The 72,089-nt window shown below is 43.2% G+C and overlaps 1 protein-coding gene and 4 pseudogenes across 1 annotated transcript; all 5 read right to left on the bottom strand.

Moving 5' to 3' along the window:
- Window positions 1–12,776: 12,776 nt before the first annotated feature.
- Window positions 12,777–12,891, bottom strand: LOC132458340 (5S ribosomal RNA; annotated as a pseudogene).
- A 13,820-nt stretch (window positions 12,892–26,711) lies between these two features.
- On the bottom strand, window positions 26,712–26,826 carry LOC132458338 (5S ribosomal RNA; annotated as a pseudogene).
- Window positions 26,827–33,760: 6,934 nt separating this feature from the next.
- LOC132458259 (fucolectin-1-like) lies at window positions 33,761–34,452 on the bottom strand. The gene is made up of 2 exons (XM_060052835.1): window positions 34,220–34,452; window positions 33,761–33,979 (listed from the first exon to the last, which is right to left on the bottom strand). The coding sequence occupies exons 1-2, from the start codon at window positions 34,450–34,452 to the stop codon at window positions 33,775–33,777; spliced, it is 438 nt and encodes a 145-aa protein (XP_059908818.1). The 3' UTR covers window positions 33,761–33,774.
- An 850-nt stretch (window positions 34,453–35,302) lies between these two features.
- On the bottom strand, window positions 35,303–35,417 carry LOC132458337 (5S ribosomal RNA; annotated as a pseudogene).
- A 12,878-nt stretch (window positions 35,418–48,295) lies between these two features.
- On the bottom strand, window positions 48,296–48,414 carry LOC132458370 (5S ribosomal RNA; annotated as a pseudogene).
- Window positions 48,415–72,089: the final 23,675 nt, after the last annotated feature.

The following is a 72,089-nucleotide window of genomic DNA, read 5'->3' as shown; positions in this document are numbered from 1 at the left end:
AAATGGTTATATCAGTAATCAGTAATCAGACATGATTCTCAATAAAACTTGTGTAAATGAATGAATGAGCGAACCTTTGTTCAAAAATAAAACAAAACAATCATCAATGTTCTAAAACTGAGCAGTTGTGTCAAGAGGAAACCAACATTGAATTCTCGCTTGGATAGGCGGTGACAAAGCCCTAGCATCTTTCAAAAACGAACCTCCCGTGAAAATAAAGGAATGAAAATAACAAACCCTCCCTACTCTTCAACTCGTATCAGTTAGTTTGCGTGCCAAATCTAGCGAGTGTCATTCCAAGTCGATGCATCGACTTATTGGAAGTGGCTTGCATGTATCCACTTTGACTTCTTAGCTACATGAACAGCGGATCGAGTAACTAATCGAATTGGGTATGGCCCCTCATATTTGGCCTCTAATGCTATTCGTTGTGGTTTGGGGATCATAACCCGTTGCCCTGGCACTAACGAGTAACCTCCCTCTGGGGGCTCGGCCCAAGCTTCCAAGACCTGGTTTGATGTCACCTGGAGAGTCTCGGAGAGTTGGATGCAGTAGTTCATCAGAGCGTCCGATGTCAGATGGACGTCTGCGTTGCGCAAGTCAGTCTAGCCTGGGTAACTGATGCATCGGCCAAACACGACCTCGTAGGGGGGACAGTCCAACGTCTTTGTTGTATGTGGCGCTCAAACTGCACAAGGCGATGGACATCGTGTCCATGGAGGGCATCCATCCCTAGAAGGGCTTCCTGGATATCGTCTTCTGTCCTGTATTGTTATCTCCGCTGGTCCAACAGCAAAGTTGATGGGATTTGTTTGTGAAAGCTGGAGGCAGTGCCCTCCAGCGCTGCGGGCCATCTTCTTTGTTTTTGACCTGGGCAGTTTGAGAGATTTCAAAAGTCGTAGTGGGATTGTTGTAAATTCGGCACCAGTGTCCATCAGCAAATCAATTTCAAATTGGTGTTCAATTAAGGCAGTTACGTAGAAGCTGTTTTTGTCAAGTCGAATGGCAGCGGCGATGGCACGAAGAGAGGGGGCTTCTAGTCAGGTTCTATTGTTGTTCTCCGGCACCGTATCGCACGGGCGGCTGAGTTCTTCCACACTCTTCGCCCGTAACTTCCTCAGTAGTTCCCTCTTTTTGTCTGAGAGGTTTTCTTCCCGTACGTTTTCGTTGGCTTTGCATTCTCTTTGCCAGTGTCCAATTTGTCCGCAATTGTGGCATGGTCGAGGTTCTCTCGGCCTGTCGGACTGGGGGAATCGTTCTCTGTCCCAGTTGGACTTGGGGAATCGTTCTCTGTCCCAGTTGGACTTGGGGAATCGTTCTCTGTCCCAGTTGGACTTGGGGAATCGTTCTCTGTCACGGCGCATCTTTCTGGGGGCTTTACATTCTCTTATCCAGTGTCCAATTTCTCCGCAATTGTGGCATGGTCGAGGTTCTCTCGGCCTGTCGGACTGGGGGACCCTTTCTCTGTCCCAGTTGGACTTGGGGAATCGTTCTCTGTCCCTGGCTATTTCCTTCTTCTCATGAGACAGGCATCGGATCCTGACTTCTTCATCTCGCTCCACCGTTTCACAGACTTCCTTGATGGTTGCCATTGTGCAGCCCCCGCTGTCCCAGTTTGAAAGCCTCGCATTCACTCCCTTTCGGATCTCCGGCAGTACCTGCTGGAGGTACATGGTCTTCAAAGGCAAGTCCTGAGACTGGTCGATGGTGTCCACATCATATTCGGTTTGGCCTGAGTGCAGCAAATAACATTTGAAGAAGCGCTCGTTGAACTTGTCCAGGTCTTCGTCAGGTTTCTGCAAACAACAAGTGATTCTCGTCCAGTTGACTTGTGCCCTGGAGTGTTTTTTGATCCACGCCTTTATGGCCTCCCATCCCTTTTCTGGTCTCATGCCGTCTTCTCCCATGGCCTCTTCCACATCATATCGAATCTGGGTTCGCTCAGTGCTTTTCAGGTGTTTGAACAATATAGCGAGGCCATCGTAGGGGTGGAGTTCGTGCAGAAGCATCAGCTGTTTCAATGTCACCCATGGCTGTAGGCCTGCTCTCCTTGGGTGGTCGATTTTCTTGCTCCATCTTTCGATGTCCTTCGGGCTGGAGGGTTCATAGAGGACTGGGCATCCGTCCACGCTACCTATCTTCTTAAAGGGCCTGAGGTTAAATATTTCGTCTGCCTCATCGACCTTCTGCATACAGGCAAAGCTCACAGCCCTCTTGTGGGCGGACCTGCGGAGAAGCTCTCTCTCTCTGTCTTCTCCATAAATCTCCTCTCCCTCATCGGCGATCTTGACGTGCGGTGTGGCTGCGCCTCCCATCGCGCTGCAGTGTGGTTGGTTGGATGGTTGGTGGTTGTTGACATCAAATCCTCCATTGAGTGACTCATTCTTAGTCACTGCTCCAGACCTCTCCGCGGGGGGTTGTTGTACCGGGGGGTGCGGATGGGTAAATTGTTGTGGGCACTGGGTCGCATCATAATTAGCATAGTCAGGTGGGGCAGATGGATTTCCCTTCCGTGGCACGTGGGGAGTACTGCAGATGACCGCGTACTCGCCTTTAAAGCTGTTGATGTCTGATAGAATTCTGTGTCTTGCCCCCTGTAAACCACCAGATGGCGTAGATTGTTGCATCGGGAAGATGTATTCCCCATCTTGGCCACACGATGGCAGTGTGGGGTACATGCGACCATAGGCTCCCAAGGTTCCTCCCCCTGTGCCTTGGTCCCTCCCCTCTGAGGGCCCTGAGTCGAGGGGGTGGGCCACTTTCACTCCTTGTCTGACCAGCGCCGTGTGTAGGTCTGTGAACTCTGACAACTCACTCTGCTCCTTGTTCAGTGCCGCTTCATCCTTTAACAAACGAATTTCGTCGGCAAGCAGTTTGATTTGCTCTCCTTTTCTTTTCAGAGCATCCTCATAGTGAGCAGTTGTCTTCTCCAATTCATCTCTCTTTTTGTTGCTGACATGCTTAATAAAGTAGTGCTTACACTGAGACAATAGTAACAACCCGATTGGTTCATTTCGTCTAGTCTTCTTGATCCAGTCTTTGAAAACCATCCAGATCGATTCCTTTGGCCAGCGTTTAGTTTGGGGGTCGATCGTTATCGCATGTGTTACGCAAAGTTTTTCTTCGGTTCCTTGCAAATCGTGTATGTCGTTGAAGAATCAAGACAGAGTCTCGCTTACTGAATAAATGTCCAAATCTCTTACTTCCAATTCAAAAGAATCTTGTTCAATTGGTTCAGATGCGTTGGGACTGTGATTGCCCTCGTTTGTCTCCTTATCTGCCTTCTTTTTGCCTTTACCTTTCGGCATTGTTTCTAACTTTTTTTATCTAGGCAAAGCTAAACCTAGCCACCAATCGCTGTTTAGAAATAAAAATAAAACGCCCCCCACGAAGCTCGGTATGCCAACACCAGGAGATGTGCTAATCTTTTTTTCCTCTTAGATTCAACACAACCCGTATCTGTGTTTCCACGGCGGGGAATCAAAACAACGTAAGAATAAAAAAAAATTAGCGATTCATGTAACTGTAGCAGTGAGTTCAATACAAATACGGTTTCACAGCCAATCGTAAAACAAAATCCCTGAGCAAACCAAACCTTTAAGTTATATTCAGGACACGTATCAACATTGACAAACTAGCAAAGATGAACTAATCACTTGAATGACCCTGCATGCAATTTCTATTCTAGGACTCTAACCATGCTCTTAGTGACACAACTTCATTACTCAGCAAATGTAGTGCAGCCTAATAGTAAAATAATAATAACGGTTATGTGTGTGAATATTATCTTAAGATTACTTTCTGGTTCTTTTCTCTTGGTCGAGGGTATTGAATGAGATTCAGTCACCGTTGATTCCCACGAGGTGCATGGAGATGCGCCGGTTTGCCCACGTTGAAGAAGACGCGGGTCCCTCAGCAGGGCAGGTGTCGATCAGACGTCTTCCCAGGCCGGGTGCGCGGCCTTCTCGACCACAAGGCAATCTTTAGTTGGCAGGCCTCCAGGCCTCTTCTCACTCCTCTCTCTTCTATCCGGTTCACGGCACCAAATGTTAGATTTCAGCTTATTTCTAAACTGTTCGTATAGACTCTGCGTTGTGTATTTTTCGTCGTAGTAGTAGTTCTTGAAGTCGAAACCAAAGCAACTTGACAGGTTGGATAAGAGGGTTGAATAGATGGTTTATTCCAGGGTGTAATACAGCGAGATACAGACTTAGGTTGAATAATCTATAGTGGACGCGGTTGAGGAGCAGTTTCGAGACGTGTTCCTTGGCTGTCGATCCCTCTTCTCACTGAACCAAAGGGTTGGGGCGAGTACTTAATAATAACGAAACGTGAATAACAAGAGAACAGAAGCACTCTCAGCCTTGATAAGGTATATGGCCCTGGCTATGTCCCAAAGGACCAGGTCGGTTCATCCTTGTTGAGACATAACAAATGGAGGAATGTTGGAAATAACAACTTGTATCAGTGTGAGAGGTACTGGTATGTTTCTAGACTAGAAATGTGAACACAGAGAGACACTAAAATAAACCAACATTCTACAAAAGATGAGAGAGACAAAGCTGAAGATTGATGCACTTCTTATGACAAATGTACTTATTGTAAGTCGCTTTGGATAAAAGAGTCTGCTAAATGCCCTAAATGTAAATGTAAATGAAGAGAGAGATACAGACAGAGATAGAAACAGAGATTAAGATAGAAAAAAAGATGAAGGGTAAAGAAATGGAAATACAATTTCACGATTGCGTGACCTAAATACAGCGGCAAGTGGACACTGGGCGCAGGAGTGGTAGCAAAATCACCCTACACCCCCCAGTCGGCCCTGAGAGCGTGTGTGCGCCAGTGTGTACGTGCGTGTCAGTGTGGGTGCGACCATATTCCCTTCTCTAATCTGCTAGAGACAGCGATAGACAACGTGTTTTTCTGAGAGTGGACGGTTGCTCCATGCCATAGAACACCGCACGCTCAGGAACACAGACAGGGCCTCCGTAGAGCCATCAGGCTCCGAGCTTTTGTAGCCCCCGTCCGCCATATTTGGAGTTCTCTTACTCCACCTCATGTTGTAGTTCCTCGTCCGCCATGTTTGGAGTTCTTTGTAGTCTCTGTAGTTAGGGTTCACTTTAACAAACCCCCACCCAGCCCCCAGAGCACGCGCGCTTCAAGGCGTAAAGGCTGCACCCAACGTGCAGCCCCAGCTAGCGGAGGCGAAACCCAATCAGACACCCCGGCCCAGCTGAGAGCCACGGTAGCTAGGCACTTAGCCGCCAACGCCCACGGCGCTGTCCACTAGCGAACAGAGACAGTAGAGAAAAGAGAGAGATAGAGGCAACGTTCCACCCTTATCTGTTGTTTTACACCAAACAGCACCCAGTACTGAGGAGGGAGATAGAGAGCGCGTTCTCCTGAGTGAGGGAGAGAGTCACAGGGAGACACGCAGAGAGAGGAGGAGGTAATAGATCAGGGGAGAGCCCCCTCGTATTAGAGCAACAATTAGCATTTAAAGTTGTCCACAGCACATTCCCTGAGGGATTACAGTAATAACAGACATTAAATTAAAAGTGATTATATAATCTAGAGATAATAATCGACAATACCTAAAATTTGACCAAATAATTAGGATAAAATCAAATGTTATCTAAATTTCTAATTCATGTTATCCACAGTGAAGAAGTGGGGTGAAAAAATATATATAACAAGAAAGTACCATGTGTGTGTGTGTTTATTGTGTGTCACTGTACCGTTATTACCATATGACTTATGAATTGCTACAAGTTCGGATGACTCTTTATTCTACGCTAGTGAGGAATTAAATCAAAGTGCGGATGCTGAAATCAAAAATTTGACTCAATTGAATTGTGTAGATGCACTACCAGTAGCACTAATGTGAGTTATCACATGCAAGCTAACAGAATGACACATCTAACCCCGCATGATTACATGGAGATCAAGTATGAATCGGTGAACACAGGCGGGGATCTGCCGGAGGGGCCCGGCCTGATCCGGCTCGACGTTTTGGAAAATGTTCCTGTCTTCTGGTACGGGCGAGTTGATAATTGGATGCCAGGAGGACGCTCACATGTGATCGTGCTACCAACCTTGCTGTGTTCTTTTGGAAAAAGGTCGCAGAGTCAGGATCGCTTGTAACTCACTTTATTTATTTAACATGAAGATAGTGATCCATATTGCCATGCAGGACATCTGCCTACAGAGTGTGTGTGGTGATGGCTGGCTTAACCTGTGCACATTGATTAATCAACGTGCAACAGGTGTGCAGCTTCACCCAGCCCCACAACCACTAATCCACACTCCATAAAACAAAATACACAAAATGGGCTCTGACCAGTCTTACCATACCCAACAAAAACAACAGACTCTTAACCAACTTAAAATAAAAAAAAACATTGTCCCCACTCCCCACACCTGCCCAACTGTGACCTCTAAGCGACCTCCCCCCTCCATCCTGGAGACCAGAGGCCTGAGCTGCTGCCTTGACGGGCCACGTGTTGCAGGGCTGGGCTGGGCTGGGCTGGATGGGTTATTTATGGATCTCAAACTCTAATGATTGGGTATTTGGGTCAATGATAGCAGGATGACACTAGAAACAAACATTAGCTATGTTGCAATTACATGCAAAAGAAAGAAAAAACAGCACATTCACAACTGGATAAAGTTTTAACATTATTAAAACGCCCACACTGGTTCATAAAGTTTGACTGGAAATCACATTTACCCATCCTCAAATTGTGTATCTCTGTTTGAACCGCTTTCAACATCCGAATCAATAAATAAATATTACCCCCCCTTTAAATTCCCTGAAAACAACTAAATCGATCAAAGTTTAAGAAACATTTCTACTGTGTGGATATTATTTCTGAATCAGCTTAGCCAGACAGAGATAGAAGCCAACGGATACTACATCTAGTCTTTCGATACAATCCTAAACTCACAAGCTCAACATTTCGAAACAAAAGACTGATGCATGACACACCTACATCTGCTCGTGAAGGAATGAATTGATTAACTTCTAAAGTGAATGTATTCTACATGCTATGTCACATTGTCCATAACGTTATATCATGCAGAACAAGCCATCTACCACAGACACTCTGAGCTACAGCATTCGGAAGCTTCACTACGTAGGACCTTGTCGGAATCAGCAGCTCTGTTCCCCAGTGAGGCCAAGTTAGGTGCAGCGAATTTGATTCTCTCTTGTGGAACTATAGAAGTGCAACTTCTTCACTCCCTCGGTCTGACCTGCGGAAACATAAAAATATACAAGAAGGATAATGAAAGTGGCGTAGAATACCTACAGCTGATTACACTCATTCACACTCCTAGGTTGAGCACAATACTTATGAGGACTTTAATTTACCCAAACTGGAATCTCGACCCTCTTACTGTGTAAAGCAGTTCGTAATTGTTTAAATGTCCAATTAAAAAGGATTGAATGTATACATATATATATATATATATATATATATATATATATATATTCAAGTGATAATGCCCGACGAGGTGTCCATTATCAGGAATTAATGGACGACGTGGAGGTCTTAGAACCGTCCGACGCGCGAAGGACGACACCTTGAAGGGCATTATCCCGCTTATACCATGGTCACTTGCCAAAGAAAATAAATTAAGACCATTCATTTAGATTTCCAGACAATCCAGACGTAAGTTTTTCACAAGCCATAATTTAGTTTCCCTGGTATGCCTGAGGGTTTGACTAATACCTGGAACAATCATTACCCTCCTGTAAGGTACTTATGCAACGGAAACATTGTTCACATCATGGTCACAACCTGTACAACCTCTTTCCCTCTGGTACGCGATACAGGGCGCTGTTTGCCAAAACCAGCAGACACAAAGTCAGCTTCTTTCCCCAGGCAGTCACTCTGTTGAACGCTCAGAAATAGCCCCCACCCTAACCGAAGTCAAATTCCTTGTTTGTTACGCAAACCTGGCAAATAAAGCTGAATCTGAATCTGAGAGCTAACGTTATACATTGTACATATTATAATTCGGAATTCGTCCCAGCCTTTATACCACAGATACTCTAGGGCAGTGAACCCCAATTAGCGGCCCGCGGGCCAGATCCGGCCCGCGAGAGCCAAATGTCCGGCCCGCGCTGACCCAGCGCATTCACATGTTATCTCCAAAAAAAAAAATATATATTATTTTTTTTTATTTGCGCGGTCTGCTATATTTTCCCCTCAGCCCACACCATCCACTTGACCGTTGACGTTACCGCGTGCATACGTAATGACGTGCTTCGTGCGTTTTCAACTTCACTAGCGTCACACGCCAGAGAGTAGCCGCCGCATGCTGTCACTTTCCTGCTATCCGTCTGTCATCCCAGGGAATTACAACTTTGTCAAAAACCAACGGATTGAAAATTGATGAAAGAAACATGTCATTTGCCAAGAAAAGGAAGGTCAACCAGGAGAACCGCCAGTTTAAAACTGAATGGACCGATAAGTATTGCTTTTCTTTACTGGACCATGCCAATGCAAAGCCGACATGCTTAATATGCAAGCAGACCGTGGCTGTCATTAAATCTGACAACCTGACACTTTTACTGTTTGCATGCTGCCAGCTTTAATGGAAGTTTCCCAGAAACATCTGAGCAACGCAAACAAAAGATTGCAAGCATGTTGACATCATACAAGCGGTCAGTTTTAACCATATGCAAAACGGCATCGGCACAAGAGAGCGCAACAGCTGCTTCATTGCATGTTTCCTGGACGCTTGCTAAAGCTAACAAGCCCTTTGCTGATGCAGATTTCATTAAACAATGTGCAATTCACATGGCTGGTGAAATCTTAAATCAAGAGGAAAAAATCAAAACAAAAGTTGTGGAGCTATGAAAGCAGGTGCCGAGGAAATGTCAGCTGAACACAAAGATCTGTTGCTGCACAACGATGTTCGCTGGCTGAGTAAAGGCTGTGTGTTGGAGAGGGTGTGCGACCTGCGTGATGAACTTGTCATTTTTATCCAGCCTGCAGAGCCCAAAAGCCCGCGAATTTCTGGCGGGCTGACGCCAAGGTGTTGGCAGATGTGAATTTTTTGTGTGACATGTCTCATCTGAATCACCTTAACCTGCAGCTACAAGGCAAGAACCACACTGTTGCTGACATGTACGAAGCGATTGAAGCCCTCCAGTCGAAGCTGGATGCTATTTAAACCTAATTGATCTAGCCCTCCTGCATTATCGCTAAAACAGTAATTATAATTAAAGCTAAATTTGCACATAAAAATGGCGAATTACAAAAATGAAACGACATTTCGGCCCTTGGCATGGCATGTTTGACAAAATTTGGCCCTCTGGAAAAACTAATTGGGGAACCCTGCTCTAGGGTATATAACATATAACCGCGTTGTCTGATTACAGTTTTATTAATTTTTCACAATTCACCAGCTCTCGTTTTGAAGAGAAATAACCGCACCATTCGTTTCAATGGGAATCGTGACGGTTTATACTTTCTACATGAAGTGTACAAATGTACAGTTTGTACACAATTTACCAGCTCTCGTTTTGAAGGCTGAACAGACAATTTGACTGGAACTACTTAGGAGGTGTCCATATGTCAGGGATTAGCCAATCAGAATCGAGTATTCCCCCAGACCATGGTATAAATGTACAGATATATATAGCTTGATAAGGACCTGCTAATAGTCTGGACCAACCTGTGAAACAGATGAAGTTAAGATGTTCTTCACAGGAGCGTTGCCTCCATGTGGAAGGTTCCACACTGGACACGCCCCCACAGGGGCTGGAGTGGTGAGAGCCTTCGTCCCATTGGCTGAAGTCCATCGGGTCACCGGACATCCAAAACCAGGAGCTTCCTAAAATGGACCTAACGACATCGACAGAGATAAAGGGTGAGCTGGTTTGAAGGAAGAATAATGTGGCCAAATATTTAGCTTTTGTGATATTCATAGTATTTCATTCGACAAAGTGATGGACAACAAGATGATCCTAAGGACTTGATTGCCTGATAGACACTAAGGTCTGGGCAGTACCTGCGCAGTCCCACCCAGAGGTGGCTGGTTAGTGGGAAGGGGGCGCGAGCCACCAGCTCATCAATCCTCTCCTGCTCTTCTGGGTCCCTGAGGCTCAGCAGGTCCGAGTGAAAGTCTCTGCAGTAGAGCAGGGCGTCTGACCAGCACAGCCGCCTCCCCACCAGAGTGATGTTCCTCCCCGTCTCCTGAATGCTGACGGAGGGTGGAGCACGCCCTAACTCTGGGGAACCAAAAGACAGTGTTGCTGTGAGGGATTACTACTCTCAGCCGTGTGTAAGTATCCCTTTATGTCTCTTTGAGCAGACACCTTATCCCTACCCACTTTTAAGACAATTAGCAGACACTTTTCATCTACCAAAGAGTCATTTCTTACACTAAATCGTCAAACAGTGTGGGATGTTTTTTTAAAATGCATATACAACACCTTCAGACACTTGGCTTTACTTTTCCCTCAGAAATCTCAGCACACGTGAACTCAATTGATGTCGAAGTCTATTGGATGTCTTGGCCCATACAGAAAACCACATACTTCATATTTCACTCTGAAATATCCCAATACAGAACAGTCATGTAGATCAGTGGGGCCTAACCTTTTGTTTTTACCACTAAATTGTCGTCAAGACCATTCACTGACCACCTTATATATGCAAACAGCAGAAAAAAGGTAAATACAAATGCAGTGCTTGAGCAAAGAGTGCCATCAAACCCTTTATACACAAGTATTACTGCAGGAAGGCCATGGCCAGTGGGAAACAGCGGAAAGAAGAAGTCAGCAACGCTGCTTATGCTACCTTTGTGTATATTCAGCAAACACCAATCAACACAAATCATCAATTGAGAACATTAGACAAACAAACCATCATACTTTGTTTTCTGAATATTTATAATTAAATCTTTGATCTGTATTTTCTTTTCCTTTATCTTGCATTTGCCTCTTTCAAAAATAAAATTCCACGTACCAGCTGCAGTACCCTCGTGTTCCACCAGTAGTAAGCGTACCACCTGCAGTACCCTCGTGTTCCACCAGTAGTAAGCGTACCACCTGCAGTACCACCAGTAGTAAGCGTATTTTTACCAAAGTGTCTTACAATACTGCCTCTGCCTACATTGTTATAACAGGTAGCCCAGAGAAAAACAAACCCCTAACGTGGCAGTGTTACTGCCATGCTCAACCAGTTGAGCTACACAGGACCAGCAGTGTTTGACCATTGACCAAATATGTTTTACCAGCAATGGTACTGGTACACCAATCCCCCTTTGATGATCATGTAATGATGGACGGGGTTCCTACCTCCGTACACCTTGACCTCACAGAGCTGCAGATATCCTGTTGCATCAGAGGGCTGGTAGAAGTTGATAAACCTCCCTTCCATTCCCCAACACTTGACAGTCAGAGTCAAGCAGCCTGGGTCCTCGTTGATGATTGCACACCTGAGCGAAAGACAGAGAGACGATACAGTAGTCTGGTGAAGGTAGGTATCAGAGGCTAAATTCCAGTAACTGGTGTGTGTCCAAGTGTACTAGAGCAGAGCACTGGTTGTGTTTCCTATTCTATACTTTTATCCAAAGACATTTAAAAGCAGGTCGAGGTCATGAGAGATAAAACCCAGAAAGATTTGCTGGGAGTCTAACAATATGGAGTAAATGTAGGGACGGTGACCAGTGATTCACCTTGGATTGTCATTGCCGTTGTTTGACAGTGAATCCCCGATGAGAATTTCCACGTTGTTGAGCCACCCCCCAAAGGCATTCCTATTGGTGACCTCAATCTCTGACACCCGGTACACACCAGGCAGCTCCAGCCTCCACCATGGTTTAGCCTGTCGGGCGGTAAGGCTGCAACTGTTGTGCTCCCACTGAGGGTCGTTGTTCCCATCGATGGAGCGTTCGGCCAGCGCTCCCATGTAGGTTGAAGACTGAATAGCCGTGCCACTCAACGCTACGTTAATGCGGGATGCAGCTAATGGAGAATGAAACCACAGATCAGTTTGTCAAGTTGAAAAAACATGTTGAAATACTTGCCTGATTGGATAACTTGCAATCTGCCCCTAAATTGGGCACATAGAAATACCTGAAAATCCTGGTGACTTCCACAAGAGGACCAAAACACCTGGTGAAGAGAAAATACTATTTACTTCAAGAAGTAATATTTCAGCTATTATCAGCTTATATTTACAAGCATATATCCCGCAACTATGTGGATAAATGACTCTGCAACAAGTCATGAATCGTGGCGAAGGGAAACGGGGAATGTATTAAGCCTTGAAAAGATCCGATATCACAACAATGAAGAATTGAAATACTATTATAAGATCTAATAATAATCGATAGAATTAATATAGCACTTTTCTAGACGCTCAAAGACGCTTTACGGGGGTACCTCACTCACCACCACCAGTGTGTAGCACCCACTTGGGTGATGAACGGCAGCCAATCTGCGCCACAACGCTCACCTCACACCAGTTTGAGGTGGAGAGTGAGGGAATTAATGAGTCAGCCAATTATACAGGAGGATGATTAGGGGGCAAGATTGAATGAGCCTGGTTGGGCAGTTTTAGCAAGGACACCGGGGAAACCCAGACTCTTTTCGATAAGTGCCCTAGGGTCTTTATATGACCTCAGTGAGTCAGGACCTCAGTTTTACGTCTCCTCCGAAGGGCGACGCCTTCCACAGCACAGTGTCCCCGTCACTGCACTGGGATTGATGTTAAGGCCAGAGGGAAGAGTTCCACCTTTTGGCCACCACCCGACACCACTTACAGCGCCTGGTATTCCCAGGCGGTCTCCCTTCCAAGTACTAACCAGGCCCATGCTTAGCTTCCGAGATCAGACGAGACCGGGAGTGTTCATAGTGGTAAGCCTGTCTGATCTGGGACCCTCCACTGTTGTACATAAAGGGCCAAGACTGAGACCTAATACTGTACACACTTCTGGAAACCCTGATCAATGTTTTCTTTTGGATATTTATTTCTTATTTTAAATACCGTACCTACTCTGTATTGAACTGCATTACATTCATGATTCTCATGCCTGTTTTGTCAATATGTGCAATGTTCAATCCATAACAAAAGTGATTTTTACATATATGTAATTTTTTTAAATATATATATGTAAAAAAAAAAGAGGTAAGCCGTCAAAAGTTATGGCAGGTACATTTTCATTAATTCAATTCAATGAACTGGATAATGATAAATACTGTTGTGCTATGTGGAAAACTTACCAATCAAACTGCAGATGAGACGAATTGTCCCCATAGTTGATACTTGAGAAATAACCTGTTCGGATAATAAATAGTACAAGATACTTGGTAGACATGTCTTCATATTAACATTCTTTCAAAAGTGAAGAATCTACCATCAAAAAGCAAAACAACGAAACCCTAAAAGAGTTATCTCTCTGATTTGAGATGGCACTCACCAGTAGAGTCGGTAGCTCAATTCAAAGGAACAGAAATAGAATGGAGACACTTGTGTGTCCGTTTTCCCTTTCTCACACAGAGATCACGTATTCTCGCAACTTGTTGACCTGCCTCACACAAAGACTTTTGGCTAATGGCTCGCTGAAAACGCGTCACATGGTGTAAAATTAGCAAATTCCCGTTCCGGTTGTCAGTATACTTATACCTAATAGTCTATACAAATGATGTTTGCAAATATCCAACCTCCTTCAAATTTCGCTCTGCAGTTGCTAGTAATGTTTCCCTTCTATCTATCTGTCATCAGAGGAGATATTCTCACAGATACACAATATAAAACATCTCGTTGTTGGTGGATAATTTAATGTGGAAATGTTACATATTATACCTTTCATCGCTATAGCTGCTGTAAATAACCTCTAACCTAATACCTTCACCTAACCAACAAACCAGCTAAAATAAGCAATTTATCAAACGTAATTTAGAAAGCTGAAGTGTGAGTAGCTCACTTTAAAAGTCTTAAAGGCAGAACAATAAAATAACCTTGGGGCTTATTACATGCACATGATATTGTCTGGCTGGGTAGTCTAGGCTGAGGAGAATCTTGGGCCTTGTCTTTCTCTGTCTGTCACTGTACCTTCCTCTCCAATTTCTATTTCTATTTCTAATTCCAAAGATATTCAATGAGTGAGAAATACATGTTGGTATTTCTTCCTCCATGTATTCATTCTGAAGTATAATTTTAGAAGCATTATTTGTAATTATTTGTAATTCTTAGTAATAGATTTATTTTTTTAAATAGTTTTTACATGTCCAGGCTGATAATACTTGTCTTGGAAACATTAAACTGCACCCATTAAACAGAGACGTTTGAAGGTGGTTGGATATTTGCAAACATTATTTCCATAGACTAGATTGGGTATGGTCAAAGTATACTGACGACCGGAACGTGACACAACTCATTTTACTGTCTGATCTCACCTAACTCACATGCAGCGAGAAATTTACTTTGTGTGAGACGCGTCAATGCCACAAAGGATCATGGGAAATCTGTGTGTTATATTGTTGTGTCGCCACAACAATATTAAACTCTATCACATGGTCTTGCTCTGACACATGAAGCCAAGGTGGGGATGTTGAAGCCCTCAGCCCCCTTTGGTTTGTGCCCTGAAGCCAAGGTGCGCTCACTGTGGGCTTTTGTCTTGGCCACTGAGGTGGCGCAGTTGGGAAGAGTCGAGGATGTCGACCAGGAGAATGCAGAGGGTCGAAATATACTTTCTAGGTTAAATTGAGAAGTGTCAGACATAACAAGGTAAACAAGGTTTGCTCTGTCTATGCTAAATTCGATTTTAAGGTACAACAAGAAAATAGACTGGCGAATAGTAATTCTTGAATCGTTCACGTTATTCTTCTGAATGGTTCGTTATAAACACAGTGGAAACCACGGGAGCTGGAAACAGCATAGAGTAAGTAATCCCCTGTTATAATGTTACAACAAATTCAGAACTTATTGGACAGAAACAATGACAAATTGATTGCTGTTAGAGAATGTTGCCCACATAATAAGCATCAGTTTTTCAATACTGAGCGTCTGTAGCCTAAATTCAGCAGCTAGCCAACAGTTGTACAGTCTGCTCCCTCTCACACCCCCACACACACACATGCGTGCACTGCACGCACACACGCGGAAAATGAATAATTGTCTTCAAAACTCGAGGAGCCCTGGAAAAGTATAGGCCTTTGTTTTGTGAAGCTGTCCTGTAAAACTACACATTAGCCTTCTGAATAACGATTTCAGCAAATTCTTCATGAACAGTGGCAGAGGCAGAGGAGCAGTGAGGAGAGCTGAGGTGGACGAGGGAGGTATGATAATTGCCCACATTAACGTTAACATTAATATTGATGCTGGTAATTGCTATTATGATGTGCTGTGATTTGATTAATGGTTTAATGGCAAACTTAAATAAATTTGCTGCATTTGAAAATTTACCTTTTATAATCTAGAGCAACAATTAGCATTTAGAGTTGTCCACGGCATATTCCCTGAGAGATACGGTAATAACAGACATTATATTTAAAGTGATCATGTAATCAAGAGATAATAATCGACAATGCCTAAGATTTGACTAAATAAGTAGGGTAAAATGTTACCTGAAGTTCTAATTCACGTTATCCAAAGTGAAGTCAAAGAAAAATAGAAGAAGAAAGAAGCATGTGTGTGTGTGTTTATTGTGTGTCACTGTATCGTTATTACCGTATGATTTATGAATTGCTACAAGTTCAGATGACTCTTTATTCTACCCGAGTGAGGAATTAAATCAAAGTGTGGATGCTGAAATCAAAAATTTGACTCAATTGAATTGTGTAGATGCACTACCAGTAGCACTGATGAGTAATCACATGCAAGCTAACAGAATGACACTATGGAAGCATATATGTAGCAAAATTCAAATGGCAATGCAATTTGGAATTACATTATGCATTTGACAATGCATTATGCAATTTTATAATGTAATTTGTAAATACGTTATTCAAAGTGTATTTTAAAATGCAAAGTGACAATGCAATCCTCAATTAAATTTGCAAAAGTTCTAACAATACAAATAGAATAACATTTTGTCAAATTCTTTGAGTTCCTTTATACAAATTGAAAAGCTATAGCGTCCCCGTGATTGCAATCCACTTCGCCACGCTCCGTGTGTTGCGATATTCAAATGACATTTCAATCCGCAAAACGGAATCCAAAACGGAATCCAAAGAGGAATCCAAAGAGGAATCCAAAAAGTCAATATGCAAAGTGGCAAACGTATCAGGCAATCAGCGTCTGGGCGGGAACTACGTCACTTGCTCGTAATTTCCTTGTTCACTTCTAGTTCTTTCGTATGTGTCAGGTCCATGGTCACCAATGGAGATTATTGATACGCTCCGAAGTTTGGCCGATGATGTGGAGAACAATCGTGTTGAAGACACAGATGCAGTAGGTAGAGTGCGTGTTCTGGGAGATAGGATAGACGACTTATCCTCACGGGTACGTTTTGACGCCAGTGTGGTAAACACAAAGATTTCCAAAGTGCTACAGGCACTGGGTGCGAAACATAGGGTCGGGAGACCCACCGTCTCCACCCACTCCTCACCTACAAAGCTCTCCAGAACCTAGCCCCCAGTTACCTCTGGGACCTCCTCCAAGAATACACTCCCTCCCGCTCCCTCCGCTCAACCTCTGCTGGACTACTATGTATCCCCACATCACGACTCATTACAATGGGTGCCCGGTCATTCAGCTGTTCAGCACCCAGGCTCTGGAACTCCCTCCCCCCACACATAAAACAGTCTGACACACTAGAAAGTGACGTAGTTCCCGCTGGTGGCTGATACGTTTGTCCCTTTGCATATTGACTTTTTGGATTCCTCTTTGGATTTCCTCTTTGGATTCCGTTTTGGATTCCGTTTTGCGGATTGAAATGTCATTTGAATATCGCAACACACGGAGCGTGGCGAAGTGGATTGCAATCACGGGGACGCTATAGCTTTTCAATTTGAATAAAGGAACTCAAAGAATTTGACAAAATGTTATTGTATTTTTATTGTTATAACTTTTGCAAATTTAATTGAGGATTGCATTGTCACTTTGCATATTAAAATACACTTTGAATAACGTATTTACAAATTACATTATGAAATTGCATAATGCATTGTCAATTGCATAACGTAATTACTTATTGAATTGCAAATTGCAAATTGCATTGCCATTTGAATTTTGCTACATATATGCTTCCATATGACACATCTAACCCCGCATGAAATGCTTACGGGTCGACTCATGCCTTCATCTACATTTCGAGGGCCCCATAAGGGACTTCAATTAGAGCAATTAGAAATAGAATTAGGAAATATATGTTTGATAACTAACATCTATACATGAGTTTGTATTCCAACAAGAGAAACACAAAGTTCAGGAGCCAGATGCATACACGCACAGAGCCGACCAACTACCCCAGGCCCAGAGCCAGCCGCGCCAAGAGCAACAGCCACATGATGCAATCAAATAGAGGCAGGGTTTGAATCAGTTGTTTTGGTGGGCCACCATTAACAAAAATGTTGATTGGATAAATTATATATACTATAATCAGCAACGGTTTGGTCAATTTGACAACGGATGCGGTCAAGGGACTATCAGAACAATTAGTTGCCACCTCCAGAATGACCTATCAGAATAGGCTAGCCTTATATATATCATTGGCAGAGCAAGAAGGGGTGTGCAGGATGATAGGGACGACATGTTGCACTTTTATCCCCAACAATACACCTCACTAGATGGATGGAGAACCTGTTTGCGGTGAGTGCTCCAGGAGCGCCAGGTGCCATCCAAGCTTACATGGAGATCAAGTATGAATCGGTGAACACAGGCGGGGATCTGCCAGAGGGGCCTGGCCTGATCCGGCTCGACGTTTGGGAAAATGTTCCTGTCTTCTGGTACGGGCGAGTTGATGATTGGATGCCAGGAGGACGCTCACATGTGATCGTGCTACCAACCTTGCTGTGTTCTTTTGGAAAAAGGTTGCAGAGTCAGGATCGCTTGTAACTCACTTTATTTGGTAAAGGTTTTGTTATGATATCTATGAAGCAAAACGAGGGGAATTGTATGGGCATGCGTGGAGATACGCTTGGTAAGACATCTAATGGGTGCGTTACCTAGAGCGTTCTGGCCCCCAGGGCTATGTGTTGTGACTTTAAAACTTGGTGTTGGGTCCCTGGTGGCTATGTGTGGGCATTGCCACTTGGTTTGTGGCTTGGTGCTGACCTCTAGTGGCTCCTGTGCACATTGATTAATCAACGTACAACAGGTGTGCAGCTTCACCCAGCCCCACAACCACTAATCCACACTCCAGGTAGAGGGCGGGTCCCCTCAGGAGGCAGGCCAGGTAGAGGGCGGGTCCCCTCAGGAGGCAGGCCAGGTAGAGGTCTTACCATACCTAACTAAAACAACAGACTCTTAACCAACTTAAAATTAAAAAAAACATTGTCCCCACTCCCCACACCTGCCCAACTGTGACCTCTAAGCGACCTCCCCCCTCCATCCTGGAGACCAGAGGCCTGAGCTGCTGCCTTGACGGGCCGTGTGTTGCAGGGCTGTCTGGATGGGATGGATGGGTTATTTATGGATCTCAAACTCTAATGATTGGGTATTTGGGTCAATGATAGCAGGTATACTATAAACAAACATTAGCTATGTTGCAATTATATGCAAAAAGAAAGAAAAAACAGCACATTCACAACTGGATCAAGTTTTAACATTATTAAAACGTACACACTGGTTCATAAAGTTTGACTGGAAATCACATTTTACACATTCTCAAATGGTGTATCTCTGTGTTTGAACTGCTTTCATCATCCAAATCATAAATAAATATTACCCCCCCTCTAAATTCCCTCAAAACAACTAAATCGATCAGAGTTTAAGAAACTCTACTGTGTGGATATTATTTCTGAATCAGCTTAGCCAGACAGAGATAGAAGCCAACAGATACTTTCGATACAATCCTGAACTCACAAGCTCAACATTTCAAAACAAAAGACTGATGCATGACACACCTACATCTGCTCATGAAGGAATGAATTGATTAATTTCTAAAGTGAATGTATTCTACATGCTATGTCACATTGTCCATAATGTGATATTATGCAGAACAAGCCATCTACCACAGACACTCTGAGCTACAGCATTTGGAAGCTTCACTACGTAGGACCTTGTCGGAATCAGCAGCTCTGTTCCCCAGTGAGGCCAAGTTAGGTGCAGCGAATTTGATTCTCTCTTGTGGAACTATAGAAGTGCAGCTTCTTCACTCCCTCGGTCTGACCTGCGGAAACATAAATATACACAAGAAGGATAATGAAAGTGGCGTAGAATACCTACAGCTGATTACACTCATTCATACTCCTAGGTTGAGCACAATACTTACGAGGACTTTAATTTACCCAAACTGGAATCTCGACCCACTTACTGTGTAAAGCAGTTCGTAATTGTTTAAACGTTCAATTAAAAAGGATTGAATGTATATATATATATATAAATATATATATATTTATATATATGTAAGGGCTAATGCCCGACGAGGTGTCCATTATCAGGAATTAATGGACGACTTGGAGGCCCTAGAACCGTCCGATGCGCGGAGGACGACACCTTGAAGGGCATTATTCCGCTTTTACCATGGTCACTTGCCAAAGAAAATTGATTATGACCATTCATTTATATTTCCATGTGATTTACAATCCAAATATAATGTTTTTGCGGGGTAAAATTTAGTTTCCCTGGTATGCCTGAGGGTTTGGCTAATACCTGGAACAACCCTCCCGTAAGGTTCTTATGCAACGGAAACGTTGTTCAGTCCTCCAGTAAATACAGGGCAAACAGGTCGGTGGATGATGCTGTCAACATGGGACTTTAATACATACTGCACCAGCTCGACTACCCAGGGACGTATGCCAGGATCCTGTTTGTGGACTTCAGCTCGGTTTCAACACCATCATCCCTTAAATCCTACATCAGAAGCTCAACCGGTTGGCAGTGCCTGTCACCACCTGTCAGTGGATCATCAGCTTCCTGATTGACAGGCAGCACCATGTCAGACTGGGGAGCATCTCATCCAAAACCCGGTCATCAGCACTGGCGCCCCCCAGGGGTGAGTCCTCTCCCCGTTGCCCTTCTCCCTCTACACTAATTACTGCACCTCAAAGAACCCGTCCGTAAAACACCACCGCCATGAGTCTGCTTACAGACAGGAGGTGGAACAGCCGGTCCAATGGCGCAGTCGGCTCCACCTGGTGTTAAACCACAAGAAAACTGTGGAAGTGACAGACCCACTCCTCCCCCTCATCATCCAGAACGACACAGTGTCCACTGTGGATTCCTTTAGGTTCTTGGGAACAACCATTTCACAGGACCTAAAATGGTGTCCCCACATTTTCTCTGTCCAGACAAAGGCCCAGCAGAGGTTATACTTCCTGCGACAACTAAGGAAGTTTCATCTGCCTAAAGAGCTGCTGACCACCTTCTACTCAGCCATCGTTCAGTCCCTCATCTGCACCTCGATCACTGTCTGGTTTGGGTCGGCCGCCAAACGGGGCAGGGCCAGACTGCAACGGACAATACGGGCTGCGGAGAAGATCATTGCAGCTGACCTTCCCACCATTGAGGACCTGTACCAGTCCAGGGTCAGGAAAAGGGCAGCAGAAATCGCCCTAGATCCCAGACATCCTGGCCACAAACTGTTCAACCTCCTTCCCTCTGATAGGCGATACAGGGCGCTGCTTGCCAAAACCAGCCAACACAAAGTCAGCTTCTTTCCCCAGGCACTCACTCTGGTGAACGCTCAGAAATAGCCCCCACCCTTTCACTGAACAAGGGCTATCAATGCTGTTCTGCATCTACCTCATGTAAATTTCCAATATTTGTTCAATTTCCAATATTGTTGTTGATAAGGGGTTGCGGGTGCAGGCAGGCAGGTAGGACCCAAACGCAGACGGTTTCAGGAAACAGCACTTTATTCAGGCCTAAAGGCTAAGGCACAGGAATCAGGGAACTCGGGAGACAACTCGGAACTCGGGAGACGACAGGGAACTCGGGAGACGACAGGGAACACGGAAGACTAACAACCACAAACAACCACGGACAACCACAACTAACCACAATGACAGCACAAGGAACAAAGGAAAGACGAGGGCTTAAATAACAAACACAACGAGGAACAGCTGAGACACATTAGGGGAGGGAACAGTAATCAACACAGGAGGGAAACACAGGGAGACACCCACACCCTGACAGTACCCCCCCATTAAGGGTCGACTCCCAGGCGACCCACGACAAGCAAAAAACAAAGAAAGTCAAACCCAAAACGGGTGGGTGGAGGGGCGCCAGGAGGGGGGAATCAAAAAAAAAATAAATGGACTGGGGCAGAGCCGAGGGACGTCAGGCGGGCGGCCAGAAAACTGCCCCAGGGCATGGCAGGGAGCCTCAGGCGGACGGCCTGAGGGGCAAGCAGAGGCAGAGTGACGGCGGAACCCTTCAGGAGGCCGGCGGCAAGGACGATGAGGGCTCAGTCGCTCAGGAGACCTGCAGTGGCACAGAACCCCCTCAGAAGGCCGGCAGCGGTGAAGGCGGAACCCTTCAGGAGGCCGGCGAAGGCGAGGTAGAGGGCGGGTCCCCTCCAGAGGAAGGCCAGGTAGAGGGCGGGTCCCCTCAGGAGGCAGGCCAGGTAGAGGGCGGGTCCCCTCAGGAGGCAGGCCAGGTAGAGGGCGGGTCCCCTCAGGAGGCAGGCCAGGTAGAGGGCGGGTCACCTCAGGAGGAGGGCCAGGCAGAGGGCGGGTCCCCTCAGGAGGAGGGCCAGGCAGAGGGCGGGTCCCCTCTGGTGGCAGGCCAGGTAGGGGGCGGGTCCCCTCTGGTGGCAGGCCAGGTAGGGGGCGGGTCCCCTCTGGTGGACAGGGTAGAGGGCGGGTCCCCTCTGGTGGAAGGCCAGGCAGAGGGCGGGTCCCCTCTGGTGGAAGGCCAGGCAGAGGGCGGGTCCCCTCTGGTGGAAGGCCAGGTAGAGGGCGGGTCCCCTCCGGTGGAAGGCCTTGAAGGGGAACCCCCCTCGGGAAGGAGTGGAGGAGGGCCCCCACAGGCAGGAGCGGGGAGCGTGCCTCCCCTGGACGGTCAGGAGGGCGGACCCCCTCCGGCAGGAGCAGAGGCCGGTCCCCCTCTGGAAGGAGCAGGGGGCGGGCCCCCTCAGGCAGGAGCGGAGGGCGGACCACCTCAAGCAGGCGAAGAGGCCGGTCCCCCTCTGGAAGGCTAGGAGTGGGCTCAGGAACCGGACAGGGCTCGGGGACCGGAGTCAAAGCGGGAGCTGGAGTGCCAGGAGGAACCGGGTGGTACCCCAAACTCTCCCAGCGAGCTATCGCCTTCATAAAAAATGAATCCTGCAGCTCACGGCTAACCGGGTGGCACCCCAAACTCTTCCAGCGATCTATTGCCTTCAAAATAAATAAATCCTGCCGCTCACGGCTAACCTGATCGTCCGCTGGGTCCATTCGTGGTGCTGTCATTCTGATAAGGTAGGTGGTGGTGCGAGCAGGCAAGTAGGACCCAAACGCAGACGGTATTGAACGGAAACGGCACTTTATTCAAACCTAAAGGCTAAGGCACAGGAAACTCGGAACTCGGGAGACAACTCGGAACTCGGGAGACTACAGGGAACTCGGGAGACGACAGGGAACACGGAACACGCAGGACTAGCCACCACAAACAACCACAGCAAACCACAATAAACCACAATGACAGCACCAGGAACAAAGGAAAGACGAGGGCTTAAATAACAAACACAACGAGCAACAGCTGAGACACATTAGGGGAGGGAACAGTAATCAACACAGGAGGGAAACACAGGGAGACACCCACACCCTGACAGTTGTTTTTAATATATTGCCATTGCACTGAACTGCCTTGCACTGTATTTATATTTATATTGAAATCTTAAATCTCTGACCGTATATTGACTGTACTGATATTGCTCCATTTCTTCCCTCTCTTATGTTGTTATTGTATATTCTTTTTTGCAAATTAGTACATTATATTGTATTGTTATACTGTATACTTAACAGTATATTTATATATTATAGTTATTTTATGTATTAACAATAGGTTAAGTGTTGAGTGTTGTACTTTGAGGGCAAAGGGTTAACCGGAGTCAAATTCCTTGTTTGTTACGCAAACCTGGCCAATAAAGCAGAATCTGAATCTGAGAGCTAACGTTATACATTGTACATATTTATAATTCGAAATTCGTCCCAGCCTTTATACAACGGATACTCTAGGGTCTATAACATATAACCGCGTTGTCTGATTACAGTTTAATTCATTTCTTACAATTGACCAGCTCTCGTTTTGAAGAGAAATAACCGCGCCATTCGTTTCAATGTGAATCATGACAGCTTATACTTTCTACATGAAGTGTACAAATTTATAATTTGTACACAATTTACCAGGTCTCGTTTTGAAGGCTGAACAGACAATTTGACTGGAACTACTTAGTAGGTGTCCATATATCAGGGATTAGCCAATCAGAATCGAGTATTCCCCCAGACCATGGTATAAATGTACATATATATATAGCTTGATAAGGACCTGCTAATAGTCTGGACCGACCTGTGAAACAGATGAAGTTAAGATGTTCTTCACAGGAGCGTTGCCTCCATGTGGAAGGTTCCACACTGGACACGCCCCCACAGGGGCTGGAGTGGTGAGAGCCTTCGTCCCATTGGCTGAAGTCCATCGGGTCACCGGACATCCAAAACCAGGAGCTTCCTAAAATGGACCTAACAACATTGACAGAGATAAAGGGTGAGCTGATTTGAAGGAAGAATAATGTGGCCAAATATTGAGCTTTTGTGATATTCATAGTATTTCATTAGACAAAGTGATGGACAACAAGATGATCTTAAGGACTTGATTGCCTGATAGACACTAAGGTCTGGGCAGTACCTGCGCAGGCCCACCCAGAGGTGGCTGGTTAGTGGGAAGGGGGCGCGAGCCACCAGCTCATCAATCCTCTCCTGCTCTTCTGGGTCCCTGAGGCTCAGCAGGTCCCAGTGAAAGTCTCTGCAGTAGAGCAGGGCGTCGGACCAGCACAGCCGCCTCCCCACCAGAGTGATGTTCCTCCCCGTCTCCTGAATGCTGACGGAGGGTGGAGCACGCCCTAACTCTGGGGAACCAAAAGACAGTGTGGCTGTGAGGGATTACTACTCTCAGCCGTGTAAGTATCCCTTTATGTCTCTTTGAGCAGACACCTTATCCCTACCCACTATTAAGACATTTAGCAGACACTTTTACATCTACCAAAGAGTCATTTCTGACACTAAATCGTCAAACAGTGTGGGATGTTTTTTAAAATGCATATATAAAATGCATATATAACACCTTCAGACACTTGGCTTTACTTTTCCCTCAGAAATCTCAGCACACGTGGACTCAATTGATGTCGAAGTCTATTGGATGTCTTGGCCCATACAGAAAACCACATACTTCATATTTCACTCTGAAATATCCCAATACAGAACAGTCATGTAGATCAGTGGGGCCTAACCTTTTATTTTTACCACTAAATTGTCGTCAAGACCATTCACTGACCACCTTATATATGCAAACAGCAGAAAAAAGGTAAATACAAATGCAGTGCTTGAGCAAAGAGTGCCATCAAACCCTTTACACACAAGTATTACTGCAGGAAGGCCATGGCCAGTGGGAAACAGCGGAAAGAAGTCAGCAACGCTGCTTATGCTCCCTTTGTGGATATTCAGCAAGCACAAATCAACACAAATCATTGATTGTGAACATTAGACAAACAAACCATAATACTTTGTTTACTGCGTATGTTTAATTGAATCTTTGATCAGTTTTTATTTTTTCCTTTATCTTGCATTTGCCTCTTTCAAGAATAAAATTCCACATACCAGCTGCAGTACCCTCGTGTTCCACCAGTAGTAAGCGTACCACCTGCAGTACCATCGTGTTGAACCAGTAGTAAGCGTAACACCTGCAGTACCATCGTGTTCCACCAGTAGTAAGCGTATCACCTGCAGTACCATCGTTTTCCACCAGTAGTAAGCGTACCACAGGTTGAAAACACTGTATGCTGATTGCCCTTTGCTAGATTATTTTACCAAAGCGTCTTACAATACCTGTGCATTTATTGTTATAACAGGTAGCCCAGAGAAAAACAAACCTCTAATGCTGGGAGTTATACTGCCATGCTCAACCAGTTGAGCTAGCTAGACAGGACCAGCAGTGTTTGACCATTGACCAAGTCTGTTTTACCAGCAATGGTACTGGTACACCAATCCCCCTTTGATGATCATGTAATGATGGACGGGGTCCCTACCTCCGTACACCTTGACCTCACAGAACTGCAGGTATCCTGTTGCATCAGAGGACCGGTAGAAGTTGATAAACCTCCCTTCCATTCCCCAACACTTGACAGTCTGAGTCAAGCAGCCTGGGTCATCGTTGATGATGGCACACCTGAGCGAAAGACGGAGAGACGATACAGTAGTCTGGTGAAGGTAGGTATCAGAGGCTAAATTCCAGTAACTGGTGTGTGTCCAAGTGTACTAGAGCAGAGCACTGGTTGTGTTTCCTATTCTATACTTTTATCCAAAGACTCTTAAAAGCAGGTCGAGGTCATGAGAGATAAAACCCAGAAAGATTTGCTGGGAGTCTAACAGTATGGAGTAAATGTAGGGACGGTGACCAGTGATTCACCTTGGATTGTCATTGCCGTTGTTTGACAGTGAATCCCCGATGAGAATTTCCACATTGTAGAGCCACCACCCTTGGGCATTCCTATTGGTGACCTCAATCTCTGACACCCGGTACACACCAGGCAGCTCCAGCCTCCACCATGCTCTAGCCTGTCGGGCGGTAAGGCTGCAACTGTTGTGCTCCCACTGAGGGTCGTTGTTCCCATCGATGGAGCGTTCGGCCAGCCCTCCATAACCGGTTGAAGACTGAATAGCCGTGCCACTCAACGCTACGTTAATACGGGATGCAGCTAATGGAGAATGAAACCACAGATCAGTTTGTCAAGTTGAAAAAACATATTGAAATACTTGCCTGATTGGATAACTTGTAATCGGCCCCTAAATTGGGCACATAGAAATACCTGAAAATCCAGGTGACTTCCACAAGAGGACCAAAACACCTGGTGAAGAGAAAATACTATTTACTTAAAATAAGTAATATCTCAGCTATTATCATCTTATATTTACAAGCATATATCCCACAACTATGTGGATAAATGACTCTAATAATAGATTGAATTAATATAGCACTTTTCTAGACGCTCAAAGACGCTTTACAGTGAACGGGGGTACCTCACTCACCACCACCAGTGTTTATATCCCACTTGGGTGATGAACGGCAGCCAATCTGCGCAAGAACTCTCACCACACACCAGTTTGAGGTGGAGAGTGAGGGAATTAATGAGTCAGCCAATTATACAGGAGGATGATTATGGGGCAAGAACGAGCCTGGTTGTGCAGTTTTAGCATGGACACCGGGGAAAACCCCTACTCTTTGCGATAAGTGCCCTAGGGTCTTTATATGACCTCAGTGAGTCAGGACCTCAGTTTTACGTCTCCTCCGAAGGGCGACGCCTTCCACAGCACAGTGTCCCCGTCACTGCACTGGGATTGATGTTAAGGCCAGAGGGAAGAGTTCCACCTTTTGGCCACCACCCGACAGCACCAACAGCACCTGGTATTCCCAGGCGGTCTCCCTTCCAAGTACTAACCAGGCCCATGCTTAGCTTCCGAGATCAGACGAGACCGGGCGTGGTCATAGTGGTAAGCCTGTCTGATCTGGGACCCTCCACTGTTGTACATAAAGGGCCAAGACTGAGCCCTAATGTACACTTCTGGAAACCCTGATCAATGTTTTCTTTTGGATATTTATTTCCTATTTTTAATACTCTGTATTGAACTGCATTACATTCATGATTCTCATGCCTGTTTTGTCAATATGTGCAATGTTCAATCCATAACAAAAAATATTTTTATAACATATCTGTAAAAAAAAATTATATATATATATATATATATTTATATATATATATATATATATATATACAAAAAGAGGTAAGCAGTCCAATGTTACGGCAGGTACATTTTCATAAATTAAATTCAATGAACCGGATAATGATTAATACTGTAGTGCTGTGTGGAAAACCTACCAATCAAACTGCAGATGAGACGAATGGACCCCATCGTTGATACTTGAGAAATAACCTGTTCAGATAATAAATAGTACAAGCTACTTGGTAGACATGTCTTCATATTAACATTCTTTCAAAAGTGAAGAATCTACCGTCAAAAAGCAAAACAACGAAACTCTAAAAGAGTTATCTCTCTGATTTGAGATGGTACTCACCAGTAGAGTCGGTAGCTCAATTCAAAGGAACAGAAATAGAATGGAGACACTGATTGACACTGTTGACGTGTCTCACACAAAGACTTTTGGCTAATGGCTCGCTGAAAACGCGTCACATGGTGTAAAATTAGCAAATTCCCGTTCCGGTCGTCAGTATACTTATACGTAATAGTCTACACAAATGATGTTTGCAAATATCCAACCTCCTTCAAATTTCCCTCTGCAGTTGCTAGTAATGTTTCCCTTCTATCTATCTGTCATCAGAAGATATATTCTCACAGATACACAATATAAAACATCTCGTTGTTGGTGAATAATTTAATGTGGAAATGTTACATATTATACCTTTCATCTCTATAGCTGCTGTAAATAACCTCTAACCTAAGACCTTCACCCAACCAACAAACCAGCTAACATAAGCAATTTATCAAACGTAATTTAGAAAGCTGAAGTGTGAGTAGCTCACTTTAAAAGTATTACAGGCAGAACAATAAAATAACCATGGGGCTTATTACATGCACATGATATTGTCTGGCTGGGTCGTCTAGGCTGAGGAGAATCTTGTCATTGAAGTGTTTGATCACCAGCTAGGGCCTTGTCTTTCTTGTCAGTCTCTGTACCTTCTTCTCCAATTTCATGTGCAAAGATATTCAATGAGGGAGAAATACATGTGTGTATTTCTTCCTCCATGTATTCATTCTGAAGTATAATTTTAGAAGTATTATATGTAATTATTTGTAATTCTTAGTTATAGATTTATTTTTTTAAATAGTTTTGACATGTCCAGGCTGATAATACTTGTCTTGGAAACATTAAACTCCACCCATTAAACAGGGACGTTTGAAGGTGGTTGGATATTTGCAAACATTATTTCCATAGACTAGATTAGGTATGGTCACAGTCTACTGACGACCGGACTGTGACACAACTCATTTTACTGCCTGATCTCACCTAACTCACATGCAGCGAGCAATTTACTTTGCGTGAGACCCGTCAATGTCACAAAGGATAATGTTAATCTCTGTCACATGGTCTTGCTAACCCCTGGTTAACCATGTCATGTCTTGACGTCTCCCAATTAACCCAAAAAGTATATTCTGCGACACCCCATTGGTTCCTTGAGCCTGCTCCACCCTCTCCAGGGAGTACCTGTCCCCACCTCCCTTCTGGAGCCTGGGTCTTCGGTGTCGCAGACGGATGCCTCTTGCTGCCTCCCCAGTCCTCAAGCCCCCTGTGGTTTGTGCCCTGAAGCCAAGGTGCGCTCACTGTGGGCTTTTGTCTTGGCCACTGAGGCGGCGCAGTTGGGAAGGGTTGAGGATGTCGACCAGGAGAAGGAAGAAGGTCGAAAGTGGGGTGTGGAAAATATACTATGCTATTCAATTGTGAGGTGTCGGACATAACAAGGTAAACAAGGTTTGCTCTGTCTATGCTAAATTCGATTTTAAGGTACAACATGAAAAAAGACTGGAGAATAGTAATTCTGGAATCGTTCACGTTATTCTTCTGAATGTTTCGTCAAAAACACAGCGGAAACCACGGGAGCTGGAAACAGCATAGAGTAAGTAATCCCCTGTTATAATGTTACAACAAATTCACAACCTGTTGGACAGAAACAATGACAAATTGATTGCTGTTAGAGAATGTTGCCCATGTAATAAGCATTCGCTCCTCGAGTCTTCCATACTCGAGGAGCCCTGTAAAAGTATAGGCCTTTGCTTTGTGAAGATGTCCTGTAAAACTACACATTAGCCTTCTGAATAATGACTTCAGGAAATTCTTCATGAACAGAGGCAGAGGCAGAGGAGCAGTGAGGAGAGCTGTGGTGGACGAGGGAGGTATAATAATTGCCCACATTAACGTTAACATTAATATTTATGCTGGTAATTGCTATTATGATGTGCTGTGATTTGATTAATGGTTTAATGGCAAACTTAAATAAGTTTGCTGCATTTGAAAATGTACCTTTTATAATCTAGAGCAACAATTAGCATTTAAAGTTGTCCACAGCATATTCCCTGAGAGATACGGTAATTACAGACATTATATTAAAAGTGATCATTTAATCAAGAGATAATAATCGACAATGCCTAAAATTTAACGAAATAAGTAGGATAAAATGTTACCTACATTTCTAATTCACGTTATCCACAGTGAAGTGAAAATAAAATAGAAGAAGAAAGTACCATGTGCGTGTGTGTTTATTGTATGTCACTCTACCATTATTACCGTATGATTTATGAATTGCTACAAGTTCGGATGACTCTTTATTCCACCCTAGTGAGAAATTAAATCAATGTGCGGATGCTGAAATCAAAAATTTGACTCAATTGAATTTTGTAGATGCACTACCAGTAGCACTAATGAGTTATCACATGCAAGCTAACAGAATGACACATCTAACCCCGCATGAAATGCTTAAGGGTCGACTCATGCCTTCACCTACATTTCGAGGGCCCCATAAGGGAGCAATTAGACATAGAATTAAGAAATATATGTTTGATAACTAACAGCTATACATGAGTTTGTATTCCAACAAGAGAAACACAAAGTTCCGGAGCCAGATGCATACACGCACAGAGCCGACCAACTACCCCAGGACCTGAGCCAGCCGTGCCAAGAGCAACAGCCACATGATGCAATCAAATAGTGGCAGGGTTTGAATCAGTTGTTTTGGTGGGCCACCATTAACAAAAATGTCGATTGGATAAATTATATATGCTATAATCAGCAACGGTTTGGTCAATTTGACAACGGATGCGGTCAAGGGACTATCAGAACAATTAGATGCCACCTCCAGAATGACCTATCAGAATAGGCTAGCCTTATATATATATATGGATCTCAAACTCTAATGATTGGGTGTTTGGGTCAGTGATAGCAGGATGACACTAGCAACAAACATTAGCTATGTTGCAATTATATGCAAAAAGAAAGAAAAAACAGCACAATCACAACTGGATAAAGTGTTCACATTATTAAAACGCACACACTGGTTCATAAAGTTTGACTGGAAATCACATTTTACACATTCTCAAATGTTGTATCTCTGTGTTTGAACTGCTTTCATCATCCAAATCAATAAATAAATATTACCCCCCCTCTAAATTCCCTGAAAACAACTAAATTGATCAGAGTTTAATAAACATCTCTACTGTGTGGATATTATTTCTGAATCAGCTTAGCCAGACAGAGATAGAAGCCAACAGATACTTTCGATACAATCCTGAACTCACAAGCTCAACATTTCGAAACAAAAGACTGATGCATGACACACCTACATCTGCTCGTGAAGGAATGAATTGATTAACTTCTAAAGTGAATGTATTCTACATGCTATGTCACATTGTCCATAATGTGATATTATGCAGAACAAGCCATCTACCACGGACACTCAGCATTCGGAAGCTTCAATACGTAGGACCTTGTCGGAATCAGCAGCTCTGTTCCCCAGTGAGGCCAAGTTAGGTGCAGCGAATTTGATTCTCCCTTGTGGAACTATAGAAGTGCAACTTCTTCACTCCCTCGGTCTGACCTGCGGAAATATAAAAATATACAAGAAGGATAATGAAAGTGGCGTAGAATACCTACAGCTGATTACACTCATTCACACTCCTAGGTTGAGCACAATACTTATGAGGACTTTAATTTACCCAAACTGGAATCTCGACCCTCTTACTGTGTAAAGCAGTTCGTAATTGTTTAAATGTTCAATTAAAAAGGGTTGAATGTATACATATATATCTATATATATATCTATATATATATAGATATATATATTCAAGTGATAATGCCCGACGAGGTGTCCATTATCAGGAATTAATGGACGACGTGGAGGTCTTAGAACCGTCCGACGTGCGGAGGACGACGCCTTGAAGGGCATTTTCCCGCTTATACCATGGTCACTTGCCAAAGAAAATAAATTAAGACCATTCATTTAGATTTCCAGACAATCCAGATACAAGTTTTTCACAAGCCATAATTTAGTTTCCCTGGTATGCCTGAGGGTTTGACTAATACCTGGAACAATCATTACCCTCCTGTAAGGTACTTATGCAACGGAAACATTGTTCACATCATGGTCACAACCTGTACAACCTCTTTCCCTCTGGTACGCGATACAGGGCGCTGTTTGCCAAAACCAGCAGACTCAAAGTCAGCTTCTTTCCCCAGGCAGTCATTCTGTTGAACGCTCAGAAATAGCCCCCACCCTAACCAAAGTCAAATTCCTTGTTTGTTACGCAAACCTGGCAAATAAAGCTGAATCTGAATCTGAGAGCTAACGTTATACATTGTACATATTATAATTCGGAATTCGTCCCAGCCTTTATACCACAGATACTCTAGGGTATATAACATATAACCGCGTTGTCTGATTACAGTTTTATTAATTTTTCACAATTCACCAGCTCTCGTTTTGAAGGGAAATAACCGCGCCATTCGTTTCAATGGGAATCGTGACGGTTTATACTTTCTACATTAAGTGTACAAATGTACAGTTTGTACACAATTTACCAGCTCTCGTTTTGAAGGCTGAACAGACAATTTGACTGGAACTACTTAGTAGGTGTCCATATATCAGGGATTAGCCAATCAGAATCGAGTATCTCCCAAGACCATGGTATAAATGTATAGATATATATAGCTTGATAAGGACCTGCTAATAGTCTGGACCAACCTGTGAAGCAGATGAAGTTAAGATGTTCTTCACAGGAGCGTTGCCTCCATGTGGAAGGTTCCACACTGGACATGCCCCCACAGGGGCTGGAGTGGTGAGAGCCTTCGTCCCATTGGCTGAAGTCCATCGGGTCACCGGACATCCAAAACCAGGAGCTTCCTAAAATGGACCTAACGACATTGACAGAGATAAAGGGTGAGCTGGTTTGAAGGAAGAATAATGTGGCCAAATATTTAGCTTTTGTGATATTCATAGTATTTCATTAGACAAAGTGATGGACAACAAGATGATCCTAAGGACTTGATTGCCTGATAGACACTAAGGTCTGGGCAGTACCTGCGCAGGCCCACCCAGAGGTGGCTGGTTAGTGGGAAGGGGGCGCGAGCCACCAGCTCATCAATCCTCTCCTGGTCTTCTGGGTCCCTGAGGCTCAGCAGGTCCCAGTGAAAGTCTCTGCAGTAGAGCAGGGCGTCTGACCAGCACAGCCGCCTCCCCACCAGAGTGATGTTCCTCCCCGTCTCCTGAATGCTGACGGAGGGTGGAGCACGCCCTAACTCTGGGGAACCAAAAGACAGCGTGGCTGTGAGCGATTACTACTCTCAGCCGTGTAAGTATCCCTTGATTTCTCTTTGAGCAGACACCTTATCCCTACCCACTATTAAGACATTTAGCAGACACTTTTACATCTACCAAAGAGTCATTTCTGACACTAAATCGTCAAACAGTGTGGGATGTTTTTTTAATGCATATATAACACCATCAGACACTTGGCTTTACTTTTCCCTCAGAAATCTCAGCACACGTGAACTCAATTGATGTCGAAGTCTATTGGGTGCCTTGGACCATACAGAAAACAACATCCCAATGCAATTGGGATGTCACGTAGATCAGTGGGGCCTCACGTTTGACTTTTGGTGGACCACTAAATTGTCGTCAAGACCATTCACTGACCACCTTATATACAAACAGCAGAAAAAAGGTAAATACAAATGCAGTGCTTGAGCAAAGAGTGCCATCAAACCCTTTATAAACAAGTATTACTGCAGGAAGGCCATGGCCAGTGGGAAACAGCGGAAAGAAGAGGTCAGCAACGCTGCTTATGCTCCCTTTGTGTATATTCAGCAAACACAATTCAACACAAATCGTCAATTGAGAACATTAGACAAACAAACCATAATACTTTGTTTACTGAATATTTATAATTTAATCTTTAATCTGTATTTTCTTTTCCTTTATCTTGCATTTGCCTCTTTCAAGAATAAAATTCCACGTACCAGCTGCAGTACCCTCGTGTTCCACCAGTAGTAAGCGTACCACCTGCAGTACCATCGTTTTCCACCAGTAGTAAGCGTACCACCTGCAGTACCCTCGTGTTCCACCAGTAGTAAGCCTACCACCTGCAGTACCATCGTTTTCCACCAGTAGTAAGCGTACCACCTGCAGTACCATCGTTTTCCACCAGTAGTAAGCGTAACACCTGCAGTACCATCGTGTTCCACCAGTAGTAAGCGTACCACAGGTTGAAAACACTGAATGCTGATTGCCCTTTGCTAGATTATTTTACCAAAGCGTCTTACAATACCTGTGCATTTATTGTTATAACATGTAGCCCAGAGAAAAACAAACCTCTAATGCTGGGAGTTATACTGCCATGCTCAACCAGTTGAGCCACACAGTGTTTGACCATTGACCAAATATGTTTTACTAGCAATGGTACTGGTACACCAATCCCCCTTTGATGATCATGTAATGATGGACGGGGTCCCTACCTCCGTACACCTTGACCTCACAGAGCTGCAGATATTGGATTTCATCAGAGGACCGGTAGAAGTTGATAAACCTTCCTTCCATTCCCCAACACTTGACAGTCTGAGTCAAGCAGCCTGGGTCATCGTTGATGATGGCACACCTGAGCGAAAGACAGAGAGACGATACAGTAGTCTGGTGAAGGTAGGTATCAGAGGTCAAATTCCCGTAACTGGTGTGTTTCCAAGTGTACTAGAGCAGAGCACTGGTTGTGTTTCCTATTCTATACTTTTATCCAAAGACATTTAAAAGCAGGTCGAGGTCATGAGAGATAAAACCCAGAAAGATTTGCTGGGAGTCTAACAGTATGGAGTAAATGTAGGGACGGTGACCAGTGATTCACCTTGGATTGTCATTGCCGTTGTTTGACAGTGAATCCCCGATGAGAATTTCCACGTTGTTGAGCCTGCTCCTCCCGATATTCATATTGGTGACCTCAATCTCTGACACCCGGTACACACCAGGCAGCTCCAGCCTCCACCATGCTTTAGCCTGGAAGGCGGTAAAGCTGCAACTGTTGTGCTCCCACTGAGGGTCGTTGTTCCCATCGATGGAGCGTTCGGCCAGCGCTCCCATGTTGGTTGTAGACTGAATAGCCGTGCCACTCAACGCTACGTTAATGCGGGATGCAGCTAATGGAGAATGAAACCACAGACTAGTTTGTCAAGTTGAAAAAACATATTGAAATACTTGCCTGATTGGATAACTTGCAATCGGCCCATAAATTGGGCACATAGAAATACCTGAAAATCCAGGTGACCTCCACAAGAGGACCAAAACACCTGGTGAAGAGAAAATACTATTTACTTAAAATAAGTAATATCTCAGCTATTATCAGCTTATATTTACAAGCATATATCCCGCAACTATGTCGATAAATGACTGCAACAAGTCAAGAATCGTGGCAAAGGGAAATTGGGAATGTATTAAGCCTTGAAAAGATCAGATATCTCAACAATGAACAATTGAAGTACTATGATTAGATCTAATAATAATAGATTGAATTAATATAGCACTTTTCTAGACCCTCAATGACGCTTTACAGTGAACGGGGGTACCTCACTCACCCCCACCAGTGTGTAGCACCCACATGGGTGATGAACGGCAGCCAATCTGCGCAAGAACGCTCACCACACACCAGCTTGAGGTGGAGTGTGAGGGAATTAATGAGTCAGCCAATTATACAGGAGGATGATTATGGGGCAAGAATGAGCCTGGTTGGGCAGTTTTAGCAAGGACACCGGGGAAAACCCCTACTCTTTGCGATAAGTGCCTGGGTTCTTTTTATGACCTCAGTGAGTCAGGACCTCCGTTTTACGTCTCCTCCGAAGGACGACGCCTTCCACAGCATTTGTTCCCGTCACTACACTGGGATTGATGTTAAGGCCAGAGGGAAGAGTTCCATCTTTTTGCCACCACCCGACAGCACCAACAGCACCTGGTATTCCCAGGCGGTCTCCCTTCCAAGTACTAACCAGGCCCATGCTTAGCTTCCGAGATCAGACGAGACCGGGCGTGGTCATAGTGGTAAGCCTGTCTGATCTGGGACCCTCCACTGTTGTACATAAAGGGCCAAGACTGAGCCCTAATGTACACTTCTGGAAACCCTGATCAATGTTTTCTTTTGGATATTTATTTCCTATTTTTAATACTCTGTATTGAACTGCATTACATTCATGATTCTCATGCCTGTTTTGTCAATATGTGCAATGTTCAATCCATAACAAAAAATATTTTTATAACATATCTGTAAAAAAAAATTATATATATATATATATATATTTATATATATATATATATATATATATACAAAAAGAGGTAAGCAGTCCAATGTTACGGCAGGTACATTTTCATAAATTAAATTCAATGAACCGGATAATGATTAATACTGTAGTGCTGTGTGGAAAACCTACCAATCAAACTGCAGATGAGACGAATGGACCCCATCGTTGATACTTGAGAAATAACCTGTTCAGATAATAAATAGTACAAGCTACTTGGTAGACATGTCTTCATATTAACATTCTTTCAAAAGTGAAGAATCTACCGTCAAAAAGCAAAACAACGAAACTCTAAAAGAGTTATCTCTCTGATTTGAGATGGTACTCACCAGTAGAGTCGGTAGCTCAATTCAAAGGAACAGAAATAGAATGGAGACACTGATTGACACTGTTGACGTGTCTCACACAAAGACTTTTGGCTAATGGCTCGCTGAAAACGCGTCACATGGTGTAAAATTAGCAAATTCCCGTTCCGGTCGTCAGTATACTTATACGTAATAGTCTACACAAATGATGTTTGCAAATATCCAACCTCCTTCAAATTTCCCTCTGCAGTTGCTAGTAATGTTTCCCTTCTATCTATCTGTCATCAGAAGATATATTCTCACAGATACACAATATAAAACATCTCGTTGTTGGTGAATAATTTAATGTGGAAATGTTACATATTATACCTTTCATCTCTATAGCTGCTGTAAATAACCTCTAACCTAAGACCTTCACCCAACCAACAAACCAGCTAACATAAGCAATTTATCAAACGTAATTTAGAAAGCTGAAGTGTGAGTAGCTCACTTTAAAAGTATTACAGGCAGAACAATAAAATAACCATGGGGCTTATTACATGCACATGATATTGTCTGGCTGGGTCGTCTAGGCTGAGGAGAATCTTGTCATTGAAGTGTTTGATCACCAGCTAGGGCCTTGTCTTTCTTGTCAGTCTCTGTACCTTCTTCTCCAATTTCATGTGCAAAGATATTCAATGAGGGAGAAATACATGTGTGTATTTCTTCCTCCATGTATTCATTCTGAAGTATAATTTTAGAAGTATTATATGTAATTATTTGTAATTCTTAGTTATAGATTTATTTTTTTAAATAGTTTTGACATGTCCAGGCTGATAATACTTGTCTTGGAAACATTAAACTCCACCCATTAAACAGGGACGTTTGAAGGTGGTTGGATATTTGCAAACATTATTTCCATAGACTAGATTAGGTATGGTCACAGTCTACTGACGACCGGACTGTGACACAACTCATTTTACTGCCTGATCTCACCTAACTCACATGCAGCGAGCAATTTACTTTGCGTGAGACCCGTCAATGTCACAAAGGATAATGTTAATCTCTGTCACATGGTCTTGCTAACCCCTGGTTAACCATGTCATGTCTTGACGTCTCCCAATTAACCCAAAAAGTATATTCTGCGACACCCCATTGGTTCCTTGAGCCTGCTCCACCCTCTCCAGGGAGTACCTGTCCCCACCTCCCTTCTGGAGCCTGGGTCTTCGGTGTCGCAGACGGATGCCTCTTGCTGCCTCCCCAGTCCTCAAGCCCCCTGTGGTTTGTGCCCTGAAGCCAAGGTGCGCTCACTGTGGGCTTTTGTCTTGGCCACTGAGGCCAAGACACTTTATTCTACCCTAGTGAGAAATTAAATTAAAGTGCGGATGCTGAAATCAAAAATTTGACTCAATTGAATTGTGTAGATGCACTACCAGTAGCACTAATGAGTTATCACATGCAAGCAAACAGAATGACACATCTAACCCCGCATGAAATGCTTAAGGGTCGACTCATGCCTTCATCTACATTTCGAGGGCCTTCAATTAGAGCAATTAAAAATAGAATTAGGAAATATATGTTTGATAACTAACAGCTATACATGAGTTTGTATACCAACAAGAGAAACACAAAGTTCCGGAGCCAGATGCATACACGCACAGAGCCGACCAACTACCCCAGGACCATAGCCAGCCGAGCCAAGAGCAACAGCCACATGATGCAATCAAATAGAGGCAGGGTTTAAATCTTTTTTTTTGGTGGGCCACAGTCACGCCAAATTTGTACTGGGTGCCAAATTTGACCGGGCACGTCATCCATACGTAATCCATTCCAAACCTGCCTGGCAACAGATGATCGCGTCGTCCGTTGCCTGGCAACGGACGATCGCGACGAACCGTCTCCGACCGAAAGTCCATTAATTCCTACGTGATTCTCCGTAATGTCAGTTTTTCCTCCGAGACTCCTCCCCTCCGTAAAATTTCTGTCCGGTATGTCCGTACTATGCGTTCAAAAAATTTAACTTTCGCCGTCGTTTTACGGAGACACTGCATGAAAGTTTTTATGTTTTTCACAAAACATGTAAGTACCTGGCAGGCCAAACTCCTCGCCGATCTCTTTCCAAGCCTAGTTGGTTTTGTTTTTATCTCTGTATATGTCGATCCTCATGTTCCAAAGTACCGGTCTCCTAAAAACGGCCATTATCATACGCTCCCCCGTCTTTTGTCCGTAAATAAATTCATGTCCATACGGAAAACACTAGCGACTCCTTCCGTAAATTTACGGAAGCACGGATACGAAAAACATACGTATGTGGAAACGATGCGTCAAGCTCGTTCATTTCGCACTTGTTCATTGACCGTGACAAGACCGATAACATTGACCGTGACAAGACCGATAACACTTACACTTACAAATTAAATAAATTTGATTAAACAATTAAATACAATACAAATGTAAAGTATAAACAAGTGTTATCTAGCGATCAGTTATCTGTATTATGTTATTTCGTCTTTGGCAACATGAGCGCGAATTTTTTTTAAACCTGCCCGGCAACGGACAACCCTTAGGTAATCAGTTGTCCGTTGCCTTGCAACGGACATCTGATGACGTGCCCGGTACAAATTTGGCACCCGGTACAAATTTGGCGTGACACTACCATTAACAAAAATGTTGATTGGTTAAAATATATATACTATAATCAGCAATGGTTTGGTCAATTTGACAACGGATGCGGTCAAGGGGCTATCAGAACAATTTGATGCCAGCTCCAGAATGACCTATCAGAATAGGCTAGCCTTATATGTATTATTGGCAGAGCAAGAAGGGGTGTGTGTGCAGGATGATAGGGACGACATGTTGTACTGTTATCCCCAACAATACACCTCACTAGATGGATGGAGAACCTGTTCGCGGTGAGCGCTCCAGGAGCGCCAGGTGCCATCCAAGCTTACATGGAGATCAAGTATGAATCGGTGAACACAGGCGAGGATCTGCCAGAGGGGCCTGGCCTGATCCGGCTCGACGTTTGGGAAAATGTTCCTGACTTCTGGTACGGGCGAGTTGATAATTGGATGCCAGGAGGACGCTCACATGTGATCGTGCTACCAACCTTGCTGTGTGTTATTTTGAAAAAAGGTTGCAGAGTCAGGATCGCTTGTAACTCACTTTATTTATTTAACATGAAGATAGTGATCCATATTGCCATGCGGGACATCTCCCTACAGAGTGTGTGTGGTGATGGCTGGCTTAACCTGTGCACATTGATTAATCAACGTACAACAGGTGTGCAGCTTCACCCAGCCCCACAACCACTAATCCACACTCCATAAAACAAAATACACAAAATGGGCTCTGACCAGTCTTACCATACCCAACTAAAACAACAGACTCTTAACTAACTTAAAAAATATATAAATAACATTGTCCCCACTCCCCACACCTGCCCAAGCGTGACCTCTGAGCGACCTCCCCCTCCATCCTGGAGGCCAGAGGCCTGAGCTGCTGCCTTGACGGGCCACGTGTTGCAGGGCTGTCTGGACGGGCTGGATGGGTTAGTTATGGATCTCAAACTCTAATGATTGGGTATTTGGGTCAGTGATAGCAGGATGACACTAGAAACAAACATTAGCTATGTTGCAATTATATGCAAAAAGAAAGAAAAACCAGCACAATCACAACTGGATAAATTGTTAACATTATTAAAACGCACACACTGTTTCATAAAGTTTGACTGGAAATCACATTTTACACATTCTCAAATGGTGTATCTCTGTGTTTGAACCGCTTTCATCATCCAAATCAATAAATAAATATTAACCCCCTTTAAATTCCCTGAAAACAACTAAATCGATCAGAGTTTAAGAAACATCTCTACTGTGTGGATATTATTTCTGAATCAGCGTAGCCAGACAGAGATAGAAGCCAACAGATACTTTATCTAGTCTTTCGGTACAATCCTGAACTCACAAGCTCAACATTTCGAAACAAAAGACTGATGCATGACACACCTACATCTGCTCGTGAAGGAATGAATTGATTAACTTGAATGCATTCTACATGCTATGTCACATTGTCCATAATGTTGTATCATGCAGAACAAGCCATCTACCAAGGACACTCTGAGCTACAGCATTCGGAAGCTTCACTACGTAGGACCTTGTCGGAATCAGCAGCTCAGTTCCCCAGTGAGGCCAAGTTAGGTGCAGCGAATTTGATTCTCTCTTGTGGAACTATTGAAGTGCAACTTCTTCACTCCCTCAGTCTGACCTGCGGAAACATAAATATATACAAGAAGGATAATGAAAGTGGCGTAGAATACCTACAGCTGATTACACTCATTCACACTCCTAGGTTGAGCACAATACTTATGAGGACTTTAATTTACCCAAACTGGAATCTCGACCCTCTTACTGTGTAAAGCAGTTTGTAATTGTTTAAATGTTCAATTAAAAAGGATTGAATGTATACATATATATATATATATATATATATTCAAGTGATAATGCCCGTCGAGGTGTCCATTATCAGGAATTAATGGACGACGTGGAGGTCTTAGAACCGTCCGACGCGCGGAGGAAGACACCTTGAAGGGCATTTTCCCGCTTATACCATGGTCACTTGCCAAAGAAAATAAATTAAGAACATTCATTTAGATTTCCAGACAATCCAGACATAAGTTTTTCACAAGCCATAATTTAGTTTCCCTGGTATGCCTGAGGGTTTGACTAATACCTGGAACAATCATTACCCTCCTTATGCAACGGAAACATTGTTCACATCATGGTCACAACCTGTACAACCTCTTTCCCTCTGGTACGCGATACAGGGCGCTGTTTGCCAAAACCAGCAGACACAAAGTCAGCTTCTTTCCCCAGGCAGTCACTCTGTTGAACGCTCAGAAATTGCCCCCACCCTAACCAAAGTCAAATTCCTTGTTTGTTACGCAAACCTGGCAAATAAAGCTGAATCTGAATCTGAGAGCTAACGTTATACATTGTACATTGTACATTATAATTCGAAATTCGTCCCAGCCTTTATACCACAGATACTCTAGGGCAGTGGTTCTCAACCGGGGGTACGCGTACCCCTGGGGGTACGTGAAGGTAGTACAGGGGGTACGTGAGATTTTTTAGGGTTAGAAAAAAAAACGTTTTTTTTTTGTTTTTTTTCACATCTTTCATATCATTCCTTAGTCCGGTAATTTAACATAACAGAAAGTCATTTAAACTTAAAGCCAGACAGTGGGTTACTGCGCATTTGCGTGAAGAACTATTTTTTCTTAGCAGAAATCCCGAAATGGCAACAAAATCATTAAATAAATAGGCCTAGTTATTTTGGAAGAATGTCACCGTATGATAAGCGGGATATTCGTATTTATTTCCGGAGGCTAACGTTCGTGCCTGTGAGCGTTTGCGCTGATATACATATTACTGTGTGTGTGTGTGTGTGTGTGTGTGTGTGTGTGTGTGTGTGTGTGTGTGTGTGTGTGTGTGTGTGTGTGTCAGCCATGATCGTCTGGGCCAGGGTCTATGCTAAATAAAATAAAAACAATGTCCCATTCCACCTCAGCAGACCTCCCTCCCTGTCCCAGATGTTGAATACAACAGGTGAAAGCCCAGTTCAGACCAAAGATTCACCTTGCAACGGCTTGCAACGAGACGGTTTTTGAACGTCGCAGGGGCGGTGTGAACGGGTCGTTGCAAGCCGTTGCAAGGAGTTGCAAGGAGTCGCCAGAGATTGAACATGTCAAATCGCAAGGTCCAGTTTTAGAACGCGGCGATTTAACTATTCCTCTTCAGCCAATCACAGCACAGAACAACTTGTACGTCACGGCCTTACTCCGTCCCGGTACCGTACTGTCCACTCCAGCATAAAAAGATCCGAAGATGGCAGACTTCTGGTCCGAGGAGAGGGAGGAGAACTTAATTCAGTTGCTGGAGGATCAACCTGTCCTATACAACGTTGGTCGATATCCCCGACTTCCAGCTCTCTACACAGATTGGCGTAGGCACCCTGTTTCTGCCGCTGAAGTACCCAACTGCGGCTCCATATTCTTGGCTTTATAACTCGCCGTCTTCTCCTTTTCATGATTAAGTTATCCATCTCCAAGTAATAGTTGAGCCGATGGTGAACAAAGACAGATCAAACTGAAATTCAACTCACGGAAAATGCAATGTATCCAAGTACAACGGGTAATATAAACTAACTGTAAGCTCCAGCTATTTACTCCAATGCAGATGTAGTGGAGAATGACAAAACACAGTAACTCTAGCCTACTCTCAAGCAAAATCCAAATAAAACTAATGGCAAACCTAACTAATCTAACCTACGCAAATGATGATGTTGCGGCTCTCAGCTGTGCCAGAGCGTTCACAGTTGCTATGGAAACCACCTAGCGTCGCAGCCCGTTGCAGCCAGTGTGAACTGCCCAGTTTTAGAACGTCGCAGCCCGTCTCGTTGCAAGGCATTGCAAGGCGTTGCGAGTTGCAAGCCGTTGCAAGGTGAATCTTTGGTCTGAACTGGGCTTAAACTCACGGAAAACACAATGTGGAATACACAACACTTATCCACTATTTGGGGCCATCGTCTGATCCAGATCATACCCTTTTCCCGCCTGTACCAGACACACCTCAACACACCCCCAAGTTTGACCTCACTGTATCCTCCCATGACTGGTGAAGAACTATTTGCCGCTTGAAAACTTAAAAAAATGAAGTCGTGGTTGAAGCGTAGCAGCAATGCTGCTGAAAACACGAAGGGAGTCGTGCCAAAGAAAGCCAAATTAGAGCCGTAAAAATGTCGTCAGTATTCAGAAGAATATGTTTTAATTGGATTTACATCAACGAGTTGCCATCCACCCAAGGCGTTGTGTTTCTTCTGTGGGGAGAGATTAGCCAACAGCAGCATGAAGCCAGCACATCTTCAGCGGCATCTCAACACTAAACATGCCGGTCATGTTGGTAAGGCACCTGAGTTTTTTAAGAGGAAGCTTTTTGAGTTCAGGTCATCTCAAGACACGATGCGGAAAGCCTCCACGTCCACGACATCAGCCAAAGCCCTGGAGGCCTCATTTGAGGTCTCTTTGCTCATCACTCAAGCCAAGAAGCCGTTCTCCATAGCCGAAGACCTGCTCCTTCCCGCCGCCGTTAAACTGGCTGAGATAATGCTGGACACAACCGCAGCGGAGAAATTAAAGACTGTGCCTTTGTCGAATGACACTGTGTGCCGCAGAATAGATGCAATGGGAACAGACATTGTCGAGCAAGTTGTGGGAAAACTTAGCGACTCTTTTTCTCTTCAGCTGGATGAATCCACAGATGTCAGTGGGAATGCTCAACTTGTTGCTTTTGTACGGTACATCGATACTGACGACATTTATGAGCACATTCTATTCTGCAAAGCATTGGAGGGGAAAACAACAGGAGAGGACATTTTTGATGTTGTCAACACCTTCTTCTGTGAAAATGGCATGAGCTGGAAATCCTGCAGCAGCATCTGCACGGACGCAGCAGCATCAATGACGGGCAGCACGCGAGGACTCATAGCGCGTATTAAAAAAGAGAACCCCGACGTGAAGTGGACTCACTGTGTCATACACAGGGAAGCATTGGCCTCAAAGAGAATGAGCCCTGTGCTACATGACGTTTTGAACGACTGCATCAAGGTGATCAACTTTATAAAGTCAAGGCCACGTAACGCACGCCTGTTTCGACGCCTCTGTGAAAACATGGGAGCGGAACACACACAGCTGCTGCTCCATACAGAAGTGCGCTGGCTGTCTCGAGGGAGAATTCTCAACCGGCTGTATGAATTACGATCAGAAGTTCAAACATTTCTGATTGAGCACAGCTCTCCCCATGCCACCCTGTTCCAGGACACAGACTGGATTGCAAAGATGGCTTATCTGGCAGATATATTCAGCAAACTCAACGAGCTGAATATGTCTCTGCAGGGAAAAGACACCAGCCTTTTGAACCTGTATGATAAGGTGGATGGCTTCCTGAAGAAAGCAGAGCTGTGGAGAAGAGCCTCTTCACAGGGGGATTTCACCTGCTTTCCTCAGGTGAATGCTTTTCTCTGTGAGGATGTGGACAGAGCTTCAGTCAAGTTGCTCATTGTGGGACATTTGAATAACTTGATTGAAAATTTCCATTCCTACTTTCCTGACATTGAGGAAAAATCTAAACAGCTGGATTGGGTGAGAAACCCATTTCTCTTTTCCGAAACAAACATGCTACCCGTCACTAATCAGGAAACACTCCTTGATGTGTCATCTGACCGTGGCCTCCGGATAAAGTTTGACACATCCACACTCACACAGTTTTGGGTGTGTGTGAAGCAGGAGCACCCTGACCTGGGACAGAAAGCTTTGGAGTCGCTACTGCCCTTTGCCTCCACATATTTATGTGAGGCCACCTTCTCTGCAATGTCTGTGATTAAAACAAAGCAGAGAAACAGACTGAGCCTGGAGAAGAGCTTAATCACAGCAGTTGCCTCCCTGTCACCAAGAATGACAAAGCTTCTCAGTGAAGCACAACCACAAGTTTCTCATTAAAAATCAGTTCACAGGTTCACCCTTGTATTTATTTTTTTCTTACAAATGTATTTATTTCTGTTAACCTATTTGCAAATGTATGTTTGTCTGATATTTATGTTATTTTATGTACATTTATGTTTATGTGTCTTACTTTTACAAAGTAAAAAAATAAAAATATCAGTTCAATGCAACTATGTTCAATGTTCAGTGTTGACAGTTCAATAAATCAGACAATGATGGCATAACGCTGTGTTTTACATATTTTTTTCAAACAAAAATGCTTTGCGCTGATTAGGGGGTACTTGGCTGAAAAAATATTTCACAGGGGGTACATCACTGAAAAAAGGTTGAGAACCACTGCTCTAGGGTATATAACATATAACCGCGTTGTCTGATTACAGTTTTATGAATTTTTCACGATTCACCAGCTCTTGTTTTGAAGAGAAATAACCGCGCCATTCGTTTCAAAGGGAATCATGACGGTTTATACTTTCTACATGAAGTGTACAAATTTATAATTTGTACACAATTTACCAGCTCTCGTTTTGAAGGCTGAACAGACAATTTAACTGGAACTACTTAGTAGGTGTCCATATATCAGGGATTAGCCAATCAGAATCGAGTATTCCCCCAGACCATGGTATAAATGTACAGATATATATAGCTTGATAAGGACCTGCTAATAGTCTGGACCAACCTGTGAAGCAGATGAAGTTAAGATGTTCTTCACAGGAGCGTTGCCTCCATGTGGAAGGTTCCACACTGGACACGCCCCCACAGGGGCTGGAGTGGTGAGAGCCTTCGTCCCATTGGCTGAAGTCCATCGGGTCACCGGACATCCAAAACCAGGAGCTTCCTAAAATGGACCTAACGACATTGACAGAGATAAAGGGTGAGCTGGTTTGAAGGAAGAATAATGTGGCCAAATATTGAGCTTTTGTGATATTCATAGTATTTCAATCGACAAAGTGATGGACAACAAGATGATCTTAAGGACTTGATTGGCTGATAGACACTAAGGTCTGGGCAGTACCTGCGCAGGCCCACCCAGAGGTGGCTGGTTAGTGGGAAGGGGGCGCGAGCCACCAGCTCATCAATCCTCTCCTGCTCTTCTGGGTCCCTGAGGCTCAGCAGGTCCCAGTGAATGCCTCTGCAGTAGAGCAGGGCGTCTGACCAGCACAGCCGCCTCCCCACCAGAGTGATGTTCCTCCCCGTCTCCTGAATGCTGACGGAGGGTGGAGCACGCCCTAACTCTGGGGAACCAAAAGACAGTGTGGCTGTGAGGGATTACTACTCTCAGCCGTGTTAGTATCCCTTTATGTCTCTTTGAGCAGACACCTTATCCCTACCCACTATTAAGACATTTAGCAGACACTTTTACATCTACCAAAGAGTCATTTCTGACACTAAATCGTCAAACAGTGTGGGATGTTTTTAAAATGCATATACAACACCTTGAGACACTTGGCTTTACTTTTCCCTCAGAAATCTCAGCACACGTGAACTCAATTGATGTCGAAGTCTATTGGGTGTCTTGGACCATACAGAAAACAACATACTTCACACACTCACTCTGAAACATCCCAAAGCAATTGGGATGTTTAATATACCAATACAGAACAGTCACGTAGATCAGTGGGGCCTAACGTTTGACTTTTGGTGGACCACCAAATTATCGTCAAGACCATTCACTGACCACCTTATATACAAACAGCAGAAAAAAGGTAAATACAAATGCAGCGCTTGAGCAAAGAGTGCCATCAAACCCTTTATACACGTATTACTGCAGGAAGGCCATGGCCAGTGGGAAACAGCGGAAAGAAGAAGTCAGCAACGCTGCTTATGCTCCCTTTGTGTATATTCAGCAAACACAAATCAACACAAATCATCAATTGTGAACATTAGACAAACAAACCATAACACTTTGTTTACTGCGCATTTTTAATTGAATCTTTGATCCGTTTTTTTTTCCTTTATCTTGCATTTGCCTGTTTCAAGAATAAAATTCCACGTACCAGCTGCAGTACCCTCGTGTTCCACCAGTAGTAAGCGTAACACCTGCAGTACCCTCGTGTTCCACCAGTAGTAAGCGCACCACCTGCAGTACCATCGTGTTCCACCAGTAGTAAGCGTAACACCTACAGTACCCTCGTGTTCCACCGGTAGTAAGCGTACCTCAGGTTGAAAACACTGTATGCAGATTGCCCTTTGCTAGATTATTTTACCAAAGCATTTTACAATACCTGTGCATACATTGTTATAACAGGTAGCCCAGAGAAAAACAAACCTGTAATGCTGGGAGTTATACTGCCATGCTCAACCAGTTGAGCTACACAGGACCAACAGTGTTTGACCATTGACCAAATATGTTTTTACTAGCAATGGTACTGGTACACCAATCCCCCTTTGATGATCTTGTAATGATGGACGGGGTTCCTACCTCCGTACACCTTGACCTCACAGAACTGCAGATGTTCTGTTAAATCAGAGGACCGATAGAAGTTGATAAACCTTCCTTCCATTCCCCAACACTTGACAGTCTGAGTCACGCAGCCTGGGTCATCGTTGATGATGGCACACCTGAGCGAAAATGAGAGATGATACAGTAGTCTGGTGAAGGGAGGTATCAGAGGCTAAATTCCAGTACCTGGTGTGTGTCAAGGTGTACTAGAGCAGAGCACTGGTTGTGTTTCCTTATTTTCTGGGAATAAACTGTTCTATACTTTTATCCAAAGACTCTTAAAAGCAGGTCGAGGTCATGAGAGATAAAACCCAGAAAGATTTGCTGGGAGTCTAACAGTATGGAGTAAATGTAGGGACGGTGACCAGTGATTCACCTTGGATTGTCATTGCCGTTGTTTGACAGTGAATCCCCGATGAGAATTTCCACGTTGTTGAGCCTCCACTCACGGGCATTCCTATTGGTGACCTCAATCTCTGACACCCGGTACACACCAGGCAGCTCCAGCCTCCACCATGCTCTAGCCTGTCCGGCGGTAAGGCTGCAACTGTTGTGCTCAAACTGAGGGTCGTTGTTCCCATCGATGGAGCGTTCGGCCAGCCCTCCATAACCGGTTGAAGACTGAATAGCCGTGCCACTCAACGCTACGTTAATGCGGGATGCAGCTAATGGAGAGTGAAACCACAGATCAGTTTGTCAAGTTGAAAAAACATATTGAAATACTTGCCTGATTGGATAACTTGTAATCTGCCCCTAAATTGGGCACATAGAAATACCTGAAAATCCAGGTGACTTCCACAAGAGGACCAAAACACCTGGTGAAGAGAAAATACTATTTACTTAAAATAAGTAATATCTCAGCTATTATCAGCTTATATTTACAAGCATATATCCCACAACTATGTGGATAAATGACTCTAATAATAGATTGAATTAATATAGCACTTTTCTAGACGCTCAAAGACGCTTTACATTGAACGGGGGTACCTCACTCACCACCACCAGTGTTTATATCCCACTTGGGTGATGAACGGCAGCCAATCTGCGCAAGAACTCTCACCACACACCAGCTTGAGGTGGAGAGTGAGGGAATTAATGAGTCAGCCAATTATACAGGAGGATGATTATGGGGCAAGAACGAGCCTGGTTGTGCAGTTTTAGCATGGACACCGGGGAAAACCCCTACTCTTTGCGATAAGTGCCCTGGGATCTTTTTATGACCTCAGTGTGTCAGGACCTCCGTTTTACGACTCCTCCGAAGGGCGACGCCTTCCACAGCACAGTGTCCCCGTCACTGCACTGGGATTGATGTTAAGGCCAGAGGGAAGAGTTCCACCTTTTGGCCACCACCCGACAGCACCTACAGCACCTGGTATTCCCAGGCGGTCTCCCATCCAAGTACTAACCAGACCCAACCATGCTTAGCTTCCGAGATCAGACGAGACCGGGCGTGTTCATAGTGGTAAGCCTGTCTGATCTGGGACCCTCCACTGTTGTACATAAAGGGCCAAGACTGAGACCTAATACTGTACACACTTCTGGAAGCCCTGATCAATGTTTTCTTTTGGATATTTATTTCTTATTTTTAATACTCTGTATTGAACTGCATTACATTCATGATTCTCATGCCTGTTTTGTCAATATGTGCAATGTTCAATCCATAACAAAAAATATTTTTGTAACATATCTGTAATTTTTTTTAATATATATATATATATATATATATAAAAAGAGGTAAGCAGTCCAATGTTACGGCAGGTACATTTTCATAAATTAAATTCAATGAACCGGATAATGATTAATACTGTAGTGCTGTGTGGAAAACCTACCAATCAAACTGCAGATGAGACGAATGGACCCCATCGTTGATACTTGAGAAATAACCTGTTCAGATAATAAATAGTACAAGCTACTTGGTAGACATGTCTTCATATTAACATTCTTTCAAAAGTGAAGAATCTACCGTCAAAAAGCAAAACAACAAAACTCTAAAAGAGTTATCTCTCTGATTTGAGATGGTACTCACCAGTAGAGTCGGTAGCTCAATTCAAAGGAACAGAAATAGAATGGAGACACTGATTGACACTGTTGACGTGTCTCACACAAAGACTTTTGGCTAATGGCTCGCTGAAAACGCGTCACATGGTGTAAAATTAGCAAATTCCCGTTCCGGTCGTCAGTATACTTATACGTAATAGTCTACACAAATGATGTTTGCAAATATCCAACCTCCTTCAAATTTCCCTCTGCAGTTGCTAGTAATGTTTCCCTTCTATCTATCTGTCATCAGAAGAGATATTCTCACAGATACACAATATAAAACATCTCGTTGTTGGTGAATAATTTAATGTGGAAATGTTACATATTATACCTTTCATCTCTATAGCTGCAGTAAATAACCTCTAACCTAAGACCTTCACCCAACCAACAAACCAGCTAACATAAGCAATTCATCAAACGTAATTTAGAAAGCTGAAGTGTGAGTAGCTCACTTTAAAAGTATTACAGGCAGAACAATAAAATAACCATGGGGCTTATTACATGCACATGATATTGTCTGGCTGGGTCGTCTAGGCTGAGGAGAATCTTGTCATTGAAGTGTTTGATCACCAGCTAGGGCCTTGTCTTTCTTGTCAGTCTCTGTACCTTCTTCTCCAATTTCATGTGCAAAGATATTCAATGAGGGAGAAATACATGTGTGTATTTCGTCCTCCATGTATTCATTCTGAAGTATAATTTTAGAAGTATTATATGTAATTATTTGTAATTCTTAGTTATAGATTTATTTTTTTAAATGGTTTTGACATGTCCAGGCTGATAATACTTGTCTTGGAAACATTAAACTCCACCCATTAAACAGGGACGTTTGAAGGTGGTTGGATATTTGCAAACATTATTTCCATAGACTAGATTAGGTATGGTCACAGTCTACTGACGACCGGACTGTGACACAACTCATTTTACTGCCTGATCTCACCTAACTCACATGCAGCGAGCAATTTACTTTGCGTGAGACCCGTCAATGTCACAAAGGATAATGTTAATCTCTGTCACATGGTCTTGCTAACCCCTGGTTCAACCCTGTCTCGTCAAAATTACGTTCCCAGAAAACTATTCGGCATTCTCAATTACGTTTGTCATAAAACGTATTTTGTCCGCGATTACGTTTTATTGAACGTATTGCAAATACGTTCGTCCTCAGCCTATTTTTTGCCATTTATTAACCTCTATGATTATGTTTGGTTGAAACGTATCCCAGATAGGTTAAATGTCAACGTATAGCACATTATTGTCATTAAGGCATATCTCCCTTTCAGAGAACGTTTCATTTAACGTATTTTGTCTGAAAAACGTATCTTGGCTGTGGATACGTGTTATTGAACATATCGCAAATACGTTCGTTGTCAACCTATTTTTTGCCATTAATTTACCTCTAGGATTATGTTTGGTTGAAACGTATCCCAAATATGTTAAATGTCAATGTATAGCACATTATTGTCATTAAGGCATATTTCCCTTTCGGGAAACGTTTCATTTAACGTAATTTTGTCCCTGATTACGTCTTATTGAACATATTGCAAATAGGTTCGTTCTCAACATTTTTGTTGTTATTTATTTACCTCTTGGATTACATAGGCTACATTTAATTGAAACGTATCCTTAATAGGCTACGTTAAATTTCGATAACACATTATTGTCAGTATATAGGCATAGGCCTACCTCTCGGGGAAGCGTACGTTTGATTGTAATGTTAATAGTCCAACGTTATATCAACATGTCACAAGAGGAGAAATTATAGCTGCTGACGGGGTAACTAGGAGCGGGGGTTGCTTTGTTGATTTCTTTATCTAGGGCTATAGCTGTGGTCAAAGCGGGAAGTGTGCGTTGTCTGGGCGGCTGCCTGAACTGAGCTGCAGGAAATTATGTTCACATGTTTCTTCATTCATTCATGAAGGCTATACCGGTGAACGGTGACGTCAGACTCACGCCCACCTACAAACCAATCAATGTCCAGTATCAGCCTGTCCTCTCGGAAAATACGACCACGTCGTAGGTGGTTTGTTCCGCCAGATTACGACCCATTGGAATTTATCCAAAACGAGAGGTAATAGGATATTTTTCCGTGAAATGGCGGAGGCGGACAATAGGATATTGTCCGCCTCTATCAAACCCTTTGGGTTTGATAGTTATGACGAAGAATATTGTAGCTCTCGACAGAAAAACATGGTTGCTATGGTTGCTATGGACGCTGAAAACAGCAGCTCGCATGCCGTTTAAATCATGGCTATAAAACCTTTTTCTTTGCTGATTATGCTATTATACGTAACCGTGTAACGATATTTAATTTAACAACTTTAAGCCCGGAAGGAAAAGATAATTCACCGCCGGAAGTCGGGAAGGCCCATGCAAGTGAACGGAGCGTTCCACGGCATTGAGAAGAGCCGTTTAGTAAATAAATAAATAAATAGATTTATTTATTTATTTATTATACGGAGACCACCAGACTTCCTCGAGGTAACAAGAATGGTCGATTAAATTCAAGATGGGAGAATGGCGATAGGGTGGCGTACGGTCCATGGCCTTACCTCTGAATTTCATTCATAGAATTACCGAGTTGATGGTCAATGGTCAGATACAGATCTTGTTATAACGATAATTGAATAAAAGCTATGGTCAACTTATAATATTTTAACTAAAATAATTATATAATGAGAGAGAGAGAGAGAGAGAGAGAGAGAGAGAGAGAGAGAGAGAGAGAGAGAGAGAGAGAGAGAGAGAGAGAGAGAGAGAGAGAGAATGTATATTTTAATATTTTAAACAGTCAGACACCATTACAACCTTCAAGTCACAACTCAAAACTCACCTGTTCAAACTCGCACACAACGTCTAACTGATCACTGTTTTGATTTTTTTGTTTTGTTTTGTCTTGTTTTTGTTGCTTATGTTTATTTATTTATTTATTTATTTTCCACAATGTCTTGTTTTTAAAAAAATGTATGATGACTATATGCTCTGTAAGGTGACCTTGGGTGTCTTGAAAGGCGCCTCTAAATTAAATGTATTATTATTATTTAATGAATTAAATAAAATAAAGGCTTTACACATGTGACATGCCTACGTTTTTTTGCCACGTGACAAAAAACGCATCACGTGACTCTTACGTTCGCTAAGGTTGTTCTGCTCGCAACCCTTTCTCATCAAAATTACGTTCCCAGAGAACTATTCGGCATTCTCAATTACGTTTGTCTAAAAAAAGTATTTTGTCCGTGATTACGTTTTATTGAACATATTGTAATGACCTCGCCGGTGACATAACGATGTCGAGTCATTAGTAATTGAAGGAACTTTTAATGAACCAAAACCAGGTCACTGAAACCCGTAACCAATGGCAGAAATCCCACCCAAAACAAACCCTGGTTACCCCGGCAACCCCCAACACGGTCTCACTCATGTGCAGGCCCCCACCCTCGTGTTCTTCCAAGGCCCTCCCCCAGCTGACCTAATGATTCGCCCCCACATTGATTGACAAGAAGAACATTACAATACATTCACACAGAACCACGCGGCAAAGGAGCTGCCGTCAATTGGGTTGTTTTTGTCGTGAACTAGAGTCCGATGGTTGAAAAATAGACAGATATTCCAAGGTATCCGTAAAAGGCAGCTTGGATGTGTTTATTTTCTGCAGTTTAGACTTCTATAACTAATTTTTGAAAGCAAAACACCAAGCTCATTGATTTAACGAGGGAGGGTTATTTGAAACAATTTATTAAATAAATATTTGTGAGGTCATTCCTTCTCCTGATTTGACTTCCTATTTATGTCTAGGGTAAACCCCTACTGTCCACAAGCATCCCCCCCCTCCCCATATGGATTTGGAGAATTGTTGCCATGTCCCAGTGGTGGAGGTATCATATATATATGAAAGAGGGCATTCAATTATAGCCTACTACAATGATCAATTAGGAGGCCGAAGCCCTAAAGGAAGTGATGCAATAGGTGACTGAGTCGACAACATTTAAGTAAGCTGTATAGGGTCTCTTATATATCAAAGGGGGTCTCAAAGGACGCATACGCTTCAACCTGTGGCTCCAGCACTACAGGAAATGACTCAGCAAGGGCTCCATCTCGTTGCAACTCACCCAACGGCTCGCTTGCAAGATTTTGGCCTGAAGTTCTTCCCAGACCTACACCCTAGCCATCCAACATGCATATCTGAGAATCAGGCCTCTCTTTAATAATGACAAAAAGTTATGAGAGAAACACACATTAACTTTTTGTTATCTCATAAGCGGCGTGGTGCCGGCTCCTTTTGACCTTTTGACCCCCGACTTCAAAAACGTGGCCACAGGCCAGCTGTGTCTACACACCTTTAGCCACAAATGTACACCTCCATCCCACAAAGAATGGGGACTAGAAACTAACCTCTTTCTTATGTACATTTACTGTACTGTTGGAGGTCACGCCCCTTTGCCGACCTTTTCGAGATAGCTAGGGATGCTAAAATGTTTACACACATTTCCCGGGAGTTTGGAGTTCTAGCCCTTAGAGAAAAAAAGTTTTCCCAAATGGAGTGTCATTTGGACAAAGCCCCTCAGAAGTGTAGCCTGCAAGACCTAATGGTTCAGAATGTGGTGGAAAAACAGTTTTTGAGATAGGAAGGTCCTACCGCCCTGAAATTTTAATACCTTATTCTAGGGCCTTACTGGGACCTCCGCACCGAAACTTGGCCCGGTCGGACCCCGAGGGCAGGAAGGGGGGGCCTGCCCTCGGGGTCTGACCGGGCCAAGTTTCGGGCAGGAAGGGCCCCCCCTTCCTGCCCTCGGGGTCCGACCGGGCCAAGTTTCGGTGCGGAGGTCCCAGTAAGGCCCTAGAATAAGGGATTAAATTTTCAGGGCGGTAGGACCTTCCTATCTCAAAAACTGTTTTTCCACCACATTCTGAATCATTAGGTCTTGCAGGCTACACTTCTGAGGGGCTTTGTCCAAATGACACTCCATTTGGGAAAACTTTTTTTCTCTAAGGGCTAGAACTCCAAATCTCGGATATGTCGTTCACGGGGCCCCGGGAAATGTGTGTAAACATTTTAGCATCCCTAGCTATCTCGAAAAGGTCGGCAAAGGGGCGTGACCTCCAACAGTACAGTAAATGTACATAAGACAGAGGTTAGTTTCTAGTCCCCATTCTTTGTGGGATGGAGGTGTACATTTGTGGCTACAGGTGTGTAGACACAGCTGGCCTGTGGCCACGTTTTTGAAGTCGGGGGTCAAAAGCTCAAAAGGAGCCGGCACCACGCCGCTTATGAGATAACAAAAAGTTAATGTGTGTTTCTCTCATAACTTTTTGTCATTATTAAAGAGAGGCCTGATTCTCAGATATGCATGTTGGATGGCTAGGGTGTAGGTCTGGGAAGAACTTCAGGCCAAAATCTTGCAAGCGAGCCGCTGGGTGAGTTGCAACGAGATGGAGCACTTGCCGAGTCATTTCCTGTAGTGCTGGAGCCACAGGTTGAAGCGTATGCGTCCTTTGAGACCCCCTTTGATATATAAGAGACCCTATACAGCTTACTTAAATGTTGTCGACTCAGTCACCTATTGCATCACTTCCTTTAGGGCTTCGGCCTCCTAATCGATCATTGTAGTAGGCTATAATTGAATGCCCTCTTTCATATATATATGATACCTCCACCACTGGGACGTGGCAACAATTCTCCAAATCCATATGGGGAGGGGGGGGATGCTTGTGGACAGTAGGGGTTTACCCTAGACATAAATAGGAAGTCAAATCAGGAGAAGGAATGACCTCTCACAAATATTTATTTAATAAATTGTTTCAAATAACCCTCCCTCGTTAAATCAATGAGCTTGGTGTTTTGCTTTCAAAAATTAGTTATAGAAGTCTAAACTGCAGAAAATAAACACATCCAAGCTGCCTTTTAAGGATACCTTGGAATATCTGTCTATTTTTCAACCATCGGACTCTAGTTTACGACAAAAACAACCCAATTGACGGCAGCTCCTTTGCCGCGTGGTTTTTAGAGCCACGAGTATTAGTGGGGGCGGTCGATAGCAACCACCATAGCAACCATGACGGTCAAGTGACTGGATTCAGCCCCGTTGAAAAAAATAGAATACTTCCCTACACACTCAGTAGTAGCTTAATGATATTTAAATTATTATGACCATGAAGTCTTTATTTGCATGGGTTTACATTTTGTTGTGTAGCATGGAAAAATCTGAGAAACACTCCCATTCAGAATGCATGGTTTACACTTCGTTCTTTGGAGCACGGTTATTTTTATTTATTTATTTATTTTCCGATTTTGAGGAGTTGAGGATTTTTCTGCAATAATCAAAAATCCAATGGAAAACCCGTTGGCTTTTTGTCAAGGGAAACGAGGGCGACGCTCACTTCCGGGTTTGCCATCATACGTCATCCCTCTCCACCACTCTATACTGTAAAAACCGTAAAAACACATGTTCAAGTTGAATGATAATGCATGAATTTATTCTTTATTCTGCCATAGTAACACGGTAAATAAATGGCAAAAATAGGCTGAGAACGAATTCGTATTTACGATATTGTAGCGACCCTGGGACAGTTAAATAGTTTGTGTGTTATGTGTTGCATTGTATTTCGTTGTCCGTTATGCCAGTTGTTCATTGTAATGTTCTTCTTGTCAATCAATGTGGGGGCGAATCATTAGGTCAGCTGGGGGAGGGCCTTGGAAGAACACGAGGGTGGGGGCCTGCACATGAGTGAGACCGTGTTGGGGGTTGCCGGGGTAACCAGGGTTTGTTTTGGGTGGGATTTCTGCCATTGGTTACGGGTTTCAGTGACCTGGTTTTGGTTCATTAAAAGTTCCTTCAATTACTAATGACTCGACATCGTTATGTCACCGGCGAGGTCATTACAATATGTTCAATAAAACGTAATCACGGACGAAATACTTTTTTTAGGCAAACGTAATTGAGAATGCCGAATAGTTCTCTGGGAACGTAATTTTGATGAGAAAGGGTTGCGAGCAGAACAACCTTAGCGAACGTAAGAGTCACGTGATGCGTTTTTTGTCACGTGGCAAAAAAACGTAGGCATGTCACATGTGTAAAGCCTTTATTTTATTTAATTCATTAAATAATAATAATACATTTAATTTAGAGGCGCCTTTCAAGACACCCAAGGTCACCTTACAGAGCATATAGTCATCATCATGGATTAAAGTTCTCCGTCGCTACGACGGATTTCCGTCATTTGGAGTTCACAGAGGCCACTTCACATCTCCGATAACGTCGGGACAACTTTACAAACAGGCGTCATTTGGATAAACTAATCGCATATTAAGGATCTAAATAGGTACTTTCTCGCATAAAAAAATATTAAAACTTAAGAAAGTGATGTATTAACAGCACTGAAGCGAGAATTAAAACAGCTTTTAGCAGCTTTACCGCTACCGCTGCCGCGAAATGCATTCTGGGAAACTTGCATACTGTATACTGCGGTGCAGTCGGTCTGCTGTATACTGCATACTGAATCCCACATTCAGTAAGCAGTATACAGTACATACTGCGCAGTATGTAGTCGGCAGTACGGTAGTATGCAGTTTCGAACATGGACATAATACACGCGTGTATTATGTCGTCATACGTCAACGCCGGTAAAATTGTCAAATTATATAATATAATAATAATGTATATATACATTTAATTTAGAGGCGCCTTTCAAGACACCCAAGGTCACCTTACAGAGCATATAGTCATCATTCAAAACTATGTAAAACAGACTAGGAATAAAAGGAAAACAGAGGTTAAACATGAAGAATAATAATAATTAATAACACTCAAAGACGCCTAAAGTGAAGGGGGGACCTCACTAACCACCTATATATAGTGAGTATTTAAAAGGTCTACCGTTAAAATTGACTGAAAACACAAGCATTTTAATGTACATCCCGATTATATATTAAATATATATTAAATATATTATAGACAAATGTATATATATACACACCATTTTTGCGCCACATCTTACGTCTCTTTGTTGTGTTAGTGTTGAGTGTCAGAGCGAAAGTTAAGCTAGTATGAACTCCCTTATAATGATTGACGGCTCTGATGTATCGGATATTGATAAAACACAAAAAAATAAATGGAGATGGAGATGGGCATGGCTGACGGAAACGGGGAACGATGGCAAGCCTTACGGTTCATGGTGCAAAAAAATATGAGACAAGCTTTGCAAAAAAAAAATCTTAGAGTCTAATTGAAAAGACAACAAAAAAATTGCAATAGATGCAAAAGAACAGCTGTTTAAAATCCTCCTCCTGTAAAACAGTATTGGTCGAGCATTTAAACGTGATGGCTGCATTTGGTGCTGACGTCTTATACATTTGTATTTCTTAAGCAGGTGTCAAGTAACCTAACCTGGAACATGTTTCACACACTGCACGTGACTTGAATGTAGCGCGAATAAAATTTCAGTCAGAAGATTTTTTTTCACTTTAATCCCTGCATCATACATTTTTTAAAAAACAAGACATTGTGGAAAATAAATAAATAAATAAATAAACATAAGCAACAAAAACAAGACAAAACAAAACAAAAAAATCAAAACAGTGATCAGTTAGACGTTGTGTGCGAGTTTGAACAGGTGAGTTTTGAGTTGTGACTTGAAGGTTGTAATGGTGTCTGACTGTTTAAAATATTAAAATATACATTCTCTCTCTCTCTCTCTCTCTCTCTCTCTCTCTCTCTCTCTCTCATTATATAATTATTTTAGTTAAAATATTATAAGTTGACCATAGCTTTTATTCAATTATCGTTATAACAAGATCTGTATCTGACCATTGACCATCAACTCGGTAATTCTATGAATGAAATTCAGACGCAAGGCCATGGACCGTACGCCACCCTATCGCCATTCTCCCATCTTGAATTTAATCGACCATTCTTGTTACCTCGAGGAAGTCTGGTGGTCTCCGTATAATAAATAAATAAATAAATCTATTTATTTATTTATTTACTAAACGGCTCTTCTCAATGCCGTGGAACGCTCCGTTCACTTGCATGGGCCTTCCCGACTTCCGGCGGTGAATTATCTTTTCCTTCCGGGCTTAAAGTTGTTAAATTAAATATCGTTACACGGTTACGTATAATAGCATAATCAGCAAAGAAAAAGGTTTTATAGCCATGATTTAAACGGCATGCGAGCTGCTGTTTTCAGCGTCCATAGCAACCATAGCAACCATGTTTTTCTGTCGAGAGCTACAATATTCTTCGTCATAACTATCAAACCCAAAGGGTTTGATAGAGGCGGACAATATCCTATTGTCCGCCTCCGCCATTTCACGGAAAAATATCCTATTACCTCTCGTTTTGGATAAATTCCAATGGGTCGTAATCTGTGGCGGAACAAACCACCTACGACGTGGTCGTATTTTCCGAGAGGACAGGCTGATACTGGACATTGATTGGTTTGTAGGTGGGCGTGAGTCTGACGTCACCGTTCACCGGTATAGCCTTCATGAATGAATGAAGAAACATGTGAACATAATTTCCTGCAGCTCAGTTCAGGCAGCCGCCCAGACAACGCACACTTCCCGCTTTGACCACAGCTATAGCCCTAGATAAAGAAATCAACAAAGCAACCCCCGCTCCTAGTTACCCCGTCAGCAGCTATAATTTCTCCTCTTGTGACATGTTGATATAACGTTGGACTATTAACATTACAATCAAACGTACGCTTCCCCGAGAGGTAGGCCTATGCCTATATACTGACAATAATGTGTTATCGAAATTTAACGTAGCCTATTAAGGATACGTTTCAATTAAATGTAGCCTATGTAATCCAAGAGGTAAATAAATAACAACAAAAATGTTGAGAACGAACCTATTTGCAATATGTTCAATAAGACGTAATCAGGGACAAAATTACGTTAAATGAAACGTTTCCCGAAAGGGAAATATGCCTTAATGACAATAATGTGCTATACATTGACATTTAACATATTTGGGATACGTTTCAACCAAACATAATCCTAGAGGTAAATTAATGGCAAAAAATAGGTTGACAACGAACGTATTTGCGATATGTTCAATAAAACGTAATCGCGGACAAAATACGTTTTATGACAAACGTAATTGAGAATGCCGAATAGTTTTCTGGGAACGTAATTTTGACGAGACAGGGTTGCCTGGTTAACCATGTTATGTCTGACGTCTCCCAATTAACCCAAAAAGTATATTCTGCGACACCCCATTGGTTCCTTGAGCCTGCTCCACCCTCTCCAGGGAGTACCTGTCCCCACCTCCCTTCTGGAGCCTGGGTCTTCGGTGTCGCAGACGGATGTCTCTTGCTGCCTCCCCAGTCCTCAAGCCCCCTGTGTTTTTTTGCCCTGAAGCCAAGGTGCGCTCACTGTGGGCTTTTGTCTTGGCCACTGAGGCGGCGCAGTTGGGAAGGGTTGAGGATGTCGACCAGGAGAAGGAAGAAGGTCAAAAGTGGGGTGTGGAAAATATACTATGCTATTCAATTGTGAGGTGTCGGACATAACAAGGTAAACAAGGTTTGCTCTGTCTATGCTAAATTCGATTTTAAGGTACAACATGAAAAAAGACTGGAGAATAGTAATTCTGGAATCGTTCACGTTATTCTTCTGAATCTTTCGTCATAAACACAGTGGAAACCACGGGAGCTGGAAACAGCATAGAGTAAGTAATCCCCTGTTATAATGTTACAACAAATTCACAACCTGTTGGACAGAAACAATGACAAATTGATTGCTGTTAGAGAATGTTGCCCACGTAATAAGCATTCGCTCCTCGAGTCTTCCATACTCGAGGAGCCCTGTAAAAGTATAGGCCTTTGTTTTGTGAAGATGTCCTGTAAAACTACACATTAGCCTTCTGAATAATGACTTCAGGAAATTCTTCATGAACAGTGGCAGAGGCAGAGGAGCAGTGAGGAGAGCTGAGGTGGACGAGGGAGGTATAATAATTGCCCACGTTAACATTAATATTTATGCTGGTAATTGCTATTATGATGTGCTGTGATTTGATTAATGGTTTAATGGCAAATTTAAATAAGTTTGCTGCATTTGAAAATGTACCTTTTATAATCTAGAGCAACAATTAGCATTTAAAGTTGTCCACAGCATATTCCCTGAGAGATACGGTAATTACAGACATTATATTAAAAGTGATCATTTAATCAAGAGATAATAATCGACAATGCCTAAAATTTGACGAAATAAGTAGGATAAAATGTTACCTACATTTCTAATTCAGGTTATCCACAGTGAAGTGAAAATAAAATAGAAGAAGAAAGTACCATGTGCGTGTGTGTTTATTGTATGTCACTGTACCATTATTACCGTATGACTTATGAATTGCTACAAGTTCGAATGACTCTTTATTCCACCCTAGTGAGAAATTAAATCAAAGTGCGGATGCTGAAATCAAAAATTTGACTCAATTGAATTTTGTAGATGCACTACCAGTAGCACTAATGAGTTATCACATGCAAGCTAACAGAATGACACATCTAACCCCGCATGAAATGCTTAAGGGTCGACTCATGCCTTCACCTACATTTCGAGGGCCCCATAAGGGAGCAATTAGACATAGAATTAAGAAATATATGTTTGATAACTAACAGCTATACATGAGTTTGTATTCCAACAAGAGAAACACAAAGTTCCGGAGCCAGATGCATACACGCACAGAGCCGACCAACTACCCCAGGACCTGAGCCAGCCGCGCCAAGAGCAACAGCCACATGATGCAATCAAATAGTGGCAGGGTTTGAATCAGTTGTTTTGGTGGGCCACCATTAACAAAAATGTCGATTGGATAAATTATATATGCTATAATCAGCAACGGTTTGGTCAATTTGACAACGGATGCGGTCAAGGGACTATCAGAACAATTAGATGCCACCTCCAGAATGACCTATCAGAATAGGCTAGCCTTATATATATATATGGATCTCAAACTCTAATGATTGGGTATTTGGGTCAGTGATAGCAGGATGACACTAGCAACAAACATTAGCTATGTTGCAATTATATGCAAAAAGAAAGAAAAAACAGCACAATCACAACTGGATAAAGTGTTCACATTATTAAAACGCACACACTGGTTCATAAAGTTTGACTGGAAATCACATTTTACACATTCTCAAATGGTGTATCTCTGTGTTTAAACTGCTTTCATCATCCAAATCAATAAATAAATATTACCCCCCCTCTAAATTCCCTGAAAACAACTAAATTGATCAGAGTTTAAGAAACATCTCTACTGTGTGGATATTATTTCTGAATCAGCTTAGCCAGACAGAGCTGGAAGCCAACAGATACTTTATCTAGTCTTTCGATACAATCCTGAACTCACATGCTCAACATTTCGAAACAAAATACTGATGCATGACACACCTACATCTGCTCGTGAAGGAATGAATTGATTAACTTCTAAAGTGAATGTATTCTACATGCTATGTCACATTGTCCATAACGTTATATCATGCAGAACAAGCCATCTACCACAGACACTCTGAGCTACAGCATTCGGAAGCTTCACTACGTAGGACCTTGTCGGAATCAGTAGCTCTGTTCCCCAGTGAGGCCAAGTTAGGTGCAGCGAATTTGATTCTCTCTTGTGGAACTATAGAAGTGCAACTTCTTCACTCCCTCGGTCTGACCTGCGGAAACATAAAAATATACAAGAAGGATAATGAAAGTGGCGTAGAATACCTACAGCTGATTACACTCATTCACACTCCTAGGTTGAGCACAATACTTATGAGGACTTTAATTTACCCAAACTGGAATCTCGACCCTCTTACTGTGTAAAGCAGTTCGTAATTGTTTAAATGTCCAATTAAAAAGGATTGAATGTATACATATATATATATATATATATATATATATATATATATATTCAAGTGATAATGCCCGACGAGGTGTCCATTATCAGGAATTAATGGACGACGTGGAGGTCTTAGAACCGTCCGACGCGCGGAGGAAGACACCTTGAAGGGCATTTTCCCGCTTATACCATGGTCACTTGCCAAAGAAAATAAATTAAGACCATTCATTTAGATTTCCAGACAATCCAGACATAAGTTTTTCACAAGCCATAATTTAGTTTCCCTGGTATGCCTGAGGGTTTGACTAATACCTGGAACAATCATTACCCTCCTGTAAGGTACTTATGCAACGGAAACATTGTTCACATCATGGTCACAACCTGTACAACCTCTTTCCCTCTGGTACGCGATACAGGGCGCTGTTTGCCAAAACCAGCAGACACAAAGTCAGCTTCTTTCCCCAGGCAGTCACTCTGTTGAACGCTCAGAAATAGCCCCCACCCTAACCGAAGTCAAATTCCTTGTTTGTTACGCAAACCTGGCAAATAAAGCTGAATCTGAATCTGAGAGCTAACGTTATACATTGTACATATTATAATTCGGAATTCGTCCCAGCCTTTATACCACAGATACTCTAGGGTATATAACATATAACCGCGTTGTCTGATTACAGTTTTATTAATTTTTCACAATTCACCAGCTCTCGTTTTGAAGAGAAATAACCGCACCATTCGTTTCAATGGGAATCGTGACGGTTTATACTTTCTACATGAAGTGTACAAATGTACATTTTGTACACAATTTACCAGCTCTCGTTTTGAAGGCTGAACAGACAATTTGACTGGAACTACTTAGGAGGTGTCCATATGTCAGGGATTAGCCAATCAGAATCGAGTATTCCTCCAGACCATGGTATAAATGTACAGATATATATAGCTTGATAAGGACCTGCTAATAGTCTGGACCAACCTGTGAAACAGATGAAGTAAAGATGTTCTTCACAGGAGCGTTGCCTCCATGTGGAAGGTTCCACACTGGACACGCCCCCACAGGGGCTGGAGTGGTGTGAGCCTTCGTCCCATTGGCTGAAGTCCATCGGGTCACCGGACATCCAAAACCAGGAGCTTCCTAAAATGGACCTAACGACATCGACAGAGATAAAGGGTGAGCTGGTTTGAAGGAAGAATAATGTGGCCAAATATTGAGCTTTTGTGATATTCATAGTATTTCATTCGACAAAGTGATGGACAACAAGATGATCCTAAGGACTTGATTGCCTGATAGACACTAAGGTCTGGGCAGTACCTGCGCAGGCCCACCCAGAGGTGGCTGGTTAGTGGGAAGGGGGCGCGAGCCACCAGCTCATCAATCCTCTCCTGCTCTTCTGGGTCCCTGAGGCTCAGCAGGTCCCAGTGAAAGTCTCTGCAGTAGAGCAGGGCGTCTGACCAGCACAGCCGCCTCCCCACCAGAGTGATGTTCCTCCCCGTCTCCTGAATGCTGACGGAGGGTGGAGCACGCCCTAACTCAGGGGAACCAAAAGACAGAGTGGCTGTGAGGGATTACTACTCTCAGCCGTGTAAGTATCCCTTTATGTCTCTTTGAGCAGACACCTTATCCCTACCCACTATTAAGACATTTAGCAGACACTTTTACATCTACCAAAGAGTCATTTCTGACAGTAAATCGTCAAACAGTGTGGGATGTTTTTTAAAATGCATATACAACACCTTCAGACACTTGGCTTTACTTTTCCCACAGAAATCTCAGCACACTTGAACTCAATTGATGTCGAAGTCTATTGGATGTCTTGGCCCATACAGAAAACCACATACTTCATATTTCACTCTGAAATATCCCAATACAGAACAGTCATGTAGATCAGTGGGGACTAACCTTTTGTTTTTACCACTAAATTGTCGTCAAGACCATTCACTGACCACCTTATATATGCAAACAGCAGAAAAAAGGTAAATACAAATGCAGTGCTTGAGCAAAGAGTGCCATCAAACCCTTTACACACAAGTATTACTGCAGGAAGGCCATGGCCAGTGGGAAACAGCGGAAAGAAGAAGTCAGCAACGCTGCTTATGCTCCCTTTGTGTATATTCAGCAAACACAAATCAACACAAATCATTAATTGAGAACATTAGTCAAACAAACCATAATACTTTGTTTACTGAATATTTATAATTGAATCTTTGATCTGTATTTTCTTTTCCTTTATCTTGCATTTGCGTCTTTCAAAAATAAAATTCCACATACCACCTGCAGTACCCTCGTGTTCCACCAGTAGTAAGCGTACCACCTGCAGTACCCTCGTGTTCCACCAGTAGTACGCGTACCACCTGCAGTACCATCGTGTTCCACCAGTAGTAAGCGTACCACCTGCAGTACCATCGTGTTCCACCAGTAGTAAGCGTATCTCAGTTTGAAAACACTGTATGCAGATTGTCCTTTGCTGGATTATTTTACTCAAGTGTCTTACAATACTGCCTCTGCCTACATTGTTATAACAGGTAGCCCAGAGAAAAACAAACCCCTAACGTGGCAGTGTCACTGCCATGCTCAACCAGTTGAGCTACACAGGACCAGCAGTGTTTGACCATTGACCAAATATGTTTTACCAGCAATGGTACTGGTACACCAATCCCCCTTTGATGATCATGTAATGATGGACGGGGTCCCTACCTCCGTACACCTTGACCTCACAGAACTGCAGAAGTTCTGGTGCATCAGAGGACCGGTAGAAGTTGATAAACCTCCCTTCCATTCCCCAACACTTGACAGTCTGAGTCAAGCAGCCTGGGTCATCGTTGATGATGGCACACCTGAGCGAAAGACAGAGAGACGATACAGTAGTCTGGTGAAGGTAGGTATCAGAGGCGAAATTCCAGTAACTGGTGTATGTCAAGGTGTACTAGAGCAGAGCACTGGTTGTGTTTCCTATTCTATACTTTTATCCAAAGACATTTAAAAGCAGGTCGAGGTCATGAGAGATAAAACCCAGAAAGATTTGCTGGGAGTCTGTATGGAGTAAATGCAGGGACGGGGACCAGTGAATCACCTTGGATTGTCATTGCCGTTGTTTGACAGTGAATCCCCGATGAGAATTTCCACGTTGTTGAGCCTCCACCTATTGGAATTCCTATTGGTGACCTCAATCTCTGACACCCGGTACACACCAGGCAGCTCCAGCCTCCACCATGCTCTAGCCTGTCCGGTAGTACTGCTGCAACTGCTGTGCTCCCACTGAGGGTCGTTGTTCCCATCGATGGAGCGTTCGGCCAGCCCTCCCCAACCGGTTGTAGACTGAATAGCCGTACCACTCAACGCTATGTTAATGCGGGATGCAGCTAATGGAGAATGAAACCACAGATCAGTTTGTCAAGTTGAAAAAACATATTGAAATACTTGCCTGATTGGATAACTTGTAATCTGCCCCTAAATTGGGCACATAGAAATACCTGAAAATCCAGGTGACTTCCACAAGAGGACCAAAACACCTGGTGAAGAGAAAATACTATTTACTTAAAGAAGTAATATTTCAGCTATTATCAGCTTATATTTACAAGCATATATCCCGCAACTATGTGGATAAATGACTCTGCAACAAGTCATGAATCGTGGCGAAGGGAAACGGGGAATGTATTAAGCCTTGAAAAGATCCGATATCACAACAATGAAGAATTGAAATACTATTATAAGATCAAATAATAATGGATAGAATTAATATGGCACTTTTCTAGACGCTCAAAGACGCTTTACGGGGGTACCTCACTCACCACCACCAGTGTGTAGCACCCACTTGGGTGATGAACGGCAGCCAATCTGCGCCAGAACGCTCACCACACACCAGTTTGAGGTGGAGAGTGAGGGAATTAATGAGTCAGCCAATTATACAGGAGGATGATTAGGGGGCAAGATTGAATGAGCCTGGTTGGGCAGTTTTAGCAAGGACACCGGGGAAACCCAGACTCTTTTCGATAAGTGCCCTAGGGTCTTTATATGACCTCAGTGAGTCAGGACCTCAGTTTTACGTCTCCTCCGAAGGGCGACGCCTTCCACAGCACAGTGTCCCCGTCACTGCACTGGGATTGATGTTAAGGCCAGAGGGAAGAGTTCCACCTTTTGGCCACCACCCGACACCACTTACAGCGCCTGGTATTCCCAGGCGGTCTCCCTTCCAAGTACTAACCAGGCCCATGCTTAGCTTCCGAGATCAGACGAGACCGGGAGTGGTCATAGTGGTAAGCCTGTCTGATCTGGGACCCTCCACTGTTGTACATAAAGGGCCAAGACTGAGACCTAATACTGTACACTTTTGGAAACCCTGATCAATGTTTTCTTTTGGATATTTATTTCTTATTTTAAATACTGTACCTACTCTGTATTGAACTGCATTACATTCATGATTCTCATGCCTGTTTTGTCAATATGTGCAATGTTCAATCCATAACAAAAGTGATTTTTACATATATGTAATTTTTTACATATATGTAAAAAATGGCAGGTACATTTTCATTAATTCAATTCAATGAACTGGATAATGATAAATACTGTTGTGCTATGTGGAAAACTTACCAATCAAACTGCAGATGAGACGAATTGTCCCCATAGTTGATACTTGAGAAATAACCTGTTCGGATAATAAATAGTACAAGATACTTGGTAGACATGTCTTCATATTAACATTCTTTCAAAAGTGAAGAATCTACCATCAAAAAGCAAAACAACGAAACCCTAAAAGAGTTATCTCTCTGATTTGAGATGGTACTCACCAGTAGAGTCGGTAGCTCAATTCAAAGGAACAGAAATAGAATGGAGACACTTGTGTGTCCGTTTTCCCTTTCTCACACAGAGATCACGTATTCTCGCAACTTGTTGACCTGTCTCACACAAAGACTTTTGGCTAATGGCTCGCTGAAAACGCGTCACATGGTGTAAAATTAGCAAATTCCCGTTCCGGTCGTCAGTATACTTATACCTAATAGTCTATACAAATGATGTTTGCAAATATCCAACCTCCTTCAAATTTCGCTCTGCAGTTGCTAGTAATGTTTCCCTTCTATCTATCTGTCATCAGAGGAGATATTCTCACAGATACACAATATAAAACATCTCGTTGTTGGTGGATAATTTAATGTGGAAATGTTACATATTATACCTTTCATCGCTATAGCTGCTGTAAATAACCTCTAACCTAATACCTTCACCTAACCAACAAACCAGCTAAAATAAGCAATTTATCAAACGTAATTTAGAAAGCTGAAGTGTGAGTAGCTCACTTTAAAAGTCTTAAAGGCAGAACAATAAAATAACCTTGGGGCTTATTACATGCACATGATATTGTCTGGCTGGGTAGTCTAGGCTGAGGAGAATCTTGGGCCTTGTCTTTCTCTGTCTGTCACTGTACCTTCCTCTCCAATTTCTATTTCTATTTCTAATTCCAAAGATATTCAATGAGTGAGAAATACATGTTGGTATTTCTTCCTCCATGTATTCATTCTGAAGTATAATTTTAGAAGCATTATTTGTAATTATTTGTAATTCTTAGTAATAGATTTATTTTTTTAAATAGTTTTTACATGTCCAGGCTGATAATACTTGTCTTGGAAACATTAAACTGCACCCATTAAACAGAGACGTTTGAAGGTGGTTGGATATTTGCAAACATTATTTCCATAGACTAGATTGGGTATGGTCAAAGTATACTGACGACCGGAACGTGACACAACTCATTTTACTGTCTGATCTCACCTAACTCACATGCAGCGAGAAATTTACTTTGTGTGAGACGCGTCAATGCCACAAAGGATCATGGGAAATCTGTGTTATATTGTTGTGTCGCCACAACAATATTAAACTCTATCACATGGTCTTGCTCTGACACATGAAGCCAAGGTGGGGATGTTGAAGCCCTCAGCCCCCTTTGGTTTGTGCCCTGAAGCCAAGGTGCGCTCACTGTGGGCTTTTGTCTTGGCCACTGAGGTGGCGCAGTTGGGAAGAGTCGAGGATGTCGACCAGGAGAATGCAGAGGGTCGAAATATACTTTCTAGGTTAAATTGAGAAGTGTCAGACATAACAAGGTAAACAAGGTTTGCTCTGTCTATGCTAAATTCGATTTTAAGGTACAAGAAAATAGACTGGAGAATAGTAATTCTTGAATCGTTCACGTTATTCTTCTGAATGGTTCGTTATAAACACAGTGGAAACCACGGGAGCTGGAAACAGCATAGAGTAAGTAATCCCCTGTTATAATGTTACAACAAATTCAGAACTTATTGGACAGAAACAATGACAAATTGATTGCTGTTAGAGAATGTTGCCCACATAATAAGCATCAGTTTTTCAATACTGAGCGTCTGTAGCCTAAATTCAGCAGCTAGCCAACAGTTGTACAGTCTGCTCCCTCTCACACCCACACACACACACACACACACACACACACACACACACACACACACACACACACACACACACACACACACACACACACACACACACACACACACACACACACACACACATGCGTGCACTGCACGCACACACGCGGAAAATGAATAATGAATGAATAATTGTCTTCAAAACTCGAGGAGCCCTGGAAAAGTATAGGCCTTTGTTTTGTGAAGCTGTCCTGTAAAACTACACATTAGCCTTCTGAATAACGATTTCAGCAAATTCTTCATGAACAGTGGCAGAGGCAGAGGAGCAGTGAGGAGAGCTGAGGTGGACGAGGGAGGTATGATAATTGCCCACATTAACGTTAACATTAATATTGATGCTGGTAATTGCTATTATGATGTGCTGTGATTTGATTAATGGTTTAATGGCAAACTTAAATAAGTTTGCTGCATTTGAAAATTTACCTTTTATAATCTAGAGCAACAATTAGCATTTAGAGTTGTCCACGGCATATTCCCTGAGAGATACGGTAATAACAGACATTATATTTAAAGTGATCATGTAATCAAGAGATAATAATCGACAATGCCTAAGATTTGACTAAATAAGTAGGGTAAAATGTTACCTGAAGTTCTAATTCACGTTATCCAAAGTGAAGTCAAAGAAAAATAGAAGAAGAAAGAAGCATGTGTGTGTGTGTTTATTGTGTGTCACTGTATCGTTATTACCGTATGATTTATGAATTGCTACAAGTTCAGATGACTCTTTATTCTACCCGAGTGAGGAATTAAATCAAAGTGTGGATGCTGAAATCAAAAATTTGACTCAATTGAATTGTGTAGATGCACTACCAGTAGCACTAATGAGTAATCACATGCAAGCTAACAGAATGACACTATGGAAGCATATATGTAGCAAAATTCAAATGGCAATGCAATTTGGAATTACATTATGCATTTGACAATGCATTATGCAATTTTATAATGTAATTTGTAAATACGTTATTCAAAGTGTATTTTAAAATGCAAAGTGACAATGCAATCCTCAATTAAATTTGCAAAAGTTCTAACAATACAAATAGAATAACATTTTGTCAAATTCTTTGAGTTCCTTTATACAAATTGAAAAGCTATAGCGTCCCCGTGATTGCAATCCACTTCGCCACGCTCCGTGTGTTGCGATATTCAAATGACATTTCAATCCGCAAAACGGAATCCAAAACGGAATCCAAAGAGGAATCCAAAGAGGAATCCAAAAAGTCAATATGCAAAGTGGCAAACGTATCAGGCAATCAGCGTCTGGGCGGGAACTACGTCACTTGCTCGTAATTTCCTTGTTCACTTCTAGTTCTTTCGTATGTGTCAGGTCCATGGTCACCAATGGAGATTATTGATACGCTCCGAAGTTTGGCCGATGATGTGGAGAACAATCGTGTTGAAGACACAGATGCAGTAGATAGAGTGCGTGTTCTGGGAGATAGGATAGACGACTTATCCTCACGGGTACGTTTTGACGCCAGTGTGGTAAACACAAAGATTTCCAAAGTGCTACAGGCACTGGGTGCGAAACATAGGGTCGGGAGACCCACCGTCTCCACCCACTCCTCACCTACAAAGCTCTCCAGAACCTAGCCCCCAGTTACCTCTGGGACCTCCTCCAAGAATACACTCCCTCCCGCTCCCTCCGCTCAACCTCTGCTGGACTACTACGTATCCCCACATCACGACTCATTACAATGGGTGCCCGGTCATTCAGCTGTTCAGCACCCAGGCTCTGGAACTCCCTCCCCCCACACATAAAACAGTCTGACACACTAGAAAGTGACGTAGTTCCCGCTGGTGGCTGATACGTTTGCCCCTTTGCATATTGATTTTTTGGATTCCTCTTTGGATTCCTCTTTGGATTTCCTCTTTGGATTCCGTTTTGGATTCCGTTTTGCGGATTGAAATGTCATTTGAATATCGCAACACACGGAGCGTGGCGAAGTGGATTGCAATCACGGGGACGCTATAGCTTTTCAATTTGAATAAAGGAACTCAAAGAATTTGACAAAATGTTATTGTATTTTTATTGTTATAACTTTTGCAAATTTAATTGAGGATTGCATTGTCACTTTGCATATTAAAATACACTTTGAATAACGTATTTACAAATTACATTATGAAATTGCATAATGTGTTATGACTATGGTCATTTCTTGTGTTCGTTCTGCTGTGTGTTTGTGTGCCCTGTGCTTTTTTCTTTCTCCTGACATGCATAAACGAGTGTGCCAGGACGCGGAGATGATTGGTGGACGAGTTGCGATCCCTGGCCTGTGGTTGGCTGCAGCCGGGAACCAACCACTACAAAGGAGCCAAGATGGCGGCCGTCTGAGGGCAGCCGGTTTTTCCCTCGTTCTCTTCCGCTTCCAACCGGCCACATTGTCGTTCTGTCTTGTGGGACATTACCTGATAGTTGAAAGTTAACGTGTGTGATCGTAAGGGTGGACTGCCAGTTTTGTTTACGGTGTTTTCTCTTGTTTTACTTAGATAGGGAGGTAAGATTTGTAGTTTGTTTTCTTAAAGCTAGTTTCTTACTTTCTAGATAGGTTTGTGTTATTTGTTATTTTGGCCTTGGTCCGCCCTGAAGTTTATCTTGTATATCTATAGATTTATTTTCCTTGCATAAATAAATCTTTCCTTCACACCACTGATGATTTGGGTTGTGGCTACTTGGGAGTTGAGGAAGACAAGGGCTCATTCATGTTAGGCCCTAGGCACCCCTAGACTGGGGCGTAACATGAATTGGGGGCTCGTCCATCTTCTTGTCGCGCCTCGTTTCCGGGAATTTTCGGTGAGTGTTTTTTCTGGTTAGTAGTTTTTTATTGGTGTGTGGGGGAATCGTGAATCATGGAGTTTTCATTAGATGAGTTTGTGGTCAGTCCGTCTTTTGCTAAACTTGAGAAAAGCAGATCTTTTGATTGTGGCAAATTGTTATAATGTGCAGGTGCAATACAGTGCCAGGAAAGCAGAGCTCAAACAGTTGATATGTGCAGAGTTTGTGGAGCAGGGCGTCCTACCCAAAGCGGCTGATGCTGCTGCAGGTGACACGGCGAGTGACGCACTGATGGCAGAGGTGAAAGTGGCGGAAGCTGCGGGCATGTTTGCTGCTGGTGTGGAGCTTGGGCCGGTCACGGATCCTCTCATGGGTACCATGACCACAGAGGATCTCCGCATAACCCTCCAAATAAAGGAGGTAGAGACCAAAAATAGACAGCTAGAGGTGCAAGCCATGCATCTGCGTGTCAGGGCTCTCGAGCTTGAAAAAGGAGCCCATGTGGCCTCCACCCCGTTGTCACCTGTTGGCCGCAGCTCTGTTTCTGCTCCTGTTTTTGATATTAGTAGGCACATTGCTTTAGTTCCTCCATTTCGTGAGTCTGAGGTTGACTCGTATTTCAGCGCTTTCGAGCGGATAGCTGCCGCCCTGAGTTGGCCCAAAGAGTTCTGGTCCCTTCTCCTCCAGTGTAAACTGGTGGGGAAAGCTCAAGAGGTATGTGCCAGTCTGTCTATTGAGGATAGTCTGGATTATAAGGTCTTGAAAAAGACTGTGTTGCAGGCGTACGAGCTGGTCCCCGAAGCCTATAGACAAAAATTTAGAAATAGTGAGAAAACTGCTAACCAGACATATGTTGAGTTTGTGCGTGACAAGAGCGTTTTGTTTGGCAAATGGTGCCACGCGTGTAATGTTAACACTGTGGCGGAATTGAGAGAGCTCATTCTGCTCGAGGAATTTAAAAAGTGTTTGCCGGAACGAATTGTTGTCTATTTGAATGAACAAAAAGAGTCATCGGTGAAAAAAGCAGCTGTGCTGGCTGATGAATTCATTCTAACTCACAAAAGCGTTTTTTCTATGCCGGC

The sequence above is a fragment of the Gadus macrocephalus genome, chromosome 5 (genome assembly GCF_031168955.1).
Source record: "Gadus macrocephalus chromosome 5, ASM3116895v1".
Lineage (NCBI taxonomy): Eukaryota > Metazoa > Chordata > Actinopteri > Gadiformes > Gadidae > Gadus > Gadus macrocephalus.
Note: the sequence above shows the minus strand (reverse complement) of the source record. Positions and strands in the feature narration are given on the sequence as shown.

What these genes read in the sequence shown, in the direction of transcription:
- LOC132458259 (XM_060052835.1), bottom strand. Translation starts at nt 34,452, where the DNA reads ATGGGAGCGCTGGCCGAACGCTCCATCGATGGGAACAACGACCCTCAG. An exon ending in AACGGCAATGACAATCCAAG is followed by an intron (nt 33,980 to 34,219) that starts GTGAATCACTGG and finishes TCTTTCGCTCAG; the next exon opens with GTGTGCCATCATCAACGATG.